This window comes from Amblyomma mixtum, chromosome 8 (assembly GCF_055824585.1).
Source record: "Amblyomma mixtum isolate Tamu chromosome 8, ASM5582458v1, whole genome shotgun sequence".
NCBI classification, from domain to species: Eukaryota; Metazoa; Arthropoda; class Arachnida; order Ixodida; family Ixodidae; genus Amblyomma; species Amblyomma mixtum.
The window spans coordinates 75,272,008-75,344,096 of NC_143019.1; the positions used below are offsets into that span (position 1 = coordinate 75,272,008).

Below are 72,089 nucleotides of genomic sequence, written 5' to 3' on the forward strand. Positions count from 1 at the left end.
AATGAAATGAAATGAAAATTGGTTTTAAGGAAACGAAATGCGTCTGTCTCATATCTTGGTGTACACCAGAAAGAAATGGACACCACAGTAGATGTCTCTAAAGCAACCTTTCAAGAGGGCACCGTATTCACTACACGTGCGTCTCCACCTCCGCCTCCATACAGGCAGTGTGTGGACGGTGGAACGCCTCCACCGTTATTGTGGTGCTCCTAGCGCATTGTGCGCGCACTTCGACAGTCATGACGTCAACCCAAGGTTAACTGACCCTTAAAGCTTGTATATCCATGCTTAACCAAAGCTAAACCACTGACATTTTTTTATTAGGCAATGTTTCAACTGCTTGCCGCATTGAGAGATTGACGCTTCAAAAATGGGCAAATACACGAGGGTTTATGAGGCAACCCTTTAGGACACAGCTAACTTTGGTGCCAAGTTTTAGTTTTTAATCTAAATATAACAAGATGAGAGGATTAAAATCCCGTGCGGATATAGAAATGGGACTCATTTGATTTTACAATGCAGTCTAGTCTCAAAAGTTTTGTCCCTAATTTTTCACCACTTTATTCTTACCGAGCACTTGGTTGTCTACTTCCTAGAAGGTCATGCTGGTGTGTGGTTCGGGTGTCGGGTCCATTGTGTCCGCAATTTGTGTTGCTGAGATTCTCAGCTTGAACTCGTACTTTGGAGACACTGCAGGGTCCCCGTACGACCCCACTGCACTCAAGTGTTTATGTTCCTGAGGTCCATAACACTGGCAGCACGGCTGGTTGCGATGGTCTGCACGGCCGGCTCCTCCGAGCGCAGCATGGTCTCCCAGTCCTCCTAGGTCTTGAGGTTCTCTAGGTCCCGCGAGGGAGGGTCCGCCGGGCAGAGGGAAAGGATGTGGAGGGAAGAAACGAAGGGTTCTGGGCATAGGGCACATGCGGGAGTGGAAAATGATGGATGATAGTGGGCTAGGTTAAGGGGTGAGGGGAGAGTGTGTGTCTGTATTCTGCGCCAGAGTGTTGCGTGTTTGTTATCTAGGGAGGGGTGGGGCGGGGGGTAGATCTGGCGTGAGGCTCTGTATGCCTTGGTGAGCTCACTGAATGTGTGCATGCGCTCCTTCGTGAATTCCCGATCCTAGGGACGGCATCCGGCCGCCGCCTGCTAGACCGCTTGCACATCCAACACCAGTGCACTCCAAAGGAGACGTGTCGGATTCCGGAGCTATGGCGTCACAAGCTCTGGGTCCCTCCACTCCCGCGCAACATGGACACACATACACACGAAGGCAGACGAGAGGCGCTCGCTCGGGCCCTCGAACATCAACATGGATACAAACAGGGTGTATACTACGTTGACGTGGCAGGGCCGTCGCCCAATGGATTATACACGGCCGCAGTAGTTCACGAGGATCAATGCGTTAACGGGGTCTCCTTTCGAGCTCGAAATTCAGCACAGGCCGAGAAAGTAGCCATTGCGCTTGCCGCCTCAGACTTCAATTCGAAGGTAATCGTGACAGATTCGCGTCGAGCCTGTCAACACTACCTGGCTGGCGAGATTTCGCCTTTAGCCTACAGTATATTAAACGGCGCAGTGAGGGAATCGACCCTTCGCCCAAACGCATAGTTTGGACTCCGGCCCATCAGGGCGTTATTGGTAATGAGGCTGCGGACGTGGTTGCCCGAGCGCTTACCTACCGGGCACCTCATCCAGGCTCTTCCGGCTCGGAGATTGTGCAACCGCTTCTGCAGTTCAGAGAAATTCTGGACGACTATTGCGAACGCCATCGGCTTTTCCCGGTCCCTGCTAAGGGCGTGAGTAAAGTTGATGAGCGAACTCTGAGGCGCTTGCAGACCAACACTCTGTTGTGTCCTGCAATAGTGAAACATTTCGACCCCAAAATTGATGGGCGCTGCCCTCACTGTGGAGAAGTGTCCGATACCTTCCACATGGTTTGGGCCTGTCAAAAGAATCATTCCCTTCCCCCCAATCCTTCCCCTTCCCGAGAGGCATGGGAGGCAGCCCTGCTCAACTGCTCGGGGCTGGAGTCTCAAAGGGCTCTAGCCCAACGGGCGCGAGCAGCGGCCTCATCCAGCGGAGTCCCGGACTAAGGACTCCACCTATGTAAAGGGCCATTTTTGGTCTGCAAACTCTCCTTTTGATTATTAAGAAGTTTTCACCACCACCACCACCCAGGCCACCTGAGTCCGGTTTAAAGAACGTCGGGCTAAAAGGTTGGCAACCTCGTTTCAGGGATTCCCGGAGTCCGCAGGCACCCATATCAGCTCCACATGGCGGGGCGGGGGTGCATCGGGCGATTCAAGTATGCCAAAAGCAGGGACATGAATTCGGCCGCGAGCAAAATTTAGTATCGCAGTTTTAGGATCACTTAAAATGTGCCGGGCTTCCGTGCGGGTGATAGCAAGTGCAATGGCGGCTTCCTCTGCAGCCTCTGGGGACGTGTCTGGAGGGAGAGGTAGTGTGAGGTGGGTGGATGAAGAGTCCATCGCAGCTGCTATCGCTTCATCCCCCGTGCAGGCAGCGTCCTCCCATACGGCGTCCGGCTCGGGGCCGTACGCTCGATGAAGTGCCTTCGCACGGGCTCTGCGGCGCTGCTCATAGTGGGACGGGTGCATATTCCTCGGGAGCGGCCTAATGAGAAGCTCCCGGTGAAGGGGTCGTGGGATGACGAGGAGGGTTGGGTCGTTGGCCGGTATTCTGATGCCGAGGGAGTCCAGGATATATCGACCTGTGGAAGTTTGTGTGAGCCTGATGTATTGGACCTGGCGGTGGGCCTCCGCGAGTTCCCCGATCGTGTTGTGGAGGCCCAGGCCTAGTAATCTTTCTGTGGGTGTGTTGAGGGGAAGATGAAGTGCTACTTTGAATGCCTTGCGAATCAAAGCATCCAAAGCGTTTATGTTTGGATAGTTGTAAGTATGGGGTAGTGTACAGCACACGGCTGAGGACAAAGGGATGGATGAGGCGACATAGGTCGCGCTCCTTCATGCCTCTATGACGTCCCGAAACCCTGCGGATGAGGTGCGATATCGCGCCTACAACCTGCTTAAGTTTCTTGAGGGTAGCGGTGTTTTTGCCATCGTTCTGGATGTGCAGGCTTAATACACGGAGGGTGCCGACCTCAGGTACCGGGTCACCATTCAGTTCAATGGCAATGGGGGAGCGGCGACAGCGGTGTTTCTTAGGACGGATGAGGAGCAGTTCGGACTTCTCTTGGGAGCAAGACAGTCCGATGGTCCGTGCGTAATTTGGGGTGAGAGTGGCTGCTTCTTTTAAGGTGCTCTCTATGTCGCCGTCACTGCCGTGGGTGGTCCACATGGTGATATCGTCGGCATAAAGAGAGTGCTTCAGGTGGGGAATAGTTGCCAATTTTCGGGCAAAGGGGATGACGGTAATGTTAAAGAGAAAGGGGGAAAGGACGGACCCTTGAGGGGTGCCGATACTCTCAAGCGTGCAGGAGGGGGAAGACACAGGGCCGAAGTGTATCTCAGCCGTGCGGTCAGTGAGGAATGCTTGAATGTAGGCCTACGTGCGCGCACCCACATTCAATGGGGATAGAGCAGTCATGATCGCCTGATGTTCAATACGATCAAAAGCTTTGGAGGGATCAAAAGCTGAGACTGCCTTGGTGTGACCTGGAAGAAGCGGGTCGAAGATGTCGTGTGTGAGTTGCAGCATGGCGTTCTGTGCGAATAGATGGGGGCGAAATCCCACCATGGTATGCAGGTAAAGATTGTTGTCCGCCATGTGAATTGTGAGTGTCGCTAACACAACATGCTCGAGGAGCTTCCGAGGCATGAGGTTAGCAAAATCGGGCGAAGGTTTTGAAGTGTAAGTGGTTTGTTGGGTTTAGGTATGAATGTTACCTTCGCGTGGCGCCAGGACTGCGGGAGGTTGCCCTCCCTCCAGCACTGGTTGAAGTATTTCGTAATGTGGGAGATCGATTGGTCATCCAGATTACGGAGCATCGAGTTTGTGATCTGGACTGCACCAGGTGCGGAGTTGGCGCGGAGAATCAGGAGGGCCGCTCTGACTTGCGTCTCCGTGATGTCCGTGTCGAGTGTGGGATTTGCTTGTCCTGTGTAGTGCGGTAGAGGTATGGGGCCGCCTTGAGATGTGTATATGGTTTGAATTGTGTCTAGAAGGGTGTCGGGATCGTCAATGTGTTCATGTGTGCGGCGTGTCACGTGGTGCTGTGTTGCTGATTTGGTGCGTGCGGGGTCAATGAGGTATCGGAGGAGTTGCCATGCGCGTTTGCAGGACAGGTTTCCGGCGATGCCGTCACATATCTGTCCCCAGTTGGTTCAGCAGAGCTCCTCAGAGTGCTGTTGGATTTGTGTCTGCAGCGCGGCCAGCCGCTTTTTAAGCGGTCTGTTGTGTTTGTTGCCTTTCCAGCGTACCAGGATGCTGTGATAAGCCTCCCAGAGGTGGGCTAGGCGTGTGTCAAGGGTGGTGTTCCGGTTGTAGTTTGAATGTCTCGCGTGTTGTGGTGAACGTCATGCTTGAGTGACTGCACCCATGCGTCGATGTCTGCGATGGGAGTGTCTGGGAGGGCGGTGCGTGCAGTGCGAAATGCATTCCAGTTAATGAGTTTGTGTATGGTATTTGCGGGACGGGGTGGTTTGTACGGGACAGTGATTTGTATAATGTAATAATCACTGCCCAGTGTATGTTGTGTTCTGTTCCAGGTAACGCCGCGGATACAGCGTCTCAGCGTCAGGTCCGGACTGGTGTCCATGCTGACACTGTTGCCGATCCGTGTAGGCGTCTGAAACGTGTTGTGCACAGTGAGTTGAAGGTTCTGGAGGAGCAGCCAGAGCCTGCGACCTCGATGTGTCGTGGTTGTGTATCCCCAGTCAGTATGTTGACTGTTGAAGTCTCCACCGATGAGTAGGGGTGGTTTCCCTGCTAGATGGTGTAGCTTTTGTAGAAGTGATTCTAGCGAGGCCATCGGCTAGGACGGGGGGTGGTATATGTTTGCTATAAATATAGAAGGAAGTGAATGTGTGTGATGTATAAGTTCTGTGATCACGCAGGGCGTCTCAGGCGTGATGTGATGAGTTTTGTAGGTGAGGCTGCGGTGGATGAGTGTGGACGCCCTGTGTGTGTTAGGGGTATCCGAGTGTGTAGATGTGTAGCAAGGGGAGGGTTGCCTGGTGTGCAGTTTCCTGTAGGAGTAGTATGTGGGGCGTGGGTGTGATGGTGAAAAGGAGAAGTTGCAGAGGCGCGCGTTTTTCCCGGAAGCCGCGGCGGTTCCAAGTTAAAATGGGAAGATAATTAAGGTTCCCCCCCACCATATTGGATGGTGGGGGGATTGAGGAGGGTAGTAAGACGGGTGTCAATTGGTATGTGTTGTTCAGGAAAGATGGTTTGCGCTTGTGTAGGTAGTATGGGGTAGGGGAGGGGGTTTGAAGTTGAGTGAAGCGATGGGTAAGATTATGTTCCAAGAGCTCTATCATCTTGGTAAACATAGCGTCCATGCGCTGCTCCAGTTTTTCGGTGAGGGCGGCGGCAAGGTGATTGAATATGGCCTCGAGGCGGGCGTCTAGCTCTTTTAGTTTGTGGTCAAATTTGGCCGCGAGCGATATGCTCCTGGGTCCAAATAAACTTCTCTTCAGAGCAATGGTAGTGCTGTATACCTTCATTGAGGTCGCGTAATGTCACCTTACGCTGCATACAGGAATGAAATCTCACTTGTTTCCTGCACTGAACATGCATTCTTTGCCTGTAAGTACTCGCACTGTGGTGAAAAATTCTGAGCGAACCTTAGTCTGCTTACAAGGAAGAACGCCAAAGCATGTGTTTTGAGGAAGGAAAAGGTTTTCGAAGAAAGACAAGGGCGCAGTAGCTTTCATATCTCAACATCTCAGGCATATCTCAACTATGCCTTAAAGCATGCAACTGAAGGTGCATGTCACCGGTCCGAACACCTGTCGCGAGTTAGCCTCAAGCTTCACATCTCGACATTTCGGTGGACACCTCATCCGCGCCTTAAGGGAAAATGTATTCTGAGAAAGCATGCAATTGAAGGTGATATGCCATTGGTCCGAATTCCTGTCCCAAGCCAGCCTCTAACTTGACTAAAAAATTTAAGCTATATCCATAAAGAAAAACTTACAGCACCCGAAATGCTGTACAATGAGTGGTTGTTCAAAATCTTGGTGAATGTTTTTGTGAATACTTCTATTACAGTGAGTTTAAGCAGGGATGACATCGTTGGGATTTCGTCTGCAGCTGCAATTATAGGAGCCCACGGACAGAGGCTGATGCAAATGCGGGACACATGACAAAGTGATGCAAAGCATGACTGCAGCTATTACAGCAATACACAATGGTATTGCAAAAGTAGAGGAAAAGGTTTTCAACAGTCATGTACAGGGACCGTAAACAAAAAGAATATTATACAATCTGGCAATAGAATTGCCGATGGAATTGCCTAGGGTGCCTAAAGAAGCGAGCGCTACTGCAACAGTACATAGATCAATACATAGATCAGACAACCTGTATTAAAAGCAATATCGCTGCCATAAATCACGACAATATATCCCACGATATTGAGGTGGTCCTAATAGAAATTATCGCCGGAAGGAAAGGCAGAACAATCATGTTTCTTCTATACATATACAACTCTCCGAGGCAAAACAAGGTAAAATTCCAATCTCTACTCCAAAAAGCCATCAAGGCAGCTGGCAAAAACCCACTAATAATAGTGGGAGACTTTAACGCCACCCATCAGGAATCTTTTTACACGAGACAAGATACCAAAGGCAGAGAATTGTTCGCAGACATACAACAGCTAGGACTAGCACTACACACTGACCCCAATGCCCGCACACGGAGGGGCAACAGCATACACAAAGACACCTCCCCTGATTTAACCCTAGCATAAGCACGGGCACAACAAGGTGGAAAAAACACGGAGCAAGACCTAGGAAGTGACAATTATATCATAGTAATTAAGCTTGATAAAGGCATCAAAACCATGCAAACTAAACCCAAGATTAAAGAATAGGACAAATTCAGACATATCATAGAAAGCGAGCCTATTGGCAACATCAGTGACATAGACGAGCGGTCCGAGAAACTAAACACGCGGACAAAGCATCCACCTCCTTAAAGGACGAGGATGCAGCGCCAAATATAGAGGATAAACCATTAAACATGTGGAACAGAAAAGGGGACCTGGAAAAGAGGCTCAAAGCACAGCGATGTAACCGTAACATCAGAACAGACAAGCTAAGCACAACAAAGAAGCAGAAACTTACGTGATTAAGTTCAATGAACAAAACTGGTGCCGTAGATGCGACGATATGGAACAAGGCATGAGCCTATCCAAAACGTGGTACATCCAGAGGTACCTACTAGGTCCGGACCAATTGAAAACTTAAACAAACATAAATAAAATCAAAGCTAGACACGACTTCGAAGGGCTGGATAACGAACTAATCGAAAGACTAATTAACACATACGTAGGCCAAACAAAAGCCGAAACACTACCAAATTATACGCGCAAAACTAATAATTATCTGGATGCCCCCATCGAGGAAGCCGAGGTTGGAGCAGAGATAACCGGCCTGAAAACGAAATCGGCTCCAAGGCCCGATGGGGTTACAAACACCATCCTCAGAAACCTTGACGACGCATCATTCTCGGCGTTAACAGAATACATGAACAGAGTAGGGGATGCGTATTCGCCAACAGCAGCCTGTACAGCTACATGGCTTAAAATAGCATTTCCCAACTACGGCGACTCAACAGTGTCACTCGTGCTTACAGAAAAAGGATAACAAGTCCCAGATTGTACATAAAGTATATATGAAGCCGCTAATCTTCACCTTAAACACAAAAAATGAGGTCACAACCATGTGAGCAATTTTTAAGGAAAGGCGCAGAAAAAATTGGCTGTGGTTCAGCTTTGGTTAAACCTGGAGGATTGGGAAATTAACATCTGCGCGTAGCCATATAATGTTGCGTGAACTACACTGCCCACAGTCTCGCCGTTTCGCGTCCTCTTGCACGGCCATACTACACATGCGCGAGGAGCAAGTGACGTCACTACGCGCAGCTGGCGTGCCTCACCGAGCGCGCTCGCCTTCCTTCCCTTACAAGTGTAAAACGTTGACAACGCCAACGCCAATGAACACAATGAACGCCGAAGGCCTATAGCTTTAGCGCCGCGTTTCTGGCACAACCTTGTCAATGCCTCGAGCTCACATACCTCTCTCATCACCCGACGTACCTATAAGCGCGATTCAGGAGTCCACAGCTGACCCAGGAAGCCATTATGCGCACTTCCTTTCCTTAAAATGATCGGAGTTTGAAACGTGATCAAGAGCCAACGCCAATGCACACAACGAACGCCGACGGCCTATGGCTCCAGCGCCGCGTTTCTGGCACAACGCTGCCAATGCCAACGCATGCAGCGCACACCTGTCACTACCGCCACTTAGCTTAAACATGTTTGAGGTGTCCACTCTTCCAAGAGGGCAGTTATGGCCTTGCCTCTGGTTCAGGTGTCCACCGAGGTGTGGACACTTCTCCCTCACCTCACGCTACGTATATTCAGGGATAGCAGAGCTAAGCCACTGCCAATTTTATATACACCACAAACCACGCAGATGGTAAAGCGCAATCGATACTGCGCATCAGAGAAGCAGAGAGAGGGAGACTGTCTGCGAGGCGATGGAGACCGCCCTTGATCCAGCAGGCTGTGGGTAGTATGGAGATGCCTTAGGCAAACGTTCTACGGTTATCACAATCCCCAATTTCGCCTGAATGCGGACGAGAAAAAGGAGTGGTAGCATCAACGTTGCCATGGTTTTAGACTGAATGGCAGCTTCCTTCATGTAGTTTCTGTGGTGGGCAGGTATTGACTAGTACAGTGGAGGAGGGTGCGAGGGAAAGAAATGCTCGGTGATGAAAAGAGGTTTGTCGAAGTCAAGGGGAAGAAATAGGCTTGGGCAGAGCATGTAATGCGAAGGCAAGATAACCGATGGTCATCAGTGATAACGGATTAGGTTTGAAGAGAAGCCAAGCATAGCAGGGGGTGGTAGAGAGAGAGAGAGAGATAAATGGACGGAAAGGCAGGGAGGTTAAACAGGCGATGCCCATTAGGCTACCCTGCACTTGGGGAGGGCGGATCAGATTAAGTAGTTTGCGGGGATAGCATTGCAGTGAGAGTAGTCAGGCTAATACGGATAATGCCTCCACTGATCTACTCTTAAAGCTAGGAGTGCACAATAACCTTGCCCAAATCATCGAGGCACACCACACGGCACAGATCACACGCCTATCAAGAACTAAACCGGGCAGAAAGATTCTCGTCAAGCTCGGCCTGAACACCATAGCAGAAAGGGACAACGTCCTGCAGTTACCTAAAGTCGTGCGAGAAGCAATTACAGTGTTCCCCTTCCCAAGAAACGTACACCCGATCCGCAATCAAGGAAGAAGACTCGCTCGCGCCAAAGCCCTCACTGTGGACGCGGCAAGGTTTCCAGACCAGACAGCTTTCGTGGATGCAGCGTACATGCCGGGAAAGTATGCCTACTCGGTAGCAGCAGTCCACGGACACGGGCGAACGCGTAACTCACTCACACTTTTCACGAAGAAACCAGAGGTAGCTGAACAAGCAGCGATAGCACTAGCTCTCAGACTCGAGCTTCACAGCTGTGTACAGCGACACTAGAGCAGCCACTCGAGCTTTCGCCAAGGGCGGAATAGACAAGACGACGCTATGAATCTTAGGCGGAAATTACATCGCCGATCACTCCATCGTATGGTTGCCGGCACACATGGGCAGCTTAGGGGGTGGCCTGAGGAATCTCTACGAGATCGCACACGAGGCGGTGCGAGGGCTCATCGGCCGCTTCCCTCCGGTTTCCCCCGCTACTCCACATATCGAGCACGGGGATCAATTATTCACGTACAACGAGCTCACTAAGCACTTTTATCTAGGCAGACGAGCGTTTCCCCTCCCGAATAAGAAATTAACCCGCAGCCAGTCGGTCACGTTACGCTTGCTCCAAACGAACTCATACCCCAACCCCTGGCGCATGAAGCACATCGACCCAGACTACGACGGACAACATGTGTGTGACCAGTGCAGTGAACGTGTAGACTTGACCGATATGCTGTGTGGTTGTGCATCAAGTGACACCTACGCCCAGAACAAGGAACATTGGGACAAAGTACTAAAAAGTGCTTCACTTCACGACCAGCTTCGGGCTGTCCAGCAGGCCCGCGCGGCGGCGGAGAGCTTCGGGCCCTCTGTGCCTAAGTGGGAGCTGCCCTCTACACCTGGCGATTAGCCGAGTGTACTTCAGGACCCCTACTGTGGGAAATAAAGTTTTGCCACCACCACCAAAGCGGCCGGTGCTAAAATTAAAATACCACTTGAAATATCGCAGGAAGAAAAGCAAAAGGATTATTAGGAAGCAGGTTGAATTTTCAAGCTTGAATCGGTCCTGTTTGGCCGTTATTTATAGCAGGTTACTTCTGCACTAGAAAGCCCCAACTTACACATGCTAGCTGAGCGTATAGACGCTTTCCAATAGTTAACAGAAACTATCAGTGCGCCGCAAGGATTTTTTTCCGAAAAGTTTATAGCGGCGAATGAACACAGTAAAAAGTAAGGGGAAGGACATTTTGACCAAGTTTCAGAAGGCTCACTGGTTCACAATCAAATTCATGATATTGTTCACAGCCCAACAAGAACGGGAAAAAACGAAAGACGAAAGAGTAAAACAAACAAGCGCTGACTATCAACTAGTTTTTATTGAAGAACAGAAGAGGTATATATAGAAACACTAATCAAGCACACTGCTGTTTTCTAGAAGGCACGTGGGAGTTCAGATACCTCAACTCCCGGATAAGGCAATCGAAGGGCTGCTGATACATAGACTGCCTTTCTGATGAATATATCAGAATATAGGATGAATATATTCTATATATTCTAATATATATATAGAATAAATATATAATATATTCTAGCCGCGCATGCTGCATTATTTCTTGTATATATCTTGTCGATATGGCAATGTTTAGCGCATCATTTGCTTTTTCATGAGACTCAGATCCGCTAAGAGAAGTCTTCAGAAACGTCTCATTGGACCCATTTGCCCGGTTGCCGTTATATGCTGGATTGGTCCTTTTCTCCTCAAGATTCATAGATCTCACTCCTGCGCCACTGCCCTGCGACTGCGAGGTGCTGCCACAGAGAGCGCATATGTGACCCAGGTTATTCTTTGCGAGAAACCTCTCCCGACCCATAGTTCCCGGCTCCGGGCCTTCTAACACGGTGGGCAGTTTACTGACAATCCAGTGAACAGGTTGTCATGACGCCCAGTGACCTGCAACATACGTGGCCCACCTGCCCCCTAGGCTCCTTCTGGGATTTTTCATGTCTTTTTCACTCACGGTCAACAAGGCCGATACCGACGACGACGCCGGCTTTCCTGCGACACCAGCTCTTTAACGCTGTACGCGGCAGATAGCAATGGGCTGTCTGTGGTGCCGCTGACAGCCCACTGAGTGATGCAAGGGAGTAGCAGAAAGTCGTCGACGTGGGTAAAGCACCGTATATACAGGTGCCTTTTTAAAGTGGCGAAAAATTTCATGTTTTTCAATCGTATGGTGTATTGTTTTCTTCATATAAGCGTGGCATATCGCGAAAGCAGGCTCAGGGCGGCATTTTTGTGGCTTGTCATATAGCAACCTTACAAGGAAACATAGTCAATGACACTCGTTATAAAAAGAAATCTATGAACAGGATTATAATACTCATTCCATTTAAACCGTGACTTTCGGGCTCTTCAGTACAGCCGTTAGCAGGTCTGTGTAAGTACCCCGAGGACCTTCTTGAGCAGCGAAAAAACGTACTCGTACAGCTGCCGCTTTTATTTCATTAAGCCCCCCCACCCCGCCTCTCTTCATTTGAACAGGGTACTCTACAATATCCCTTTTCATCCGTATCTATTCCATCGACCGCTCTATACATGGGCTTGTCAGGACTGATTTTTAATCGGTTTAATGCGCTACCAACAAAATAAATAATATCTAAGGTACAACAAAATCGATCAGAATGTTAATTTGCTTTTTTTTTACTTCCATGGATTTAGATATGCAGTCCGTCGGCGTAGACCGAATCTTGGGGGCCAGCTCTTGCAACTTAACATGAACTTTGCTGCCGTTGCTCCTCTGAGAGAAAGCCATGCCAAAACAGTAGCGCTCGAGTACCATCCATACACATCCGCCGAGGCACGTAGCCGCAGTCCTTCACTGATGAGAGCTGCAATCCTGGAGGGCAAGCTAGGGCGCTAGAGTGCCAGGATCCGATGCCCACGAAAACCTGTGGTGCAAACGCAGCCTCATCTACTGTTCGGCATTCAGAGGAAAGGCAGCGCCACGGGCTGAGTAGCTCCTGCACACTTCAACGCCGCGGACGGTGCAGCCGCAAAGGGCACCGACGGGACCATTGAGCGGCTCGGCCTCACGCCACCTGTCGTCGCCCGGCGTGTACTTCTCAACATCGGCAACCAGGGAAGTCCCTGCGTTCCAGGGAGGAGATTAAGAAAGCCATGGCATCGTAACGCAACCTCGGCCCTAGTGAAAGATTGGAAAGTAGCTTAAACGAGTCGAGGCCGCATGCAGAAGGTCTACATCATATGTCCGAAGCGCCATCCCTGATCACGGGAAGATATATTGTGCGAACTGGGCGATCTCTCCCTAAGACGCTCCTCGTATTTGGACATATAAAACGTCTGCAGTGGTAGCCGCGAGTATTAATATTACCATCAGATGCTAGGTGAACTTCGCTCGTGCGTTCGCGATCGCGCTTCTTGTGCTAATCCCCTCACGGAGCTTTCCTAACGCAACCTTTTCACCAAGTTATGACATGCGCTCCACAGCGAAGAATATCCAGAGTGCTCAGGTCAGCAGTGAGTGCTTCAAGCGGCTGCGTTCATTTAGTCCTCCCTGCTTTTGACGTCGACGTGCATTGTGCAATAGAGAACTGTGCGAGAATCGGCGACCACAATGATTGACTGGGCCGGGCACTTACCGTTGTAGCCGCCGATGACGTAGAGGTCATCGCCAAGCTGTGCCACCGCAAAGGAGCTGCGGGGAGTGCTGAGACTGGGCATCTCGCGCCAGCTGATCGGCAGGCTGGCCTCGCTGCATATTACTGCGAAAAGGCGGCACAGCAACAGCGCTAAGACATTGCTGTGTACATAATGCGGAGGAGAACGGTGCGTGAGTTCACCCTAAGCATACATGAAACATGAGCGTACTAATTTGTCTAGTTCCTGGGAATCCTGTACCCTGTAAATCCAGATCCTAGTGTTTCCTGACAAAGAAAAGGCGCTCTAATTTGCACAAGGTAGGCAGACACTTTAAGAGGGCTCGATGTAATTTTCCTACAGTTCCACATGGCAATGCTGTAATGAAGAAAAGCGCTGTAATTAGTGCAATATTGGTAGGTACCTGAACCGCGCTGTGAAAAGACAATTTAAAAACTGAGAATATGGAAATAGGAAGACGTAGAGGAAGGCTGGCACTGAATTGCTACCGCCTGTGCTTTTTCTGAAGGGCGGACAAATTGATGCTGGACATTATCGATTGAATATCCCGTTCAAACGAGAAAAACGCCGCTTTGACTGAGAACACAATTTTCAACCTGCAAAATGCAAACGACTAAAAGGAAGCGAGCACAAGCCGTTTTCGCAAAGCAATAGTGGTATGTCAAGACAGCTTTGAGCAAGCAAAATCTTTGAGAACTAGGATGTTCTGCCATTTTCTTGCAAGCAGCTTTCACAGAGTTGTATTTCATGCTCGACGACAGGAGTTCAAAGCAAATTTCGGTAAGCCTGTTTCATTTCTGAAAATTGTTTTCGCAGATGTAAAAAGTTAACTAGCGTTACTTGTGGGTCCAAGTCCTATTACTAACAGCTGCTGAACAGAAGGAGCACCAAGCAGAGCTGGCGAACTAGCATTGTGCGCTCGTGAATTAAATACATTTTGATCACGCACGCGTAGAAAATTGCACAGAAGATAAAAACTAAAATCTAAATAGCTGATATCGTATATTGTCATCTATTATGGGAGAGATAATCAATTTTTCTTTCTCAATAAGTGATCAGTACAACACTCACGCGTGTGGCGCTTTTTTCAGAACAGAAAACTTCGATTTTTCTGTGCTGGGCTGATCGATAAACGAAGAAATGATGACGCTGCTGAACAAACAGGCAGCCCACATATGCTGGCGGTAGCGAGTCGCCGGAGTAGGAGTGTCTCTTCCTTATTGTAGCGTCTGTCGAGCTGTTATACTTCCTGAACCAATCGGCCTGGCTAATTCCGCTACTGATTCGTGATCTCATCGCCCTCCGAACCTTCTTCCTTCCCCTACTACGCTTGCCTTCTCTTGGAATCCACTCCGTTGCCCTTAAGGACCACTGGTCACCTTCGCCTGACACGTCCTGCCCAAGCCCATTTATTACTCTTGATTTCGACTACGATGTCATTGACCCGCGTTTGTTATCTCACCCACTCTGCCCGCTTCCGATCTCTTAACGTTACAGCTATCATTTCCAGATATATACTAAGCAAACTAATTAAAGGCCTTTTTAAACTAATTCACCCGAAGCCTTTGAGTGTACGTTCAGCGCGAGCGCGCCTGCTCTCACCCTTGTCCAGCCGGCGTCGTCCGTCGAAGCCTCCAATGACGTAGAGCACTCCGCAGTGCACCAGCATGCGGTGGCTGCAGCGTGGGCCCGGCAGCGGTTGGACTAGGCTCCACGAGTTCAGGGAGGGCGTGTAAACCTCGACGCTTTGGAGGACGCGGCCCCCGTTAAAACCGCCGCTGATGAATATGCGACCTGCGCGAAGGACGACTGTTCAGGTGACCGTACACCCCATCCATTTCCAGCAAATAGAAAACAGCCATGGAGCAAGAGATGAACGGACGATTACGGTAGTCTACCGGGTAATGCAACCATCGTAGCCGTGGCAGCTGCTGCCTGCCACAGCTGGCTGATGGGGTGCTACGCTGCTAGCTACCCTCCGGGATCTCCCCGTGGCAGCCACCTTCCAGCTGTCCATTCATACGCTCTCGCCGTGGCAGGTGGTGCTTCGCTCCGGTACCACCTAGAAATATGCCACACGGCTAAACACGTTGTCAGGTGGTTTATTGCGCCGAATAAGTCGATCCTGACGGCTACATGTGGAATGAAGCAACCGGCCCCTAAGAACTGCGCTCTAACTGACAGTTGAAGGAAGTCTGTTGATTTCAGTATAGGACTAGTGCTTTATTGGGCAGTAACCTCTTACGGCATCTTGCAGAGAGCGTTGCTACCGGGATTAGAACCCATAAGAAAGGCTAGAGAGGCAACAGCGAAAAGGAAGGAAGCATCCGTGAAACCGAGCATGGAACTCGATTTTCGCAGTTAGGCCAAAAAAGCGTTTTAGGTTCAGCTAGAACTTCGCTTTTCGCTTCGGTTCCGGTGTTCGTATCCATTGTTCACTGGCGGAAGTTGATCAAATAGGGTTAATGGGCTAATACTCATGTATGCGGAATTCGTCATTCTCTACATTCCGATGTCCCTGGGATTCCTTATGCCATTCCTGGCGCAGTGGTGCAGCGGTTAAGCGATGCGATGCGGTGCTACCACTATGGGCTGCTGCCATCGGTGGGACTTGTGAGACCAAGGTTACCCTTCTTGAGCGGCCTCTGGGGACCAGTCATTAATTTAACTGCCACATGCCACGGTGAGCAGTGACAAGAGGGCAACATGAGTCGACCCACTGGCTGTGTGAAGAGAGGTAAGACGCAGAGAACGAGTAGATTTATAGGAAAAAGAAAACACAGATGGAGGGCAAAAATAACTCAGCGACAGACGACCGCGTCGTTTTCTCGGCGTCTGTCGATTGCAAAGCGTTGCGCTCAAGGTACCGCTGCTGCCTGTCCTATACTGAGCTAGAAACAATGGACAAAACAGAAAATTAGTACCGTGTCTTTACATACATGCGGCATCACATTGATTTAACGAAAGACCAATCCACCGTGTTGATAACCAGAGAGTTTGATGGTAACTGGTACTGCCGTCGCGTGCCCGCAAAGAAGGCTGTTGAATTCATGATTTGTGCCTCGCTTGTAGGCGTAAGCAGCTTCAAGAAGTGTCTGCGGCGGCTGACGTCATATACTAGTATGCCACAAAAAAGAAAACAAAATAAAAAATAAGACGCTTGATGGCCAGTGCTACCAGAGCTTGGCACTCAATTTATTTGAATAGCTATGTTTCTTGACGAATATTTTCCTTGGCTGTTTATATGTGTAGGAACTAACGTCCTTTGTGTCTGGTTTCCGCTACGTGTTCTCGCACCATTAACAGGTCTGGTCTTGTCCTGCCATTAATATATAGGCGAATCATCGATGTGGGTATGTGTGCTCAGTTGGGAGTGGTTTTTGGTCCGGTCCTTTTTCGATCTGTGTGGTCTGTGTATATTTAACAAAAATAAGAAAGGTTCCTAATTGACTTAGGTTTCTCACGTGGCAGCTACTCACCATTAAAGGCGCAAGCAGAGCCGTCGCTGCGCCGCGTTCTCATGGGAGAGACCATGGTCCATTGGTTCCTGAGAGGCTCATACCGCTCCACACTTCTCGTCCTCTCGACGCCTGCGGCGGGGGATTGAAGTCAAGCACCCCGTCAGTCTACATTCATCTCTCGACGCAAGTGAAGCTTGAGGAAAATTATTCTCTCGTACAACGCCATTCACAGACCTGATATGGTCAGAATCTCATGTGTCTAGTATACCTGCCCTCCTGGAAAAAGGCCTTACTGTTTACACGAGGCACGAATGCCTACTGTACTATCATTTCAGACATGGCCAGTACACTTCCCTTAACTCGGCTTAATCTCACCATTGCTCTGGTTCATAACCTGCTTTAGAAGAAAACCAAAACCCCATTGGCCCCTCCCAGAATTCTTAACTTTAGAGGATCTTCGGATCCTTTTTCTAGTACTACCACTATTCTTGGACATCGCTTTTATTTCGGAGACCACACGTAGTGAAAGTTGACAGGACAATGGGAAGTTTTATCAAAGAAATTGTCTTTTTTGAGTCGTCAAAAAGAACACCAGCAGAAATAATGTTAATAGGGCGGCAACTTTCCTGCTTCGCCACTCTTATAATCCATGGCGCCGAGAGTATTGATTAATTGTCCTCTGCATGTGGCTTTTATTTATTTCTGTAGTTGCACTTTGTAGTCAAACACACAAACCAACACATTTGCACTATGCTTCTTCAGGAACCAAGGAACCATATCCAAAAGCGCTGCTAATGAATATATACAAGGCGCCCTCTAAGAAACACAGACTTTAACTGGAACTTGGAACAAGTATATCCTAGAAGCAGCCGTCATATTAATGGAAATAGTATAGGGCAGGAAGCGACAAGCTGCAGTAAGGCTGCCTCTTAGCTACACTTCGCATCATGATACTCTGCAATCATTAAACGAAGTGTACGTCGGAAAGAGTTCTACCTAATAAGAGCACTGTCGCCTCAAAATATGCCCAAACAACACGTTTTCTCCATACACGTCATTCTTCCAACTAACTTGTTTTGTACAGTAAACCTAGCAGACCACACGATCGCAACACGCCAAGATGTGACCCCCTAATTTCACTATGCTGGCAGAACAAATAACGAAGTTAATAAATGATTTTTCAATAAAACACTGAAAGCATTTCAAGCTTTTCGCACACCTTTTCATTCCAATAAGGTTGGCGTCCGTTTAAGACGCTATTGCGGTGGAGTGGTTTGTCGCTGGTAGGCGGCGAAGACGAAGCGAAAACGAATGCACAAAGATATTAACGTTGGCAATACACAAGATGTTGCAAGATGCTTCAGTAGATGAGTAAGAAAAATATTCGAAGTCAAGTAATGATCGCCTAAGCAGGCTGAAGAACGCGGTATGCGAGAGGGTTATAAGAGAAGGAGGAATGGATATTAAGCACGTTCAAATTTTTCTAGCATTTTTTTTGTGTGTGCGGCGCTACTGAAATCATTTTGTCAGTGCTAACTCTCGTCAACGATGCTTAAAAAACAGATTCTTACAAACTGTACTCGTTATGAAGCTAAAACAATGACAATATTTGTTACAAAATACGAATTCTTTCGCGGTACAGCAGCAGTCCTTTCTTCACCCCCTGATGGGCGCTAGAGCAATCCTAGACAGTCACAAAGCGATCCTCACCAGTGTGCCCTCCGATGGCATAGATGTGGTCGCCCAGAACTGCAGTAGCCACGTAGGCACGCGTGAAGAGCATGGGCGAGTGGTGGTGCCACGTGCAGCTGTCCAGATCGAAGCTGTCCACCGAGCGAAGGTAGGAGCTCAGCTTCAAGCCCCCGATCACGAACAGCTGCCGCCTCCATTGCACAACTCCGTGGTACGCCCTGCACAAGGGGGGTACACCTGCTTGAAGTGAAAGCAGGCTGTGTCGCACTCCTCTTGAAGACTACCACATTCACTTTGAAAGCGAACTTTGCTTCATCACGCACATGTTCGATCGCTTCAAACCTGCCAAATGTGTGAGGTTGGCAATATAGGATCGCTTCATTTTTTTAAATGTTAACTGTGAAATAGACGGTAAGCACTGGAACGGTATTCGGAGTTGCATTTACTCTGACGCCACCGGATATATGAACCTTAAGCACAGGTGCTTAGCCAAGTAAAGCTGCTTATTGAGAATAGGTTCTTTTATGACAAGGGCCGAATTTTCACAATCTTCATGTAAGTTAAAAACACTCCACGTACTGTAGGACACGTTGCGCTGCAAAATATGCCTTGTGTATGCATCCCAACAAGTTTCTCCTCGAAATGTGCATGCCCCCTTGAAAACGCCGATCATACCCCATGTGAAATATAGGCCAGAGGAAGGAAGGACAGTGTATTCAACCCACACACAGAACATTTCAAAACGAATTGCTTGTTCATTGCCGTTCAAACCACGAAGAACAAAGCCAGGAAGGCACTTCGTGGAGAGGGGCAAGCGAGACCTACAACTGGTCGCCAGGCACTTCGATTCTTACAGGCAGGATGATATGTACGAGTATCATACGGAATCCTTGAACCAGCTCATGTCTGGTTCATGTCTGAAGCACAACCGCTCCAGAGCCGCCGTGGTGGCTTAGTGGTTATGCTCCTAGTCTGCTGACCCAAATGACACGCGTTCGATCCCGGCCGCCGCTGCCATATTTCGATAGGGGCGAAATGCTAGAGGTCCGAGTACTGAGAGATGTGAGTGCACTTCGAAGACCCCAAGAGGTCGAAATTATTCACAGCTTTCTACTACGGTGTCTCCCATAGTCTGAGTCGTTTTGGAACGTTAAAGCCTATAGCACAAAACCTACGGCTCTATTAACATGCGCTGACATTCTCCGTTAGGTGAGCCACATGGACACTTCATTAGGTGGGCTGAAAAATGAAAGGATTTAACGCAGGTAGCTCGAGTACATGTGCGAAAGCAAGGGACACTTCGGTTCAGCCTTAAGGACTTTATTAGGTTAACATACATATATCCAGAACTGATCATTATTTACATAACCTTCTTACATCGCAGCCGTACCACTACCAGCGCAGTGGCGTAGTGGTTAAACAGTGCATCACTGCACTGGCAGGTGGTTGTTTCTATCACAGCCACCTGTTGGGATTGGGCGACCCATGTTTTTCTTCCCGAGTTGCAACCTCGCGAAAGATGTTAAATTTAAGTGCCACTTACCACGTGACCAGGTTGTCATGAAGCCACATGATTACGGGATCTTGGTGGCTCGACACCTGCCTCCTATCGGCTATAGCTGGCGCGACGCTCCTCCCAACTTACTCGAACTTCTTCACATTGGGTACAGCTTGCGCGATGGTGTTTCGAACTGACCCTAGCTTGCCCGAATAACTACGGTAAGCTCGGGTTAGTTTGGAGCACTAGACGAGATAATAATTATGCTCGAGGATGATACGACTGGAATAGTGCTTTCGCATAATACAAATTACGCGACCTCTCTGCCTCGCCTCCCAGCCCATCTCAATACCGAGCAGTTTGATCAAAAGCGAGAAGTCTATCGGGGACCATAGTCTCGGAAAGCCGAGTTTATCACAAATTGTCTGCAAGCAAATGCGAACGAAGTGTGTGCATTGCAGCCTCGCGGAACAAACGCAGTATCTATAGAATAGTTTATGAACCATTCCAACATGCGAGCACTATCATAGTAACTATGGTACTGAAAGGCCCTTCTAACACACTACCGTCATGAGCAAGAAAGAGTGGCTGCGCTTGGGTGGACGTCAATGAGTAATTACTCCCTTATTACAAATCTCCACCACCTTAGGGGATTGCCCTAAATATTTGGTGAAAGAGTAATTATATAATAAAAACTTGCGACTTGCCTGGGCTCAACCTCTTTGCTCTGAAACTGAAACCAGCGGTTCACGCGGTGGTCGAAGGTCTCGATGGTTGACTGCGCGCGTCCTTTGCTCCAGCCGCCGACCACAAAGATCAGCTCAGACGGCAATCTCGGCAGCCACCGTTCCGGATTAGCCAACCCACAGGTGTCGCAGTGCGCTTTCTTCAGAGGCACGACGCCTGTCAGACAAGAGAAAGCAAGCGTAGCAGGCCGTAACAGAAAGTTAGGTGGGCAGATGAGATTGAGAATTATGCAGGGATACGGTCCCCGCAGCTTCCTAAGGACAGGGTTAATTGGAGAGACATGGGAAAGGCCTTTGCTCTGCACTGGACGTAGTCAGGCTGATGAAGGTGACAAACGTACAGGCAGTGCCCTTATCACAATAAAAACTGCATTTATACAGGCGTCCACGCATCTAGAATAAAATTCACAAACCCACACTGCTTGCAGGTCTATGTGGATATAATTCACACCTAGTGGTGTCTATAACTAAGGAGTGAGGTATCAGTGTGGTGAGGTGCCATTTGTTTGCAGGAAAATGCACCGCTCGAACGCGTACACACAGGTGGCGGAAAACGTACGTTCTAAAATAAACGAGGCTTGTGGTCACAGTGTCCCTGTGTGTTCAAAAGTTGAGGTTACCGGCGCCCGCACACTTCTTCGGTAAATCAATGGCGTAGGCGCCACGTTGAGTGGAAGCATCAACCTCGCCTAATGATCAAATACTACAGCTACCCTCCGCTTACGTAGTTCGGAGATGGATCGTTACGCAAGCAGGCTCAGCCACTGAAGCTGTGTGGAAATGCACCGAAATAGCGTAAGAAACGGAGCATGTGTTCGCGCCGACCACTGGAGCGTAGCTTTGCGGTCCGGCGAAGCTGAGGCTCTGAATTTCTGTATTGGTTATACAATGCAGCAAGAATTCTGAGTAAAATGTCGGTGTTAGAGCTGAGCTAAGCATGGCGACTAATATTTCGTGATGAGCGCTAAGAAGTTACACAGCCTCACAAAGTGACGGTTTTGAATGAACCGAGGCGGTCATGATGGACATGTAAGAAAAAAATAGTGTTCAATGTTTTGATGTAGGAAGTTATACACGAAGTCCGAATATCTCAGAACGACAGGGAACTGCAGAAGAAAACGCGGGGTGCTCAATCAGAAGACGCGAACTGCCCTGCAACAGTGGCTGACCTTGGAATCCGGTAAACCACCACGCGCCTGCAGTCGATGTTGCACCATACCACGGAAGCTTCTAATAATTTGTCATTTACGTGAGTCGCTTTAGCACCATTGTTAAGACATACTACAGCATGAAAAATGTTGCGTTGGGCACAGTGGCACCGCCGTGTTTAGAAAGGACGCGTTGTGCTTGACAGAGAGAGACCGACTTCGCAATAAAGAGGATATCCGTCTGCCAAAAATATATATCTAGCTACAGAACTCTGTTATAAAAAAAACGCTAAAAAGTGATAAAACAGAAAAAGTCTCCAAGAAACCACTGCAATACTGCAGTGAAGTAATTCTTTTCGAAGACCAGTTAGTACCTTCATTAGGCTGGAATGTATGATCGGCTGAGAAAAGTGTTATAGATCAATAAGAAAGCGCAATAGCGTTCGATGCCGCTCCTGTTGTGCCTATAGTTGTTTCAGTCAATTTGGCGACGTTTCATTCAGAAACTCAAGCAGTCATGTCTGTACGTTTCGAACGATGTACTTACTATCGTGGTGTGCAGGCTCTTCCACATTGTTTTCACCGGCCAGATCAGCAGCTTCTACTTTGGCAGCAGCTCTAGGTGCCACTGCATTCGCGGCTACGACTGCGGCTTCGAGTAGTGCTGTGGCAGCAGCCGCGACGGCGTTGAGAGCGACAAAGGCCTCTTCAGCAGCGCCTAGATTTTTCGCGTCAGCTGCGCCCGGGCTTTTACCCAGTTTGGAATCAGCTGTTCGCGGCGGCTCAGTCTCTAGCTCGCGCAGTTTGAGCAAGACCGGGTTCTCCGAGCACTTGCAAGGGCCAAGTTTCAGTGCCTCGGTAATTTCCTCCTGGAAATCGGCTCCCTCAGCCAGCGCCGGCCAGCGCTCCCGGAACATGTCGAGGGCCCTGCGAGCGGAGCAAAGATGGAATTGCTGAAAGTACGAACAATAATCGGAGATGCGAAAGAGTATGTTGCCTAATTTCGAAGAATACTTCCACTCTATTATGGTTATATCAGTCGTGCTTGGGTAACCACAAGAGTGACTTCAGCATCGCAACGATATGGAATCATAAGCAGGGTTTTGTCTGAAGAACTTAGCGCCGAAAAAATGCATTGCAGGCTACACTGCTGCAATTCCATGCCCTGCTTATCTGCGCACCAGACACTAGCGTCCTCATTTGGCTGCCAGTAGCCAACACCACGTTACTAAAGCGGTATATTTTACTCTAGTAATTTGGACAGACTTTCTGCGCGTACTTGGGGATTACAATGGCTGAAACTTCTACTGGCTCCAACGTATGACCAATAAAGCACTTCCTACGCTCTCAAAGCTTTTTGCAACAGCCAGGAAAAATCAATATTGTGTACCAATCATTCTAAATTTCGGTGGTGGTTTTGGGTATCCAGCGCCACCTTGCATGAAGCGACAGTGGGCGAACAAGAACCGTTTCGCTGCATTCCTAGATTCTGCTCCAACATAGCTCTGCATATTTTCGCACTGCTGGCAACACTATGGACTGAGGTTTTATGCTTTACAAATTGTACTTGCAGCTGGCGCACCTACCTTCTCATGTGCCCTAGAATGAGCTAGAGCACTCAATAAAAATTGTCTTTAGTTTCTAGGCTGTTAGCCCTATCGCGTATCGCCCGTCATGTGGTGAATAAAACATGATATAAGGTGCACAATACTATTCAGTTCCGGATCGATTCCGTGCACCTGGGAACCTTTAACGTGTATAAAATCAAAGTATATGACGTTCTTTTTAGTTCGCATTTCAGGAAATACAGCTGCTGTGGCCAGGATTGACAGTTCTTTGAATACTTAAGCCAAACGCTATACACACTGATCTAATTAATGCGGCCGGCGCGTAATAAATAACGGCGTTGCGCTTTCTGTGGCTAAATTCATTTTGCCATAGAAAAAGTAATCGGTTAAGTTGTGCAAGTGCTATTTGCTTGCTATCTTTCTCCAGTTTTGGGCTATTTTCTTTAGGGTTGGCGAACTCAGCTTCTCTCACGATACGTGAGGTAGGCAACACGTCGGCCGTAATGGATTCAAGAATTCTCCCTCTACGCTGTTGCTTTTTGGGTACTGTAACATTGAGATGGAGGTGCAAAATTATCTATCTCCCCTACAGCCCCTCGACTGATAGTCGTGCACAGCCACAAACTCCGCAGGAACTTTTCGCAGCCTGTTAAAAGTCAGCACTCCACTTCAAACGCATTCCTTTTTAACCGTAGGATATCGCCGTTGCCAGGAGCCTGTGCAGAGGAACGTTCGACATCTGTCGAAAATATTAGCCAACGTTTTGGTTCCAACTGGCGCAGTAGCACTCCTGCAGCTCCCGCAGGATTTCTCCCGTACCATAAGGGTATTAATCCTGCATGCCTTCCTCGGGCAGCGCTCCTAGAAAGGTCACCGCGAAGATGTTTCACTCTCGAGGGGTATTGATACGGATGCAAAGAAAGCTATTCTTCATTAACGACGGGCAAACTCGGGAGGCATCATATTTCTGAAAGAGCCACGACGTCGACAGCGTTTGCAGGTAACTCACAGGGCGTTTTATTCGCTAACAAATAATACTGCACGAATCCATACCCTATTGCGGGTAGGACCCTCGTTCAACCAATTTTTAGTTAACCCAAACTCACTGTGGCTGACAGCACCCTATCCGGACACACCGCAGAAGCCCGGGCAACATGAAGGTGTCTCTTGCTCCGGCGGCGGAGTGCCAGCGTGCGATCGCCTCTAACACGTCCTCCTCACGCAAGACATTGAGCTCCGGAGAAGCTAGCAGGTCATACAGCAGCCAATACGGCGTCTCTCCGAAGTCCTCGCTGAGGCGCCACACCTGCGTCGGGCGTACTATCTTTCAAGAAAGGTACAAGGTATTCAAAAAAGGGGGAATGAGATGTTATTTAGGTTCCTTTGTTTATTCGCCGTGCACCGAAACTCGGACCTTCTCCTTCGGAGTTGCACTGACTGAAAGTGTGGATTTCACACTCGAGTAGAAGCTCTCGTCTCTCTCTACCAGTGTGGTATGGCTCTTTGTTTCAGCAAACTGCTCATGGTATTGAGTACCGCATTCTCACTTAAGGACGTCAGCTAAACGTGCAGCTCTGTTCCTTATTTGGAAGGCATCGCAATTCCAAAAAAAAAGCTGATTCAGGAACACACACTCTGCCATCTTCGCTGTGCAGCGCTACACAAGCTTCCAGGAGGCGAATGGATCACAGATGGCGTCTCTATGGTCTGCAAATAGCTGAAGACCTTCGCGATCATACTTACATGTCCAAGTCACGCTACGCTTCCCTACGGTCATTTTCTTAAATCGCCGCTGGTATTAAAATAAGCATGGGTATCAACCACCGCATCCGCAAGCAATTTCTCAAGATTGCCGAATGTGATCATAAGAGAAAACGGTTAGTTTGAATGTGAGACCCAAGCGCTACTTGCGCGAAAAATCGGAACAGGAAAATGCTTACGCCATTAGGACGCCTTGAAGAGTTTTGTATGCTATCTTCCTCGAGATAGCACAAAACTCCTCGATAGAGGAAGTAAATTGCGGATGCGGACTTTTATGTCTCCGTGAAAGCTGATGGCCCCACGAAAATTCTACCCTATTTTGTGAAGCTGTACTGAACTTGGCCTAAGGTTCCGAACGTGTACATAAAGAAAACCAGGCCGGCTGTAGAATGGGGTCGGCTCCTCACCTCGTCGAAGTGTTCGCGTGCGTAGGCCATTACAGTGTCGACAAATTTCAGGTCTTTGTAGCGACGCGAGAGCAGGGCATGCTCAGGCAGTTCTCGGGCGCCAAGAACCGCAGCAGCACTTGCAGGCACTTCTTCCGGGGCACGTCCAGAAGTAGCATGTCCGCGGCTTCAAGGACGTCCAGGACGTTTTTACCGCTCACAAACAGCTGCAGCGCACGATTGCACGCTAATGTGGCGCCACCTCCGGAAAGACTATCAGATTGTCGGTTATGACATGGCAAGTTGCGCATTCAAATATTCAGGTATTCGGTACCCAGCGCGACAAATCAAGGCACTGATGTTTTGCAGGCACGAATTTGGTACCGTGTTACTAGAGCTATTTCATTTTTGGTCGTTTTTCCGCTGGCTCGCTTCCCGCGTTGTCTAGATATGTGCGCCCACACATCAGTGCTTTTGTAGCACTGTCATCAGTAGGGCTACAAAAGACCTAAACAGATGGGGTTAAAGCTCTTATCGTCATTTAAGCTTTCCCACTTCTCTGTCTACTACAGTGTGAATTGCGATGCACTTTTCGGGTCACGCATTTGAGCGGAATGTGATGTAGTCAGGCTGATGATGATGATGATGATGCACTAAGCAGCCTAATGCCATGGGCTCTAGTGATGGCTGTGTTACGAGCGTCGGAGCGTCTGTGCTGCGTTCTTCCTTAATTACACATACGCGTGTTTTGAGAGTGGGGACAGAACGGACGTCACTACTTATTTGAGTTTCGCCGAATAGCGTAGGCAGACAACCTTTAAAACAGGCTTGGGCTCACATGCACGCACGCAGATACAGTCCAGGATGTTGGTAATGTAAAGGCTTTTAGCGCAAAACGACTAAGAAAAGACGGGGATAGAACACAGACACAAAGGAGCGCTTCGTGGAGCGCTTTGAGCGCTCGTTTGTGTCTGTGTTCTATCCCCGTCCTTTCTTAGTCGTTTTGCGCTAAAAGCCTTTACATTACCAAGATGAACCAACTCGCCCAGCAGAACGTGTTACTGAAGTCCAGGCTGTACTTCATGGAGATGTGCGGATTGGCATAACTAATATACTGACAGTTTTCGTGTCTAGAAAAGCAGGCGGCAGCCTGCCGGCACTTACCTGGTCCGTGTACATAAATGTAAGCAGCACGTCGAGCGCGGAGCCCGTGACCCCGGAGACGAAGACTTCCCTGGGCGAACCATAGCCCTCATCCAAGAGGGCCCGAAAGTAGGGGCTCGAGACTCGGAGGAAGCCCCGCTGCGCCAGGAATTCGCCGCCGTCCATCGTGCGCAGGCGGCAGTCCGCGGACAAGGCGCCGCCAGGTAGCAGCCCGCAGTGCCAGAACATGACGGCTGCTCAGAGGAGTAAAGCACCGCTGGCCCTCGGCTGTTCCGACTCCGTAGACGTGGCACGAGCCTCGCGCTACTTCTTCTTCTTCTTCTTGCGGATGCTTCTTCTTCTTCTTCATCCTCTTAAGAACGGCACATACCCACATTGGCGAATTCGCCAAGGTGCAGTGGCATAAACAAGGAAATTTCTATAGGCAATAACGACAAAATATCGAAGCCAAGCGTGAATTTTGAAAAATGTATCGTTAAAAAACGACAGAACATTATTCAAAGTTAAATAGCGAATAACATTTTGTTAAAAAAAGGAAGAAAAACTCCAAGAGATTTAAAAGAGTTTGCAAATCAGCTGCCATTATGTAATCATAGAGAATCCCACAAATTGAACCCTATACAAATGCATTGGCTCTCACACCGAGCGATAATGACACCGGCAAAGATAACGAAGAGAGGGACTATAGGTAAATCTTTGTCCATTGAGCCCGAGGACATCATCATCATCAAATCTTTGTCTGAAGTGAGAACTTTGGGCAGTAGAGAAGGAAATGGTCTACAGATTAAACGTCCCCGAATGAGTCACATAGGTTTATATAGGTTCATCAGGGACCACCCAGATCTCCATTGATTTAAATTTAAATTTGGAATCCTGCACCGCAAACAAACAGGTCATTGATACCTCAAACAGCCTGGTTTGACACGACCGGACGTTACAATTATATGATAACTGCGGATATTCAGGGGTGTTTACTAAGGGATCGCGTAACCTGGCTGATATTTGTTTGAACCGCTGCAACCTGGAAATCGCCAGCAGGCTGAAATTCGGGACGGGATGTGCCACTGACCAGTCAAGAGCTGACCTTGCTAAGTAATCAGCCACCTCGTTTGAATGAATGCCTGCATGGCCAGGAACCTAGACAAAACGGAATACATTTAAAGTGGATGGGACAAAAATCGCAGGAAACGCCTCAAAAAAATTTTTTTGTGATGTTTCCAGGGAGACTTGAAGTGACAAACAGTCAGCCAGGATTATAACGTGGGATACATGACATGGAGTTTTGTGCAGGGCCATTCCAAGAGCCCAACATTCCACAAAGAATATTGGAATATAATCCGGAATACGGACAGAATAGCTCCATGTAAAATCCTGCGAAAAGAGGCCAACTGAAGCTTTTTGGCAGATCACTGAGGAATCGGTAGAAAGCATCATACGGCTAGCCGTATGGCTGCGCTTAGGGTAATTAGTAATTACTCCCTGAGTAATTACTCCCTTATTACAAAGCTACTCCACCTTGGAGGATTCCCCTAAACATTTGACCAAAAGGGTTCTTTATTTGGAATTACAGCATCGTACGGCATTTGCAGACAGCCACGACGAGAGCAGCTGGACGCAGGAATCAGTACGGCTTCCCCAATTAATATGGTGGGAATTAAAACATCCTGTAATGACTGCCCTGATTGCGCCAGCCACCAAGCTGTCTAAACAGACTGTCCTGTGTACTCATAAAGGAAAACAGACATTAGCAATTGTAACATGGGATACTGCGAAAATGAAATTTTGATCTCTAAAAGCTCGCAGTCAGGGAGAATTTTCTTAGGGATTGGTGCCTGATTACATGTATGTCTAGATACCATGGTTATTAATTCACCTCCCCCCCCCCCAGCATTTCGATCTGATCTGAAAAGTGGAAAGTTTCTCATTCAAAATGATTTATAAAGTGATAACCAGGTTTCTTGTAAAAGCACGAAATCAGGGTTATGTTTGCGAATAAGTAGTTCTAGATCTGGAATAGAAGAGAGTAAAAACATTTTGGTACCTGCCGCGATTATTGACCAATTGAAGAGGCAGAAACCGCCTCTTTGCGGATATCAATATGGGGAAGAAGTTTGGGTGTTCCTTTTTTAGCTTTCATCTCGGCAAAACTAGATTTAGATGGCGCCGAGGAAGCGCGACGCTTCTGCGTAGGACACGAAATTTCGACATCTGTTGTGCGGATGTCGGTGCGACATGCCCTGCTAGGAATAGAGATGTTAGGTTGGACCTGGGAAGCATGAGGAGGGGATGTTAAGCGGCTAGCACTAGCTGCACAAGCTGGAACATACGCACGAGTTGCTGCCCGAACGGATGTTGGTGATACGGAGTGAACTGCAACAACCTGAGCCAACGCCTCAGAAAATGTGTTTATCATTCGCTCAACCACATTGGTAAGGGCTTTTTCTAGAGTGGTGAAAATGGAGGCAGTCAAGTTGGACTCAATGTCCCCAACAGAAGAGCGCACACGATTAGCTTATGAATCTTTTTTCCTGTTAAGAAGAGCTTAAGCATCGGTTCTTGAGCACCGCTTCTCTTTGATAATGTCTAACAAGCTACGCACTTCATTGCGTTTTGCGCAATCGGCATCATCTGCTGTGTAGTTGTTGCTTCAGAGGAAAAAATGAGGCTGGTCTGAGGTGCAGTTATGAGCAGCATGGCCTTCTCCACAGAAACGGCTGCGGAGCTCTGACTTGCATGCTTTGCCACTATGCCCGAACGACGAACAATTGGTGCATTGAAGAAGGCGTGGTTGCAATGTACACACTGTATACAATAGGCCAGATTTTTAGTTCATCAGGGCAGCAAGAAACAGCAAAAGTTATTATCACAGACTCAGCAGCAACACGCGAGCCGTCTGCCTCTCTTCTGCAGCGATAGACTGAAAGGACTTCAACTCTTGCTTCCTAAAATTCCTCTAGAATTTCTTGCGAGCAAGATGCTGGGTCGACAACACGTACAATAAATACCCTTCACACATGCAAGTTGTTCTGGAATGAAATCTTTCACCGGCAACGAGTTGAAAATATTGCACTGAAGCAAGTCTGCTAGACAAGCGATGTCGGAGGATTTACAGACTACGCCTCTATGGCCACATACACTCACATCAGAGATCTGCAGATAGTGAGCTGTCAATGATCTTAGCTCCTGTTGAATAAGTTTTGGGTTTTCATCTTGATCGCACCGTCACCGATTGGGATGACAGCCACAGGAATTGCATCAATTCCATTGTTTGGAAGGACTCAAGCGGCAGGCTTTAAGCTGGTAATCTGGCAAACCAAGCTGCCGACCCTCCACCTGGGGAGGTCGAAGACATTTCCAAACAAAACGCCCCCTCAGGTTCACATAAGCTGCGTGTTAAACAAAGCCTTGGCTAGAACCCCACAACGTAGAACGGCCTCACCAATGCCGAACAAGCCGGAACCGCGAGGAGAAGCAGGGAACAGCTGCAGCCCGCAAGGACACGTCAGCACACCTTCCTTCGCGAGGCGACGCAGTCGCGTGAAGGAAGCATACGTTTTTGAGATTGCCAAGCTTTACTCCTCTAAGGGAACAGGAGGTGCAGGAAATCGTCAAAGGAAGTAAGCGTCGAGGTTCCAAATTATTTCATTAAACTGTACGTACGAAACCGTGCCGCCGTATTGGAAGGGGTTGGAAGGTTGGAAGGGGATCAGCGATCCTACCACTCAGGGCTGCCTTTGAATCAAGGCCCCCTGCCTCCAGGAACCCGAACAAATCGAATTGGCTGAACATGTGGAGGGATCAGAAATTTTAGTACTCGAAATGCTTGTGAAATAGCCTACTTCGTCGCAAAAACGGGTTCCCAAATTACTCCTTCTTCAATGTAGTGCAGTCTAGCGCAGTGCAATGCTAGTCTCGCAATTCACGTTGTCTATTGAGCTCATCTTGAAAATAGGGATACTCCTCTATAGAGCATGGACAGCAGAAGTTGTCCGAGTTTTTTAGTGCACTATCCCTACTTTCCAGTTCAACGCCCGCCAGCTAGCCCCCAGAGAGGGAGAGAGAGAAAAGAACTGGAGTGAAGGCATGGAGGTTCACCAGAAGAATGTTTCAATATACTACCTTGCAGTGGGGGAGAGGGATGAGGAAGAGCTTGCCGCAATAGTACTGAGCTCATTATTACAATGCCTCAGATGTTAACCTGATGATTTCCTGCTTCAAACTCCTTAAAAAAGAAATTCTGTGTCGTTCCAGTGTTCCCCGACCTGGACGAGCTACAGAAACAGTGGTGCGCACTCCCAAGCAACCGGAGGAGTACTATCCGCGCAAAAACTGTTAATATGACAAATTGGTGCTATTCAGGAGCAGCAAGACTTCAGCATCTTCTACGTAAATTCTTTAATAAAATCATCGAAAATGTACGTTTTGGAAAGAGATTATACAGCACGAGTTCTCTCGAAGAGGAGCTGTTGAAGAAGCGAAGTCATATATTGTAGCATCCCAGAATGGTGGTGGCAGGCAGTGCGCAAAGAGTAGAAGCAAACGTGCCCCAAACTTCAAAAAGTTTTTACTATAGTCTTTGGGAGGCGAAATAAACTCAACTCTGCTGCAGCGATAGCTACAGCAGCGCTTGGCAGCGAACGAAGATTGGAAAGATGATAAGTTTTGGTCACGCTATACTGAAAGATGTTGGTGAACTTTTCAAATAACGCGCTTAAAGCATGTACAGCCGCTCACAGACTTAACACGAATGACGGAACGCGTGGCCTAGACAGCCGTCAGCGCCATGAAGCGTTAGTCATCGGGTGCGTGATAATGCTCTCGGAATGTTTACGGCGGCTGACAATAGCTGGTGCGAACCGCGGCAGCTTAGAGCGAAATTCCTGGCTGCCGCGATAAGAAAACTGCAAAGATCGTTGCTGGGTCCGTGGAGGCCGATTTGGCGAGAGAAAAGCGCAGAAACGCACTGTGACGAGCGCGCTGTCCATGCGGCGATCAGGAACAAGCGGAAAAGCAGTCAAAGTGAGCTGCGCACCAGCTATCGTCAGCCACCGCAAACATACCGATAGCATTATCTCGCGCCGGTGACTATCGCTTAGGGCGCTGACGGCAGTCCAGGCCACGCGTAGAGCCTCGACCAATAAATTTAGCTTCATCTGACGTAGAACAACGTCACTAACCCGCATGCATGCCTTAAAGAAACTTTGTGTCTATTTAGGGGCTTTCGCCAGTGGGGCCTTCGCCGGAAGCAAAGATCGGAGCGCTGCTCGTGGTGAGGCTTGCCGTGAATTGCACTCCGTAAACCAGGCCCAAGTCTAGTGTCATCCCAGAAGCGACGTGCGTCCAAGAGCACGCCCCGAAAAGTGATTCACATGCAGTTGCCATGGTGCTATATCGCTTCATGCTAATGAGAATAGCAACGGGGGGAGAAAACACACTCACTAAAGAGAACCTGCTTTGCATAAGGCCATGGCTCAATGCCACCGTCATTTCGCAGTTAACGCAAAAACGACATAATGAGTTCCATGTCTGATCTGGACGCTCCATCATTGCTTTCAGGAGCGCGTAAATCTTGGTGCACTTGCAAGTATGGTCGCCATTTTGCCAGCCTATACGGCTATTCCCCTCCAGAAAGTGGAAGGATGGCAATACTGTGGATATGTTTTATGTGCGTTGTTCGCTGACGCCTTCGCTTCTATGAGTTTCTTCAAACGTTCAGCTAAGTGGCACAGAATACGAAACTGAAACTTTTGTAGCAATTATATTGCTACGACGAAGAAGAAGTGGAAGTCGAAGTGGTCTCTCGCGTGAAAGGGTCGCACGAAGAAGAAGAGGTTGCTGGTGCTTCCTGCTGGCGTTGGTGCTTCCTTATGCTCGCCGCTAAGAACTATTCACCGATTGCCTGTAAAGGAATGTAAATAGCATTTCCCCGTAACATCTTGGTGGAGGTGCTGGGTAAGACGGAACTACGCAGCGGACGCTACCTTCCACCCCCGACGTACCTTTCACGCCGCCGCTACCTTCCACGGCTTACAATGACGGAAGCCGCTCCTTCAGATTCGGCAGCATCAGTGTCCTCGGTGGTCCTCACTCACCCTCGGGATCCTGGGCCCTTCTCTGGGGACGACGACGCTGACGTTGAGACCTGGCTTCGCAAGTATGAACGGTGCAGCGCTAACAACCGGTGGGACCAAACTTTCATGCTTGCGAACGTGGTTTTTTACCTTAAGGGCACGGCGCTGAAGTGGTATGATAGTAACGAAGAGACATTAACCAGTTGGGATGACTGTAAGCAGAAACTTATTGACCTTTTCGGCAAACCACTCGGCCGGCAGCTTGCCGCTAAAAGAGATCTTGCCAGTCGCGCCCAGTCATCCACGGAGTCCTACGTGTCCTATATTCAGGATGTGTTGACTTTGTGCTACACGGTCGATAAGGAGATGAGCGAGGCTGACAAAGTCGGGCATGTGCTGAAAGGCATTGCAGACGATGCCTTCAATCTGCTCGTTTATAAGAACTGCGACAAGATCGCTGACATCATCCCCGATTCTGGCACATTTTGATCCCGCGGCCCCTACTGAACTCCACACGGACGCCTGTGGCTACGGGATCGGAGCCGTGCTGGCTCAACGCTCCCGGGGCCCACACCACGTGGTTGCGTATGCTAGCCGTCTGCTTTCACCTGCCGAGCGAAACTACTCCATTACGGAACGTGAGTGCCTCGCTCTGGTTTGGGCTGTAGCTAAATTCCGGCCATACTTGTTCGGGCGTGTTTTTTCTGTTGTCACGGACCACCACGCCCTATGCTGGCTGTCCTCGCTGAAAGACCCTTCTGGGCGTCTTGGCCGCTGGGCGCTACGCCTTCAGGAATATTCGTACACTGTCGTGTACAAGTCTGGACGTCTCCATCAAGACGCTGATTGCCTGTCTCGGTACCCTGTCGAGCCACCTGCTCTCAGTGACACTGACGATATCCCTTCCCTGTTTGGCATTTCTGATCTACACAACATCGCCGAGGAGCAGCGCTAAGACCCATATTTGCAAACCATCATCGAGGGTCTCAGCTCTGGAAGCTTGAAGCGCTCCCTGCAGCTCTTCGTTACTCAAAATGACATTCTCTATCGCCGCAACTTCCGTCCTGACGGGCCCTCACTCCTTCTAGTCATTCCCCAGCAGCTGCGTTCTTCTATAATTGCAGAACTCCATGACCTGCCTGCAGCTGGCCACCTTGGTGTGGCCCGAACTTACGACCGCTTACGGCGCCGTTTCTTTTGGCCTGGATTATACCGTACAGTCCGGCATTACGTCATCAATTGCGACCTTTGTCAGCGCAGAAAGAAGCCTTCGGCACCACCTCCTGTTCTTCTGCATCCTATAGACGTGCCTGTGGAGCCGTTCCACCGTGTAGGGCTCGATCTCCTCGGACCATTCCCGACCTCGGATTCCGGAAATAGGTGGATCGCAGTAGCCACAGACTATGCCACTCGGTATGCGATCACCCGTGCGCTGCCTACGAGCTGCGCGACCGATGTCGCTGAGTTTCTTTTGCACAGTCTTATTCTACAACATGGTGCCCCTCGTCAATTACTCACAGGCCACGGACGCTATTTCCTGTCCAGAGTTGTCGACGACATCCTGCGTTCGTGTTCTACCAAGCATAAGATTGCCACAGCATACCACCCACAGACAAACGGGCTAACCGAGCGTTTGAATCGAACATTAACAGACATGTTGTCTGGGAAGACTGGGATCTCGCCTTGCCGTATGTGACGTTCGCTTACAACACCTCCAGGCATGACACAACTGGTTACTCTCCGTTCTATCTCTTATACGGCAGACATGCCGTCCTGCCATTGGACACACTCGTGCCATCCGCTGACCGTCCCGTCACCGCCTTCGCCCGGGACGCCATTGCTCAAGCTGAAGACGCTCGCCAAATCGCCCGAACTCGGCTCCAAGCGTCCCAACAAGCGCAGAAGTCATTGTACGATAATCGCCATCGTCATGTCACCTACGAACCGGGGTCGCTCGTTCTTCTGTGGTCTCCTTCCCGTCGCGTCGGTCTCTCTGAAAAACTTTTGTCTCCCTACCATGGTCCTTATCGTGTTGTGCGTCAGGTCACCGATGTCACGTATGAAGTTGCTCCTCATACACCTGCATCCTCTTCATGTCCACCACCCACCGACATTGTTCACGTTATGCGCCTCAAGCCCTACCACGCCGCTCCTTTATCACCGGCCTAACGCCGGGACGGCGCTCCTGCCGCCGGGGGTCATGCTACGACGAAGAGGAAGTGGAAGTCGAAGTGGTCTCTCGCGTGAAAGGGTCGCACGAAGAAGAAGAGGTTGCTGGTGCTTCCTGCTGGCGTTGGTACTTCCTTATGCTCGCCGCTAGGAACTATTCACCGATTGCTTGTAAATAAATGTAAATAGCATTTCCCCGTAACAATATTTACGCAGGATAAATTTCTATGCTGGAAGTAAACTTGTTTTTTGTTCTTTCCTAGAACGCAACATATTAGGACAAATAAGGGCCATGTGCATTTTAAAATATCCTCAATAACTCATTTGATGGGATTCAGCGCGGAATTTCTGGCATAAATATATATTTGTTGCCACTTTTACAAGGTCAAACGTACTGTTGAGGTGGCTAAAGAGCGTTCTGGAAAAAATTAGTTTTCGCTTCTGTTTTGTTTTGTCTTCCCCTGAGTGAAAAGTGAAAAGGCGGAAATGAAGCCCACAGAAAAAAAAATGCGCAGGGACTATTCACTTCAGCGAGACTGAGCCTGAACTTTCTGCAATTGCCTGTCAAAATATTATTGTTCGTGAAGTGACCAACAGCAACTTTCGTTACTTTTTTTTGGACATGACGCAATTAATAGCTCTATAAAAAAGCTGCATATTTTTGGTTCAGAGAACATATCACCGACATAACAAGCCAAAAGCAAGCGGGCTATGTTTTATCCTGGTCTGCTGCCGAAGGGATGTTACGCAAGACTGTCAGATCCGGCTGGACAACGTCGACCTGCGAACCGCACATTTTCGAAGAACACTTATCGCACTACTCCGCCAATGGCCGAGGAGCAATCCACCACTCGACTGGCTCGAAGATTCCCGCGCGAGCCTTTCGCCATGGCAACCATGTTTGTTCGCTCCTCCCACGCTCAGCAGTGAAATCAAAGAAAAACAAAGGCGGAAGCCGGATCACATGACCCGATTAAATACGAACATCGGTCATACTGCATAATAGTTCGATGCTTTTAAGAATGATTTGAGATTATAGACAAGGATTCTGCGATAAGAAGGCGAAACTTAATCCTCTTTAGTTCACCTTTAAGAAGTAGCCCACGGTATTCTTCTCTGCTTTCTGCTTTTCCATTCCAAAGAAGAGCTGGAAGGAGCACCGGCAGGAAACACTGCTCAGTGATCACCCTGGTCGCCAGCACACGCTGATGGCCAGGGAGGGGGGCAACGAAGCAGCCATGGTAAAAGTACTGGCGGACTAGACGGCCCACTCGCTTGCTCTAAAAAGATTCTGTGAAATTCAGAGGTTTTCACTCAATCAATTTTTTTCCAGTGTGATAGATTTTGTGCGACTTGTTTTGATGAAATGGTTCCTCTATCCCGCTTCAAGTTAATGATCATTTCCCTCTCGGTCAAAGATATTCTAACCGTCCTGGTTAGCTCAGTGGCAAAGTCATTGCTCCGGAGAAGCGGTCGTCCCGGGTTCAAAATCCGGACAAGGAAGAATTTTTCTTTTATTTAAGCTTCTGTAGCAGCTGCAGAGCTTTTATTTGTGTCTGTATGAATGCGCCAAGGTGGATACCAATGATTATTTGCTCTCTTATTGCAAATCTACTCCACCTTGGGAGATTCGAATGACATTTGACCAAGAAAACCAGTGCATGAATGTTTCTTCAGCGAAAACATTCCTTGCGTGTTGCCTTCAGTGTCAATGAGATCAATACATTTAACTGCAAGAATGCTTTCGTGCAGGCGGGTAATCTTGGCGTGCTACAGATCATACTATTTAGTTTTTTCTTTTTTTACTCGTAGATGCCCAAAGCTCTGATTTGCCCATCTCTATGAAGACAAGATTTCTCTTTCTTGCAGGTCCTCCACTTTTCTTTGCCCTTTTTCATCAAGAAATGATGATGCACTACGAGGTCATTCAGGACACACCCAGAGCCCTGTATTTTCCATTGTCTGCTGTGCTCCAGCAGTAAAGAATAAAACCCAGTAGATAAAAGGCAGAAGAAGGCAAAAGGCAAAGAAGAAGAGGAATCGCTTTCACGGCCAGCACAGCTCTTGTTTTCACAAAAATGTTCGTTGTAATTGAACTTTAAATATTATTCTTTCAGTTTTCATCAATAAATTTTTCAAAATTCACACTTGGCTCTCATATTTTGTCGTAATCTGCTGTGGAAAGTTCCTTGTTTATGCTACAACGCTTTGGCCAATCCCCCATGTGGGTATGTGCCATGTATTAAGAGGAAGAAGAAGAAGAAGACGGCCAGCGCACGTTTCGGAACCCCGTGAGAAGATTCAAGACGCAACCCGAGCTGCTCAGGGCGGTCAGCCTAATCCACGACGACTCAAGGCCGAGCAAGGTAGGCCTGGAAAGCATCCACCCACCACGTGAGTAGGTGACGAGTCCACGCTCAAGTGCGACCTTTCCCCTACACGAAAAGCCCCTTGCCAAGCGACAATACCCCAGACGCTGCCTGACAGAATACTCGCACTGCTGACACTCCACAGGCGCTGCGTATACGCATATGTACATTCTACCTATCATGATCTGATGAATGTCGAGAAGGGAGAAAATTGCTTCGAGTAAGGCGTGTAACGCACCAGGAGATAATTGGCTTCTGTTGGTGCAGCAGACAAGAATTCGGGGCGGCAAACAGGCGTGGAAGTGATAATGGTAAAATAGCTGAGATAGGTACCTGGCTTCTTGCACGTCGTTTAGGGTGACCATACTCAAGAATTCCGGACAAGGGCCTTTTTAAAAAGGAAACCCTTTATGCAAGCAGTTTTTTCATATCATCTAAGATTTTAATATAACAGCTAACATAACCGCAGATCACCCAACGGCAGCATCAAAAGCGTTCCTCATTGGTTTTCTGTAGCAGTCCTACTTGTTCGATGCGATCCATTGAAACCTTTTAAAAGAGAGTATTTGCTACACATAAGAAGAATAGGTCCTTAGCTTCAATATTTCCGTATAGTATCTTAAAATTTTCCGATCTTCAAATCAGAATCGATCGATCAACAGAATCAGAATCGATCGAAAATCAGCAGAATATAGGAACTAGTCTGTGGATTTGTCTCTGTTGACGAGCCCTGTTAAGCGACGTTACTGTGGTACAGAGCTTGGAAAAGTTGGCGCTGCCGCCACAACAGCTGCCGATCGTCTGTGGTGCCTACAGTTTTCATTCAAGCATAATTTGTGGAATCCTGAACATACGTGGCTTCGGCGGATGTGGTTGTTAGGGCTAGCGGCTTGTCCTTCAGTCTTGCCTTTCCGATTCCCTTCGCTAAACTGTTGTTCCCTCTTCAGGCGTCCGGGATAGCGGCCCGTTTCTGGGCGCGGCCAGCCAGTGCACTTTCGTGCTTTGTGTTGACCCGGTCACGACAGAACCAACTTTAAATATCTGCCACTTTTGCTGGGAAGGTCTAGTCTTACATTCACGAAGAACCGCATAACGAAGCTGAACGTTTTATTCCCGCCTACAACCGCGGACATTCGTTATGTTCGCTTATAATGTGGTATAAACTCTTTGACATATCTCCACAGAAAGGCTTTAAATGTAGCATAAATTCGAACCCCGACGTACTACAGAGTTCGTTTCTTTTTAGGCCCACTCACGCTGGCGTTGTTTGTCCTCATCTCTTCCTAAGCAGGATATACAGGTTGCAGAGAACGAAGGATGTGGACGGCGCGCGTCGAGGGCGGACCCTGCTGTACCAACCACGCAGCGGTCGCAATCAACGACGAGATCTACTCGTTTGGCGGCTACTGCGTCGACGAGGTCAACACGATGCGCCGGCCCATGGACGTGCACGTTCTCAACACGGGTACGTGTCGCCCAAGAAGTACTGTAACCTTGGCGTGCCACGTGTCACGATTCGGTGACATCAGATGTTTACAAAATGAGTGGAGTTTTGCAGCAAGACTTGCCCATTAAGATTCTCTGTTGCTGCAGTCCATATTTTCGCGTAGGCTGCATATTTTATTGTCTTTTTAACAGGCTTCTGTCTCTGCACACACCGTTGATAAACATATTCTTTAGCGACCATACATACACAAGCTTGATTGTTGATTTTTCTGCACGTGCTAACAACGGTTACATTTCAGATTCGCGCATCAAAGTGGCTGCAACGCTCTGGTGAGCTGGTGCCTATCTGCTACTGAATTCTAGAGCCTGCCTAGACGCTTTAAACGAAAGATGCCACATATTTTGCGCATAGACGTATTTCGAGGCTCCTTTAGCAAAGAATATTGTAGGTAACAACCTTCAACAAACTCTGCACTTTCCCAGTGAGACCAGCTCCCATAGCTATACCCTGGGATAGCAGTTACTGCATGCAGTGCAGTGTAAACGTACTTTCTTTGGTTCTGCAGTTTTGGCTCACAACGAAAGACTTTGAAATTAAAATTGGTTTTCATGGGAAGGGATTGGCGCAGTAACTGTCTCACATATCTCGGTGGACACGCGAGCCGCGCCGTAAGGAAGGGATAAAGGAGGAAGTGAAAGAAGAAAGAAAGAGGTGCAATAGTGGAGGCCTTCGGAACAAATTCGACAGCCTGGGGATCTTATAGTGCTTTTTTTAGGACAGGAAAGGTTCAGTAACTGTCTCATTGTTGGAAGCCTCAACCATGCCTTGAGGGAAGGGAGGAAGGTGAGAGTACCGTAGCCGAGGTGTACAGACTATTTTCGGCCACATCGGCACCATTAATTGCAACATGGGGCTATGTGCACTGACATCGAAAAGCGGAGAGGCGTCGTTTGACTTTCGCCACAGTTGAGAAGCGTCTGCCGCGGACGGGTTCGAACCCGGCAACTCATGCTTAGTAGCCCAACCCTTAACTACTGCTCCACCGCGGCAGGTGATCAAAGTGGAAGTTTCCACTAGGATGCAACGATGCAAAGTTTCCGCATTGAGGCATCTAGCGTTGCTGTGTTGCGTTTTAGGTTTAAGTTTATGGGGGTTTACGTCCCAAAACGACTCAGGTTAAGAAGGACGCCGTAGTGATGGGATCCAGAAATTCTGAACACCTCGGGACCTTTAACATGCGCTTAAATCGCACAGTACACGGGCCTCTAGAATTTCCCGTCCAGTGAATTTACACCACCGCGTCCGGGATCAAACCTGCGTCGCTGCGTAGTGTTTAATGACGCATAGACACCTAAGGCTACCATGCACCAAGCAAAATAAAGCATCTATCGCTTAAAAGCGCACTCATGCCACGCGTTCAAGAGCCATGCATACAGAAATGGGAGATAAGAACTCGTGATACCGCCGCGGTGGCTCAGTGGCTATGGCACTCGGCTACTGACTGGAAAGACGCGGGTTCGATCCCGGCCGTGGCGGTCGAATTTCGGTGGAGGCGAAATTCTCGCGGTACGTGTACTGTGCGATGTCGGTGCACTTTAAAGAACCTCAGGTGGTTGAAATAACCTGGGCCCTTCACTACGGCGTCCCTCAAAGCCTGGGTCGCTCTGGGAAATTAAACCCCCATAACCCAGGAGATTTAGAGCCTATAGGTTGTACTGCGGTGCCACAGATAAAATATCTGAACGTTGTCGGAGCATGCTTTTTATGTTTTCGCATCACCGCCCGAGCAACACATGATGCTGGCCTTCCACTCGGCGCAAAAGAGATCACGCAGTTCTGCATCACTGCGAATTCACAGCATGCTCAGGCGCTTGCGATCAGCTTGTTAACTAAGTGTACTAGTCTTTAAGGCAAGGACGCTGCATAGGTACTGTGCATTAGGGAGTCTTGATGTCTAACCGCTGAATATGTCGGCCGTAAATACACCGACGTTGCCTTTTCTCCCTTCGGAACCAATGTGTAAATGTGGGATTTTTGTGCGTTTATTTTGCCTTTGCTGCCTTACTTGCAAGTATATGTGGTGTTTGAACTCGGGCAGGTGAGTAGCGTGCTAGCCTGAAAAATAAAGCTGAGAATCTTTAAGAAACGCGCAGACGTCAGGAAAGTATGGCAGGCGGCCTTCATGAAGCCATTGAGCGATAACAATCGACTCCTTTTTTTCTTTTCAATCCACGGGCAGAACCCTTGAGAATAATTTTAACACGCGTGTTGCGTTGAAATTATTTTTGCATGCTTCGCCCCTAAGTTAAGTTCTAGATTAGTGTTCCTTGGTTGTTCTTTGGTCCTACAGGCGAAGCTCCTCAGCTGATATGGCGCTGTAAATAAACGGACACGCTAGGAAAACTAGGCCTAACAGTGAGATCAAAAATCGCGAGTCTTCGCGCCACGTTCTGGCTGTCCACGTCAGTCCGAATTTGAGACGAAAAGTGAGAAAGTTAAGCCATACATTTTTCTCATTCTGAATACCCTTAGAGCGGCTCTGTAAAGACACATGCTCATATGATATCTTCGTTTGCTCGCAGTATTCCGTTATCGCTGATGTCAATTCTCTGTCATCCCCAGGTAAAAGGGGAAGTGCGAATAACTTAATGAAGCAAAACATTTTGGTGCTCCGCCGCAGACTCCCTTCGGTGGACGCTGATCCCCGTGCAGAGCAACCTGGAGAGCGTTCCCTTCCAGCGGTCAGGCCACACCGTAGTGGCGTACGGCGAGTACGCATACCTGTGGGGAGGACGCAACGAGGACGGAGCCTGCAACATCCTCTATCGCTTCGACACCGGTGGGTTTAGTCGAATTCTATGGCTTCAAGACGATATCGTACGTGCTGAAGAAAGTCGGGCCATGCTGAGGACTGCGTGATAGGTCCGTAATCGGGCTGCTGACTTCTCGCTTTGAGAACCAGGGCACTCCAGACGACTGAAGGGATCGTCTATGCATGGTTTTATGCGAAGTATACTACTTTAGCTACCACTTCAGCCCTTCACCGTGGTTATGCGCCTCCAAATCACGTGATACATGACGTCACACCCCGTGACACGATGACGTCACGGCAGTGGAGAAACGGGGGCCCACCTCGCGCCGTCGCTGTGGTTGTGCGCCTCCAAATCACGTGATACATGACGTCACACCACGTGACACGATGACGTCACGACAGTGCAGAAACTGGGGCCCACCTCGCGCCGTCGCTGTGGTTGTGCGCCTCCAAATCACGTGATACATGACGTCACACCACGTGACACGATGACGTCACGACAGTGGAGAAACGGGGGCCCACCTCGCGCCGTCGCTGTGGTTGTGCGCCTCCAAATTACGCGACACGTTGATGCTTCGCATTCTCCAGGCTTAACCAAGTTAAGCCTCAGCCATTTTTGTTCCCTATGTATGTATGGTTTTCTTTGGGACTGAGCAGTTCCGCTGTTGATTGTTTCTGTCGTTCTTGACTGACACAGTGAGTCCCACAGATTTTGCTATCCACCTAAGTGTGTCAGTGCAGCTTGTCCGATTGTGCTTTGAAAATTGCGAAAGACACGGGTGGAATGTTAATAGTTAGATGTCGACAAGAAACGATTAAGCGATAGGCAAGAATATTCAGGCCACTATTGTCGGCAGCCTACGCCTGCGTTACTAAAGTGTGCCGTATGTGAGGATAACTTGTTCGAGACGAAGAAGTGTACACAAACATGCAAAACGAACGGATAACCTTCCTATTCTTAAACAATTGGGGATGCAGGGTTTGATTGATTGACGAAGACTATTACAAGCAATAAAAGTACGGAGGATGGTGAATCAGAGAGCCGGGAGCTCCATGGGGTGAATGTTACTGCGTGGCGTTGATATTTGCGGATATGCACAAGAATGTGGGTTAGGTTTGAAGGATCTTAGCAAAGCTTAGACGCATTGGAGTAGCGGCCAGGATACAGGAATGATTTCCAAGTTACAGTAGGAAAGATCCACCAATAGTGGAGACACCTGCATATTGGCCAGTTCAGGAGAAGACTAAGCTCAGAGCACTGCAAAATCAAATAGGGGTACGAAGCCAGAATACGGTAGTGCATTGTATTCAAAAAGTGCCATATCGTTGTGTAAAGTGCCGGACACGCGTGAGTTTGCCATTGTATTTTGCAAAGAATACCGGTAGCAATTGCCTTGAACGTAGTGGTTCTGAATTCCTGGAAGGCTTGTTTGTGTAACGAACACAAATATACGCCTGAACTCCGTGCTATCCCTGAGCACTACACCCGGTTCTGACAGGACAATGAAGTTTTACCTTTCTCACTGCGACCGTTTGTCAGTCCTCTCTAAATAAAATGAGTCCTTACTATTTTATACAAAAATGAACTTTGTACACAGCAATTTTTTTCAAGTTAGGGAACAAACGAGGATTAATGATATGCTTACACGAGATCAAGAATTCGGCTCGCAGAATGCATGCAATGTGAAGGCAAGAGTAGCGATTGTCGTTGACGTTAATAGAATAATTCCAAAGGAAGGCAAGCGAAGCAGGGGCGCCAGAAAGTTAGGTGACCGAATGAGATCAGGTTCGTGGGAATAAGGTGGGTGTTGCTGGTACACGACGCAGTCAGTTGGAGGGAGTGGGGGAGGCCATTATCTTGAAGGTGGCGTAGTCAGTGCACTAATGATTATGTTGATATGAAATAACGTTCTCTAGCCGACGTCTGCTGTAATTAAGAAAGTCCCCTATGGTTAGCCTCAGGACCAATGGCATCACCTGTATGCGATCTAGTTGCGATAATGGAACAAAAAGAATACTATTTCCGACAGGAGCATCGAAAAAGGCTCACTTTCTTACGTGTGAGAAAAGGAACGTTGTTTCGTACCATATGTGACAAACGATCACTGAACGCTTACGATTGTGTAACGCGAATGCTTGTAAGTCAGCTGTGATGTGTTCGCTTGCACCCATCCTTGTCCTACGATTGTGTAACGGGAATGCTTGTAAGTCAGCTGTGATGTGTTCGCTTGCACCCATCCTTGTCCTACGATTGTGTAACGGGAATGCTTGTAAGTCAGCTGTGATGTGTTCGCTTGCACCCATCCTTGTCGCCGGTACAGTTCGAACCAGCCACCTCTCACAGCCGAGGCGAGCGCCTAGAAATTTGGCCACCCGTCACCTTCAATCTCTCTTTCTCGATTCTCGTCCCAGGCCCACTTTCTCTCCCTCTTGCCTCGTAAATGTGGAGACAGCAATTTCCCTGTCTGCACTTTGCCAATGGCTTCTTCAAGTATTCTACATTCCCTTTCACCCATATTCTCTAAATATGAAGATGGGAATTCCCCGTCTCTCTACTTTGCCAACTTTCACACCTCGAATGCCGATGAAGACAACGGCGCGAAACTGATGGCTCAGCTGATAAGAACTAACGCTGTACAACACAAGACTGTGCTCTTCTATGTGACGGATTATGAATTTACTGTTTCCACTTGCGTTTGTTTCCTCGGCATCTCTTACTCCTACTGCGCGAGCTGTCGGCGGAGAATTCGGAGAGACAATTCAAACATTTATTGTGGGGATACCTCGAAGTCGCACAGGGTTAGAAGGGGGACCAGGTATTAATCGTTCACCTTTTACTCAGACAGACTCACCTCGTCCTACAAGGAGGTTCAATCATTATAACATTTGGATTCTAAGCCCATTGTCGTTGCATTCAAACCGTGCCACTACTGTAGCATTTCTATGGAAGCGACATTCAAAGACGGGCTTGTGTTGTGGGATGTCATTATAAGGCAGTCTGAGTTTCCCAGACGCCCTCTTGAAAATGTGAATTGCGATGTTGTGGCCACACACCACACCCTACCATGCCAACCATAAGCGTTGCGAATTGCAGACAAGGAACGATAGGATGAGATGGAGGTCTAGATCATACATATTGCAAGGAAGACTAGCTTTGCTAGTGACTAAAAATATGCACCAAAATTAGAGGAATAGTTGCGGCCTTAATGCAGGGAATGCGTTTTCTGAGTTCCGAATACATTCAATTCATTCCTCGAGCGTCTCAAGTTCTTCACCCTCTTGGTGGTACCGGTTTCTTGACCTTCCACTTGCGTAGCGTCGATGACGTGGCTGCGTCCCCGTACCTCGGGCGAGACTCCGGCGGCGCGCGAGGGCCACTCGGCGTGCGTGGTGGGCAACCGCATGTACGTGTTTGGCGGCGTCGAGGAAGACGACGTACGGCTCTCCCAGGATGTGCACGTACTCGACCTGGACACCATGAAGTGGCACCTCCTGGTCACTAGAGTGCGTAATGGGGAGCTTTGCTTCTAGCTCTGTTCTATTATCTACCACTGGGGATTAAGGTCGAAACTCGTGTTAAAATATATTTTAGCGGAAATAAACACTACAAAACGGGTTTGCTCAGAGCAGATATTACGAAGAGCTTATGATTTCTGCTTTCTTAGGACATATTACATTACGCGAGTAGGAGGTTCGCCATGAATTTCGGAAGGAGCGCAACATCTCTTAACGCAGTAGCTGAACTCAGCATCTGAATCCAAATCGCTCATTAAAACACGCGCTTGGATTTCACGGAGACACAGAGCTTCCTCTGGATGGCTGATTGGAATACACATAACTGTAACAAGCGCATTCCACGTTGCCAGAAAAATAGCCTGCGACTGCAGGGCGCTACATTGGCACAGTAGACATAAAAACTTTCTGGGAAGACATGGCTTCGACAAGCGCGCCTGAGAGCTAGCCAGAGATCAACGGGAGATCTCTTTACACCATGAAGGGCTAGAGACACAAGTTATTTGGGATTTTTGCCTTAAAAGTGGCCTGCATGCTCATTAATTATAAAAATGACCTCCAAACACCAGTGCAAAGCGTGAACAATTGGTGCCAAATGATTTTGTACCGGCACTTTTTTACTCGGTCGGCGGCAGCTCTATAATGCACTTTGACATTACGGTCGACCTGGCAACCTGGGCTTACTACATTCTGGTGACGTCGGCATCGCCGGCAAACACTGGCTGTTCCTGTTAACATCCTCTGCGTTTGGTGACACCACAACAATAATGCAAGGGCATTTTGATATCACTTAATTGGGGGAAATGCGGAGCGGCTCCTCGAACAACGTTCGAAATCATAATAAAGTATGTTCATCTCAAGGCCTGCGTCTAAAACTTCCTACACGTCATCTCCTTATGGCCATGAAACAAACTACGTCTTTTTTTTTTGAAATGGTAATGAAAATTAGTTTTTGAAGAAAGGAAATGGTGCAGAAAGTATCACATATCTCGGTGGACATCCAAACCGCGCCCAAAAGAAGTGAAAAAGAAGGGCATTAAAGAACAAAGGAAGCAAGAAGTGTCGTAGTGGAGGACTCTGGAATAATTTCGGCCACCTGGGGTCTATACCGTGCACACCGCTCAGCACACGAGCGCATTTTGCGTTTCGACTTCATCGAAACGTGGCCGGCAAGGTTGGGTTTCAATCCGGGTATTCCGGAAGCCACCGCGGCAGATAATCTTTTTTTTAAGCATGAAATGCTTTTAGCTCCCGTTGTCGGCAGTGTGGTGACGTCACGCCGAGACCGAGAGCCAACAACCGGGCACTAAACTCCTCTCAACCGGGCACTGAAGCGAGAGCATCCGGGCACCGTGCGAGATTTAACGAGACTCTCTAAGCCCTCCTACAGGACCGGCACACAAGCGCCGGTAGCTTCGCGCCGAACGGGTGGTGGCGTTTCTCTCCTCCTGTACTGTGCGGTTCGGGTGCCCACCGAGATGACAGAATCACTGCGTAATTTCCTTTCCTCAAAAACCGTCGCGTTCAAAGGGCAAGGCATCGAGCTGAACGGGTGGTGGTGTTCCGTGGACTGCCTAGCAGCGCTACAACGCGCTGTCGCGTCCCACTCCTAAAGGCGAAGGATAAGCGTCATTAATTAGTAATTAATTAGTATTTAGTCATTAATCAGTAGTTGGTCACAAATTAGTAATTTGTCATTTCTACTCTCAGCTACGGGAGAGGAAGAGATTTTTTCCTTTGAAATCTTGTGTCGGTTCCCGTTTAAGTGCAAATAGCGGGAAGTTTGATGATGATGATGATGGCGACTTGTTTGTGCATGCCTTCCCCCCGGACAGGGTGTCTCTCCAGAGTGGCGAGGCTTTCACTCTGCTGTGACCATCGGCCACCGCATCTACGTCTGGGGTGGCCGGCGCGGCTCTGACGCGGCGCCCGCGCAGCTCCCCGAGAATGTGGCATACAGCGACCGCCTCGCCTACCTGGACACAGTGAATGGCGTCTGGGTGCACCCCGTCACACGGGGCTCCACACCTCTCGCCAGGTGTAGCCACTCCTCCTGTAAGTGGCAGATTCCCCCCTGCGTATTGTAACAGCTCTTTGCAGTTTAAGAAACACACTCAATGTACCGATAACAGAATTCTTCTGAGGATTTCATTTATAGAGTACTACTTTTCGAATTATATACTCTGCAAGCGCTCCTATCGTGGGAACTTCGTTTGCATTTCTCAAATCATTTCACATCCTAAGCATTGCTCCCGCTAAAACTGGGGAAGGGATGAACTGAGCAAAGTAAACATCAGATCTTTACGCAATCGGAGACGGCAAAATATTATTTTACGTTGAAAACTGAAGCAAATCAGATTTAAATTGCGTTGCTGACCGAGTCTCTGCGAAAGAATGAAAAAGAAAACGCAAAAGCCAGTAAAGAACTATGTCCAACAATTTCGGACTAATTTTTTTTAAAGTGAAAAATGAAGATATTTTAATGGTAATATGAAGGTAATGATGGTCCATTCTTATGATATGTAGCAGTAACCTTCTTTTCAATTGTTTCCATCGATCGCATCGAACAGTTAGGACTCCCGCAGAAAACGAACTGGTAACGCTTTTTATGATGCCAAAAACGGTAACAGACAAAAATTGAAGACTGCCGTCTGGTGATCTGCAGATATATGGATTTTTATATAGAAATCTTGCATCATATAAAAAAAATTCCGTTTATCAATGGTTTCCCACTCCAAAATGTTTTTGCCCAGAATTTCTAGGTATGACAGATGCTGAATATGAACAATACAAAGAGCCCAGGAATCATTTGCGCTTCGCGCAGTCAGATTTATGAGAACAGGTGAAGCAATCTCTTATTTTTCGGCGTACACTACGTAACGTCGCTATGATTGATATCCTTCACAGGACACACAAGATGCTTCCAAAAGATATTCACTTGTTTGCTGCGGCCTGTTGATATGCCGGGAAGCAGCGCTATTAATCCGATAGCATTTAAATTGTCGTCTCGCAAACTGTAAAGAAATTTTCTGATTGGCCGAAAGGGTTACGAAGCTATCAGCCCACCAATTCGAAATTTTGAAGACGGTTATGCTCCACTACCTTCCATCTTATTATCACATTGAATTTTACCTGTCGATCACACTTATCTATATTAATCCCCCAACAATCCAATTTAGCTTACCCAAATCCCGCACTAATTAGTATAATTTACCCACGGATCCGCAGTATTCCACTCGCTAATCCCCAGTAATCCACCATAATTAAATTTCAGTGGTGGGACACCTTTCAATATTGGGGGGAGGGAGGGGGTTATCTGGAATATTTAGGGGTGGGACGTTTGATAAATCCTGCCGCATTTTCTACATTCAGAATTGGATTAAGAAGCTGCCAAGTTTTTTATGCCAAGTTAATGAGATCTTAGTTGAAATCAAGAGGAAGAAATGGGCTTGGGCAGGGCATGTAATGCGAAGGCAAGATAACCGCTGGTCCTTAAGGGTAACGGAGTGGATTCCAAGAGAAAGCAAACATAGCAGGGGACGGCAGAAAGTTAGGTGGGCGGATGAGATTAAGTTTGCGGGGATACAATGGCGGCAACTGACAAAGGACAGGGTTAATTGGAGAGACATGGGAGAGGCCTTTGTCCTGCAGTGGGTATAGTTAGGCTGATGATGATGATGAAGTTTTTTATACATGAGGCAGACTCGCGTACCTTAGCCAAGATGTTACTGGTTCTCAGTTCGGGTTGAGTAGCTTCGTGTTTTCGCCGAGTAAGACTGTCTCACGTTCTATTTCGAACAAGAGAGACATGCACTTTTCAGTGCAGAAAATAATGGCACACCATTTCACATTCAACACTACTGATATTTTGATAAAACCTTAGGTAGCCTTATTCATTAGATGTATTGCGCAAACTGTGCGGAGGTTAGTGTCGCATCCCTTAACCAAGCTGAGGAAATCATGATAAACCAGGAGGAAAACGGCGCAAAAAAACTTGGACAAAAGAGACAAACACGACAGGACGCTGGTCCTGTCGTGTTTGTCTCTTTTGTCCACGTTTTTTTGCGCCGTTTTCCTCCTGAATTATGAACCAACTAGCCCAAACTAGAGTTCTTCTTGATCATGATAAACGCTTCTAGTTTATGCGGCTCTCATCATGTGCCGTGTAGCGCCGGGCACTCAGACCTCTGGGGATAATGCACATCTTCTGCACATCGCATTGGTCTTTTACATCGGTCGGAAAGAGATCATCTGAACGCATGAAACAAATTATGAGGTGTCGTTTAGTAGCGAGGGGGAAGTGACGGCAATGATGATAATATGTTGGTTCGTGTATTATCTTTCGTAATTTTGCCTTTTTTCATAGTTACAAGTATATTACATCCCCTCTGAGTTACATGAAGTTCGCTGCCGGAGGAAAACAGGTGGCGCTAGTAGCTCTTGCCAGGAAAGGTGAGCTTGTATCTTCGCCTCATGTGACAGCAAAAGCTCTCGAGTTTTTTCTAAACGCTGAGCTAGGTGAACGGGGAACCAGCAGTTAAAGATAGAGCAAAGTTAATGATGAAGGAGCTCGGAGAACAGCCTGAGTAGATGTTGGCAACAATGGGCATACTTACCTCACGGAATATCATGTGCGCACTCTGAGTTGCAGCTTTTTTAATTGGCACCACACAAATAATTCCAGTGCAACAAAACGCCCAAGAAAGTATGTAAGGTAAGGTTTCGGGCTTTGACCTGAAGGCCAGACTCGCTCAATCCGAGGCAGGTTGCTATCAAGTGACACATCTCACTTTTTGGAGAGTTGTTAACAAAGCATCTGAAACGCCGTGAGCCAATGAAGAGATGTAACGATCAGTCCGTAAATCTCTGTCTCAGTCATAGATGTCGCCTGAGCTCTTCTAGAACGTGTTCCTTCAGAAACAGGAGAAGGCTGCATAACATAAAAGCTCCAGAAATTCTCTCTCTTGGCCGCTACGTAGCTGGCACTTTGCAGTGTTTTCGCCCCAGTCTAAATAGTAGTGGTAACTCTGAACTCTGGCAGCACTGACTTACTTCGATTTGCAGCACCTACGAGATGCGTATTTTGTACCACACTTAAAGTATTCAAGTTGGCACTGTCACCTTAAATTTTTCCCGCACTCTTTGCCTGCAGTTGTTCACAATGGAGAGATGCACGTTTTCGGAGGCTACAATGGTCTCCTGGCGACCTTCTTCGGAGACATGCACAAATATGACCCAGGTACTTTGCGCGCAAATTAGTCACCTATGAGATAAGAAATACACAACGCAGCCTTTCCTTCAAGCGGAACCAGTCGTATTTCGTAAGGGATCGCGTAACCTCGCGTAAATGGGGTTGGAAACGCTGAAACCTGCAAATCGCCATCAGTCTGAATTAAGGAACGGGATGTGTCACTCACCCGTCAAGAGCTGACCTTGCTAAGTAATCGGCCATCTCGTTTGAATGAATACCTGCATGGCCAGGAACCCAGACAAAACGAACCTCCTTTAAAGCGGATGGGACAAAAAATCGCAGGAAACAGCTCAAACATTTTTTTGCGAAGTTTGAAGGGAGAATAAAACTGACAAACAATCAGCCAGGTTGATAACGTGGGAACATGACATGGAATTTTGTGCACGGTCATTCCAAGAAGCAAACATTCTGCAAAGAGTATAGGAATATAATCTGGGATGCGGACAGAATAGCACCATGCCAAATCCTGCGAAAAGATGCCAACTGCAGCTTTTAGGCAGCTGTCGGAGGCATTGGTAGAAAGCACCGTACGATGGGGGTATTCCGCTATATGATCAGAAAGAATACAGTTTAGAATGTTTTCGGGCATGGGTTTCGCAAGAGATTGGTAGATGTGGTCATAATGGAATTCTACTGCTCCCGGCGTGTCATCAACCCACAGCAAAGAACTCAGATCAACACCAATCGGTGTTAAAATGGTCCCGCGTTAACGTAATTTGTGGCATTTGATACCGTGGCTAATGAAGACAAAAAACAGGCCAGCTGAGATACAAAAATAGGAATACTGACATCAGTCATCGGGTGAAATGACCTGAGGGAAGTTCGCACCGCGAGTACTTGAAAGTGGGAAATTAGATCGCGCTCTGCATTGCCCATCATGGTCTTCCCCACCTTCCACCCGCGGCGCGAAGAGAGACACGGCATTCTCTATCTACATCGTCGTTTTTATTCGTCATGCAATTCTTCTTTTCCACGTTTGTGGAATTTAGATAAAAATTCTTTTTTTTAAACTAAAGGCCTCTGTGTAGTTACTTCGAATTTAATTTTTCGGCTCAGAAGTTAAAATGATGTTCCTGGTTTCTCACATCTGTCAACACTTGTATTAATGCCATCTTTCTTTGTCCAAACACCTATTTTTAAACTTTGGTGGTGGTCTTCTCTAAAACACGCGATAGATAAAGCTACTACATTCACCGACGCCTAAGAAGGACCCGAAATTTTCTTCTCAGAAGTGGTAACCATTCATTACACTGTGACGCCAAATTAACATTTTGGAAATGAGTCCGTAAGCGTAACACTTGTCACGTCCGAGAGTAACATTAACCTCCTGCGTGAACAATGTGGACAGCTATGTCGAGAAATATACAGTGTTCTCTCCGACATAAACCTGATCAGTTGTCTCTCAAGTGACTTCATTTCGTCAGCAAAAGAGATTCACGTGACTGCAGCTTTCCGTCCAATGTTTGAATAATGGGAGCGACACCAACAGTTTAACACTGTTCATTGCCATTAACATTTACGAAACTTTATGCACCGTAGCACGCATTTGTGGTTATTCGCCGCAGTATTTTTTAGTATGTAAATACTAGTTTTTGAAAATTATTTGCTCTTTGTCACTTTGCTCTCCGTCTTCGATCATATTTATTGGCACTATAGCACAAGAACACCATTCCTACTCAGTTACAATAAAGTTAGTCCTTAACCTGCTGCTTCTGATTAGAATGGTTAGCCAGGTCACTTCGGTTTGTATTTTTATTTGCCAATCGGGTATATAAGAAGCAAATCATTCATTTACAAAAAGTTATACAATCTAAAGACTGTCTATGGACTTTTGTCTACAAAGTCTATAGACTGTCTATAGAGAAGTCTTAAAGAACAGTCTATAGGGAATACAAATGCTGTAGACAGTCCATAGGCAAGATATAGATTTATGGCCATACAAATTTTATGGAGATTTGTATTTAGATAGTTTATAGACTGTGAATAGACAAAAGGAAAAATCTATAGGAAGGCAATAGAGTTTAGAAAAGGTCTATAGACTTTTAATAGGTTATTTTATAACGGTGTATAGTATCTAGTAGTAACGGTATATAGTAGTAACGGTATATAGTATATAGTATAGTATTTGGTATCTCGCTAATTTCGCTTATTGCAGCCTGATGGCACGGTTCATGCTGTTTCCTTGGTGGAGTGCTTATAAAGATTGATTTAGCTTCCTATTAACTCATCCTAGAGGATACATAACGTGCTGATGCTTGCATTTGTCCAGAGCGCTCCCAATGGAGCCAGGTGAAGCCGCTCCGCAAGGGACCATGTCCACGCCGCGGCCACTGCTGTTGCATGGTCGGCGACAAAATGTTCCTCTTCGGTGGCACCAGGTACGTTCTCCAGCTCGTTGTGAATGTCCGTGTCATGACTTGAACGACTCTAAACAATCACAGTGCACGCTGCCACCTTGAGGTGGTTCAGATAAGCGCGAAGGGCCTCATTACGGTGACCTTCATAGCTGGTGTGGAGCTTCATGACGTTTAACTCCTCCTACCTAACCGCCTATTCCCTAGAAGCCCCGTGTGTCCGTGCACGTTAATGAACCCTGGGTGGTAGAAATTTCCGGAGCCCCTCACTACGGCGTCTCTCATAGCCTGAGTCGCTTTTGGACGTTAAACCCCCTAAAACCAAGCCAAACAATTTGGCAGTTGTAAGTCTGTGGAGCTTTCTTTTTCCGGGTCTATAAAAAGTGTCGCTTTATATAGGTTCCGGACTTATGTTTAGCTAGGTTTGGAAATATGCGGAAAGCCTAATTCATCTGAAAACTGCTGTTATTTTCATGCGCCCCGAATAATATCCGTGATTTTTTTCGGTAATCGCTCCCATCTCCTGCCGGTGCAGCCAGCAAAACGCCCCTGATACAGGTCGAGAGGCCAGCGACAGCGGCTCCCTCGAGGATCATCCGGACCTGCATATCCTTGATTTTGGTGAGCATCGCTGTACAAAATTTCCCAATAAAGCGATGGAACGAAGGTTTACGTAATGCAAGCAGAGAAGGTTCCACGGATGCATCGGTAGTATTGGAAGGCGGGTGCACCTGTGTAGACGGCTCCCACAGTACTCGTAAACTTGCGGATACTTTGCAATAGAAAATAGTCATAATTCGTCTCCCATTGCTTAGAGCACTACGTGAGCTTAGCTATTTGCAGGACGCCAGCAGAGTCATGATCGAAGATGGCCACTCTGCTCTTGGCACAGAATGTATTTTGGACATTTTTTAGATTTCACGCGAGACTTAGAAATTTGAACGTCACAAGTCGCTCGTTTGCAGAGAGTTTTATCTGAGCGGGCTTGTGCGCTCGCTCCGCTCAGCGAGCTAGCGGGAGCGCTACTGCGCATGCGCGAAGAGCTCAGGCGGGAGCGCACGAGCGGAACGGCTCCTTGGCCCCGCTCCCACACGTGTCAAGCGGATACCGGAGCGGCGCGATGAGCGGACCTCGCGCAATGCCTTCTGGGCTCGCGCTAGCCGAACCAAACGTAAACATTCAACATGGCAGCCGCCAGCGCTGCTTCTGTGGCAACAGGAGCTGGTCTTGCAGGACACTTTTCGGCATGGCGAACAGGTTGCGGGTGGCGTCGGATAACTTTTGAACGCAACTCGTTCACGATCGATGCTCGCACGCATAGCGGATAAATACAACCACTAGACAACGCCACAAATGCGTTCACGCGCACGCTGAGAGGGATGGCTTGCGTGGCCTTGACTTGGCTCTCGCAGTGGCAGACTTTTCAATTTTTCGTACGAAAAGTTCACTCCAAAGCACCGTTGTTACCATAAAGAATACAACAAAAGTAAACAGCTGTTATTTATTTATTCAGACATAAATCAGAGAGGCTTAATTATAACTATTTTCTGGCAAGTCCAGTTACCAACACTAGGTGGCGCAAGGAGGCGCCTCCCTTGAGCGGACGGGCAGGACAGTGAGGAGACGCAGCGCTAAAACTCAACACTTGCGCGACGCTCCGCTGCGGCCCCGCTGGGAACTGCGAGCGGAGCGGACAGTAAACCCGCTCTGCTAAAACTCTCTATTATTACCAAGTTGTCGAACATCATTCTATTGGTTTAATTGGTGAACAGATTAATGAGCAAATCAATCAGTTATAAAATCAAGCAATAAAAATATTAGCGAGTCTAAGGTAGTTATTAAGGACCACAGGATGGCCATACAGAATGGAACATATACTATAGCGTGCGCCTGACTTCTTCGGCTTGTTGTCGGACGTAACAGTACAATAACTGTGAAAAAGGACAACAAGATTGGCCTGCTCATCTGGCAATTTACTGAAATATTAACTGATAATTTTTATATAGTGCTCACTGCAATCAATGCATCTGTCCTACAGAGCCTATAGACAGTCCTAGGCTACAGGTGCAAACAATATGGAAAGGAGGACTCAATTTTTACAATTCAAAATAGTTGCTTCTGCAGTGTAAGCGAGGAGCAGCCCTTACTGTTTTTTCACGACGTACATTTCCTTCGGAACAATTAGTGGCTTTATTTTTTTTGGTACCTTAATACTGTAAACACGGACCTCCTCCATAACATTGAACTTACCGTCTCATTTCATGTTGCTGCTATAGTCGTATACAACTTAAGTCTGCAGTGAAGCTCCGCCCACATTCAGCCTCCGCGCACAGAATTCCTCCACGACAAAAAAGTGGTCCGCTGGTTTAACGTTTCTTGTTACGCAAACAAGAAGTTTATCACAAGAAAAAGAATTATGAGCTCTAGAATTTTGATACATGGATTGTTTGAGAAGGTCAAACATTAAAAAGGCGATTTCCTTTACTGTTGCGATTGGCCAGCGGAGTAATACAGGATGCCGCGGACCGCGGCCCAGTGTTAGCAACTGCTGTTTCTTTAAGTTGTATCCTACTATAGCAAATGTTATTGAGTTGTGGTCGTGATGTCGTGATGTCGAGTCTTTCCTCCTGAACTCCCCAGATATTCTGACCTTCACATCGCCTTCTTTCTCGCACTGAACTCCGCTGTCTGTCCATTCTTATTAAAGTGTTTTAATACTCCTCAGAGTTCCAGTCCATATTATAATGTCTCGGCCTCGGTTTTTTTATCAGCGCCGTCCCTCAAGACACTATGTCTGCTGGTGATGATCGACTGCCGCCTGGACATTAGCAAACTGCCGGAAGAAAATAGGCAAGTCACGCCCTCGGACCCAGCAGTGCAACGAAGAAGCGATGGCGTAATCGATTTTACTAACACAGTGAAGCCAGCTGCCCTCCACAAGCACCGCCCACCAGACACCTACTTACCCCAGCCTCCGTGCCCACCAACACCCTCCAGTAAAATTCTCTCGCGTGTGTGAGGGTTCGGCATAGAGTAGAAGCGTTCAGAGTAAAAACAATAAATTAAAATCGAACTACTATGGCATAATTGTCGCATAAGATATCTGATCATGTAGCACTTTTCTCTATCTTACCTTTGCCTAGAACAGCCTTCTAACCTTACTCAGCACCTTGCTACCTGTAAACAAGATGTCGCTGAAAATAACTTCTAACCAGGCAATTGATTCAATCAGCCGTTTATATCTAATGACTAGACGATCTGCACTTGTATAATGCCTGCAGTTTGTAGGAATGGTGGTGCTCCTCATTGCAACCACTAATGATGGGAGCCAGATCTCATTGAGTTCCAACAGTTTCCATGTGGATTTTTCTCATTTATTGCGCCGTAAGAGAGCAGCAGATGCAAATAGAGGAATCCGGGTCGTAGGCCTACCGGAATATAGTGCACTCATACGCGCCGCAAGTTCTGTCTGTGACATTTCTTCCTCTATGCTCTCGCAGGTGGCAGATCAACCGCATGACCTCCAAGAACGCGTCATCGAGTCTCGGGCTCGGTCTTTGAATCACGTGATTTTGTCATTATTGAAAAACTTTGGAAGTGGTCATGCAGGTCATTCTCTCTCCGGTAATATTGATTACAGGTATGTTGTTTCCTGAGATAAAGAAATATTAAAGCAGAGGAGGAGCGGCCATTAAAATATAAATATACAGAAGATGGTTTGCTTTAGAATGGAATCTTACTTCATTTTATGAAGATGTGCGAGTTATGATTGGCATATTCGTATAGTTTCGCATGGTACATGCTCATATCTGCGCGGTGTAGTTGAGCTTCCCCAGCGGCAAGTAAAGCAGAAGTTAACACTCTTCCCACTGAAGAATAAAATTCAGTTACTTTTGGCTAAGAGACTGGGGTCGTAAGTGGGTCTTTAACTTTTACTTAAGTGCAAATGTAGTTCATGAAACGCGTTACGGGCCGGAGAGGCGCTTAAGTCGTAACTTAAGTTTCGTTCTTGAATACGCCAGTTGCTGTGTAGATAGTGACGTAGCAGGATTATATTCACCCTACAAAAGAAGTCAGCTTTCGGAGAGGTTAGATGTGTACTATGTGGGCTCCGCCCTTGGCATGGGGCGCAGAAGTTTAGAATTATAAGCTAACCCGGTATTCACGCAACAAATCATATTCATCCAACAAATATATTCATACGCTTTTCCTATTTGTCTGAAAATGTAAGAAAAATGAGGGAATGTTTACTACATTCGAATCAGTGCGAAAGCAACCATTAGTGCTACATAAAGGACTGCGATGAGCGGGCAGTGGCCCGCAGATGAAAATTGTTGTTGTTATGGCCTTAGTTATCCGCCACATACCCAAGACGGGGGGTATTGGTGTGATTTTCTCTTTTTCTTTCGCATTATTCTGCTGCACAAACATCGTCAATCGACGATTTTGCTTGGCTTGAACGTCCGGATTAGCGCTTTCGCACTAAAAGAGGGGAACTACTGCATGCTGGGTGCAAGTCGGAAATTCGCATGGTTGGCTGTTAATAAGGGGGTGGGTGAAGGGGGAGGGGTGTCGAACAGGATGGCGACGGGCCCTCGGGCCGCTCTATAGTACCGGGCACTGTTGGGCCGTGGCGACCTTCAAGGCCCAGTCCATGATGCGCTTGTCAGCTGCGCAGAGCAGCCTTCCATCGCTCCTGCGATTCCATCCCTTGGAAGCGAGGTCTTGGTTCGTTTGGGCAAGTCTGACAGGTGTGTTTGAAATCCACTGTGGTGTCTGGGCATAAGTTACAGGTCGGATATTTCTCCCCTCTATGTATGAGGGAGAGGAAGAAAGGCGATGTCCTGGTGACGGTTTGTAATCGTTGCCATACCACCTGCTCGATTTTAGTCAGGGAAGGTTGTGGAGGTGGACAGATTTGGAGGGAGTTTCTATAATGCTTAGTGATGAAGTGATAGGTGAGGAGGCAGTCCCTCGCACTTGGGAACGAGGGCAGGCCGTCCACTGCCCGGTTGGCGAGAGCTTGGGGTTGCTCGCACCTCATTTTTTTTTCACTCACGTCAATCATAGCGGCGCCAAACATTGCTATCAGAAAGCCCCGGCTCCTAAGAACATGCTGAGAAGACACTTTGTATGACTTGCGCACTAGTGTCACGAGGTAATACTGCACGTACTGCCCTCCCCCGCTGTGGAGGGCAGTTGCGCTGGCGACCATCTTCAAGGGCATCATATAAGCAGCGTAAATACCCCCGAAAAGCGGAGACTGCAAAACCGCCACCTTAACTCAGTTCGTGGAGCATCGTGAGCGAAACGCACAGGTTGTAGGTTCAGATCCCAATAGCAGCATGTTGTTGTTCTTTATTCCATTTTCTAATAAAATAATTTCCTTCCGGAAAATGATTGCCCTAAAAATTTCTTACCGATCAAAGAGATGAATTTGAAAAAAAAGACATCAATACCCATTCGCGCTTACCTGCGTTTCGGTAGCTGTGGACCTCGTTCTTATCTAGTTAAATTAATTGAATTGCGTTAATTTTACTAGAACAACTCGATAGTTACCCATGCGAGAAGCTGCTTTCGAAGCCTCACGAGGCCCAGAAATCCGTCACAGAGCAGTGGTATCACCATGTCAGGTAATATACATAATGGACGAGAAATTGTCATGAGAAGAGGAATGCCCTCCACTGGTTTTGAGGAAAGGAGAAACGCATAACTTGCTCACCTTTTGAGTGGGCACCTGAGACATCCCATTAGGAAGGAAGGAAGGAAGGAAGGAAGGAAGGAAGGAAGGAAGGAAGGAAGGAAGGAAGGAAGGAAGGAAGGAAGGAAGGAAGGAAGGAAGGAAGGAAGGAAGGAAGGAAGGAAGGAAGGAAGGAAGGAAGGAAGGAAGGAAGGAAGGAAGGAAGGAAGGAAGGAAGGAAGGAAGGAAGGAAGGAAGGAAGGAAGGAAGGAAGGAAGGAAGGAAGGAAGGAAGGAAGGAAGGAAGGAAGGAAGGAAGGAAGGAAGGAAGGAAGGAAGGAAGGAAGGAAGGAAGGAAGGAAGGCAAAAGTTTATTTTACTCTACTGTTTTTTGCTGCGGTTTGGGGGCATCTTCAGAGACGTTCTCTCCTTGGGTCTATCCCCAGGAGTCTTCTCTTGTCGAAGTCGTCCACCTCTATTCAATGATCGGTTGCCCTCAGTCCAGGGCTTCGTTGGCCACTGCCACCCTTTGAGCTCGCTGTACCAGACATTGTTGGTCTTCACAGCGGTCGCTGGACAACAGAGTTTCCCATTGCTCCGCTCTCGGGTTTTGTATTTTGGGGACCACATCTATGTTTTGGCAGGCCCATGGGATATGATATCGAGTAGGTTTTCCGTCGCACGAGGTACATTTGTCGGCTTATATCGAAGGGTGCATTTTGTTTAGTATATGTTGGAAAAAAATTTCGGCAGAGACACTTAAGACTGCTTACATGTGCGAATGTTAAAGGACAACTGGCGCCTAGGCTAAGAGTGGCGAGATTAATACTGACAGCAAAAAGAGAATGGCGTATTAGGACATCAGCATCGATTGGTACTAGTCCTGCGGTTTTGTGCCCACCTCCTCAAATTATGTTTGCTCGCTTGAAGCAGATACACGAAAAAAATTTAAAATGCCATCCACAAGAGAATTGATGCTGCGCGCTGCGGAGAAGCGAAAGAGCAAGGTAAATTTGACCGAACCGGGTAATATATCTTGGGCTTCTGTCACGCATGGCACGTTGTCTGAATGGACTCATTCTTCATTGCGACGGCTCGAGATGCGAAATAAAGGTGGTTTGGAAGAATTTGGGAAAGAGCATCAGCGTAAAGTCAACACAGATTGAAGCATTACAGAAAAGATATATCGCGAGAATTGCAGTGGTGCAATCGTCCCCTGTCGTCCAATGGAGCTCTCTATGGCTGTGATGAAATGCTGAAATGTCACGAAAGAGTTTCTTTCAGAAAATAAACAAAAAAAACTGCTAAGTCGGAGCGTTATAGCAATAAATAAAGAAATTCATCACTTATTCATTGAAAGCGGAGTTATTCCTTGCATTGTTTCAACTCTAATAAATTTGAAAAACTCGTCTCAGGTGACTTTCTTTAGACGTGAGCAAAATATTTATTACCTGTGAAATCAACACATGGTGGTATATGAGCACAAGCCTCCCTTTATTTCAGGAAGGACGATTAAGGAGAAATATTTAGGGGAAAGATTCTGGCTCTAAGTTCAAGCCGGGGACAACTTCTAAAAGATTGAGTGACTCACGGATACGGCTGGGATTCAGAGGCCGCGTGAAGGGGGGCGAGAAACTTGTGCCTTTTCTTGGAGCTGGTCTTTCTTGTAGATGGCACTGCCACGTGCGGCTTAGCGCTTCTCTGGAATCTACGACGGCAAAAAGCAATAATATAGAAAATGAAGGATGCGAAGGGCGGCGAGCGCCCCGCGCTTGAGCTCATTGCTCAATTCAAGGATCACTGGGCGGCTTAGATTTAGTTCCAAGGCTTATCTTCGCTCTCATTGCTTCGCTGCACCGGGCCGCTTCTGTGATACACTCCCTTTGTGCCATCCTTTCCCTACGTAGCTCAACAATGTCGCCATCCAAAGAACTCTCTGGAGCCGCTGTGTCGAGTGGGCTCAAATGGTTTGGTTATTACAACTGATTGATTAGAAGTTTCAAAGAGTTATTTGAAAATCCAATTAGTTTTTGAGAAAAAAGGAAAAGCGCAGTAACTGCCTCACATCTCGGTCTACACCTGAACCGCACAGTAACGGAATGGAGAAAGGAGGGAGTGAAAGAAGAAAGGAAGAAAGAGGCGCCGTAGTAGAGGGCTCCGGAATAATTTCCACATCCTCAGGATCTTTAACGTACACTGACATCGCGCAGAATACGAGTGCCTTTTGCGTTTCATCTCCACCGAATAGCAGACGGACGGTTTCTAACACGCGACCTTGGGCACAGCAGCTGGGCGCACTAAACCTTCTTAGTATTCTGGTGGGGCTGTTCTTTATAAAACGCCGCCCAACACTTCGAAACGCGTCTCGGCCACTCCACGTAAACTGTGGCCATGGTCAGTGAAACTTGACGCGGGTTTCACAAAAGGATCACATGGCTGGTATACTGCCCATTAACAAGATGCGTAATATTGGCCAGCAATCTCTGCCAACTTCTAGATCTGCGCAGAGGTTATATGCACTTATGAGGGAAAAGCCGCGGAAGCGTCATACTGCCTGGGCACACTGAACACAAATCTACATAAATGGCGACATACACCGTTGTCATTTCCATGTCCTAGACCTGTTTTCCTTCACTTGGAAGTAAACGAGGCTCACCTACACCAATCGCCAATTGAGGAGGCAAATGCGCAACATGACTCAATTTTATTCCCATCCTGAACCTGTATTTTTGACGTCGCGTTGGTTAAAGCTACATTTTTTACATTAGGGTCCGCTTCGACTTAGGCCTTATTCAGGTTTCAGTTTGAATGAACCGGGTCCTTCCTCTTCTCCCACGAGTGAGAGTAGAAACAAACTAGCAATATAAATATTAAAACAGTAAAAAAAAGGTTATTTTCTTGGTTTATTACTAACCTGGTAAACGCAGGAAAAAATGAGACATCATCTCACTTGCATGGGCACCTCAACAAAACTTGCTTGAAGTTCTCGAGAACCAGCTGCTCGGAGTGGACCGTCGCGCTCGTTCAAAACTGCACACGTTTGCGATAGCTGGCGCCCCGCCTATTAAGAAGGCCGTTTCATTTTCTAAGTGCGAACCACAAACTCAGCGTTCTTCCGGTGTAATTGTTGGCCTCAAAACCTGCCATTTTGTTTTTGTTACAAATCTTTTATTTAAGCGTTGGCTTTTGCTGATAGTCGACTCGCCGAAGGCTGACACTGATAACCGGCCTATGGCTACCGGCTTATGCGTCGCGCCTTTTTCCACCTCTCGTTTTCTCAAGCCGAGAATAAACGTGTGTTCATTCGCCGGGCGACGCTGTCCGCGGTGGTCGTTTACTGACGCTGCGGCCGATGGGCCGCACAAGTAACAGTGGCGACGAGTACGGACGTGAAGGAAGACCCAGCAGATGACATCGGGAAGGACAGAAGCCTGGCCCCAGCAATGAGCCACAAGCTACCGGAATCCGACGATGAGAAAGATAAGTGGCAAGATTACCTCCTCAAAGTGGAACCTTACTTCGAGGCCAACAGCATCAGCGACGACAAACAGAAAAGGGCCTTGCTCATAGCATTTCTAGGCACAAAGACCGTCGCAGTGCTATGCAGAAAAGTTGCACCGTTAAAGCCAAATTCCCTGAGCTATGACGACCTAGTAAAGACCTTAAACAGTTACTACGACCCAACGCCCCATGAAATCTCGGAAAGTAATAAGTTTTTCAACAGGTCTCAGAAGGCGGAGGAGTCAGTGCAAGAATTTATAATTGCCATAAGACAAATAGCGCAAAACTGCAATTTCTCATCGATGTTGCACAGAATGATCAGAGACCGTATTGTATGCGGCGTCAGGTCAAAGAACGTAGTACAAAAGCAGCTGCTGTCGAAGAAAGACCTTACTTTAGAAGAAGCAGAGACCGTCGCATAAGCTGCAGAAAGTGCGGAAGGGTACGCCCAAGGCATGACTGGTAACCCTGAAGAAGGGAAAGTAAACACGATCGTTCAACGTAGTGAGCCTAATATAAAGAAGCACACCTTTGGCGCACAGAAACAATGCCGATGTTGTGAAACTACGCACAAAAGTCCACAGCTTGCCGCTTTAAAAAGTGACAGTGCTTTCACTGTGGACAACAAGGCCATCTGGCAAAAATGTGCCTGACAAAAGACCGCATTCACAGAACAATGACAGTTAAGGCTCAAACCGTGGATGACGAAGACAGCGATGGCAGCTCATCCCATATTTGGTCCTTGAGTACAACGCTGTGACTGGTGCCACCCATTCAGCAGAACTTCGCGTGGAATGGCGTGAACATAAAGATAGATATTGATACTGGTTCACCGGTCTGCGTGATTCCAAAAGCAATCTTTGAAAAGCATCGTCAGGTCTGGCCGCTTCTTGAGAAGGCAGCGATAAAGTTATCTTGTTACCTTGGCCCATTGCCGGTGCTGGGTGTCCTCAATATGGAAGTTTCTTATCAGTCTGTGACAGTACAGTGTGACCTGATGGTGTTGGACTGCAAAGGCCCAAGCCTTTGTGGGCGAGATTTATTACGGAAGCTGAAGGACTGAGGCAAAGCTGTGCTGCACGTGCAGGCGCAACCTGAAAGAGAAAACGTGGCGCCCCAAACGGTCTCGCCAACTGCTTCGACACTACTGCAGCAGAACGCGCGCCTGTTCTCGGAAGGCACCGGACTCATTAAAGGCCCGCCGGCACGGATACATCTGAGAAGCGAAGCGATCCCAAAATTTTGCAAGGCAAGAAAGGTTCCTTTTGCTCTTCGCGAAAAAGTCTCACAGGAGCTGGACAGGCTCCAAGCAGCCGGTATAACGTCATCGGTACCTCATTCGGAATGGGGGACGCCCATTGTTCCGGTCCTGAAAAAGGGTGGCTCAGTGCGCATCTGCGGAGATTTCAAAGTTACGATAAACCCGGTGTGCGCGAGATCGAACAGTATCCGCTCCCAGTGATTGACGACTTGTTCACCAGCTTAGCCGAAGGAGAGCAGTTCAGCATTTTAGACTTTCGGGACGCCTATAATCAAGTCGCGCTGGACAACCACTCTCGCATGCTGACAGTCATTAACACGCATAAGGGGCTGTTCTAATAGGCTACCTTCTGGCATCGCTTCAGCGCCAGCCATATTCCAACGAAAAATTGAATCCGTCCTGCAGGGGCGGAGCGGGGTTCAAGCATATCTCGATGATGTGCTGATAGCGGACAAGAAAAACGATGACTCGAATTTTCGGGCAGCCCTGCGGCGTTTCAGTGAATGTGGCATCAAGCTGCGCGCCGATAAATATCGCTTCAGCCAGGAAGCGGTGCAGTATTTAGGTCACCGCATTGATGCAGGCGGATTGCACTGGAAAAAAATATTGATGCAGTTAGGTTGGCACCTGCACCCCAAAATGTCACTGAGTTGCGTGCATTCCTTGGCTTAATTACATTTTGCAACAAGTGTTTGCCCAGCATGTGCACGTTACTGGCTCCTTTCTATAGGCTCTTGGTGAAAGGAACTAAGTGGGTGTGGGGTGCGGCTGAAGAGGCATCATTTGAACGCGCAAAGAGCTGTTTGTGCTCGGCACCTGTGCTCACTTATTTTGATCCGCAACGTGAACTGCTGTTGGGATGCGACGCTTCGCCTCATGGTATGGGCGACGTACCTTTTCACTGCACAAACGGTGAAAACAGACCCATTGGATTTCGCTCTAGAACACTGACCGCTGCTGAAATAGGACACTCGCAGATCGAGCGGGAAGCCTTAGCCCTGGTGTACGGCGGTGTATCGCGCTTCCGTGACTACCTCCTCGGCAGGGAGTTCACGTTGGTGACAGACCATCAGCCCTTGCTTGGCCTCCTGAAACAGGACCGCCAGACTCCCGTAATGGCTGCCGCACGGATTTAAAGATGGGCACTCCTTTTGGGCGCCTACAAATACAAGCTGCTGTGCAGGCCAGAGAAAATTATGCTAAAATCGGATGCACTAAGTCGGTTGCCTCAATCGTTGCAGCCCGACCCTAAAGGAACCTCCGAATTTTTCTTGGCCGTCGAGGAATGGGACGAGCCGACGATTTCCCGAAAGGAGTTGCAGGAGCTCACTGCAAAAGACGACGTGCCGCCCAGTGTCTGCAGGTATGTCATTGAGGGTTGGCCAGCAACCACTCGCATCGAAGGCTCGGTCGGAAAGGAACCATTACTACAAAAATCGTCTGGAGCTGTCTGTTGAGGCGGGACTATTGCTGTGGGGTCATCGAGTGGTAGTGCCGAAGGAGGCACGGGGCCGAGCGCTGAAGTTACTGCACAAGGCCCAGCAGGGTATCACAACTATGAAGAGCCGCCGCGGTGGCTCAGCGGTTATGGTGCTCGGCTGCTGACCCAAAAGACGCGGGTTCGATCCCGGCCGCGGCGGCTAGAATTTCTTTGGGGGAGAAATTCTAGAGGCCCGTGTACTGTGCGATGTCAGTGCACGTTAAAGAACCCCAGGTGGTCGAAATTTCCGGAGCCCTCCACTACGGCGTCTCTCATAGCCTTAGTCGCTTTGGGACGTTAAACCCCATAAACCAAACCAAACAACTATGAAGAAAGTTGCGAGGTCAAACTTTTGGTGGCCGGATATCGACCTAGACATCTGCCGGGCTGCATCAGACTGTCGAAACTGTGTACAGGCTTTGCCAATCCCTGCTGCGCGAGAACCAGTCAGCTGGCCTGCTACTAATGAAAGGTGGTCACGACTTCATATTGATTTCGTAGGACCAATTCAAGAGAAAATGTTACTGATTGTGGTAGACTCGCACAGTAAATGGATTGATGCTATTCCTCTCTCTCAAGCCACGTCGAGCAGCACGGTAGAAGCTTTGCGTATTTTATTCAGCCAGTTTGGCCTGCATCGAACGGTCGTTTCAGACAATGGCACAGCATTTACTAGTTCCGAGTTTGCTCAATTTATGGAACGGAACGGCATAGTGCATATTCGTACGCCACCATATCATCCTCAAACAAGTGGCTTGCAGAACGCGCGGTCAAGACAATAAAAGATGGCCTGAAGAAGATTCCTGGCGTAAATCTAGCAACCGCCCTCGCCACGGTACTGTGCAAATACAGAAATGCTCCGCAGCAGTCCGGACAGTCTCCTTCAGAACTGCTTTTAGGGTATCGACTGCGCACGAGAATTGACATGTCCTTTCCTCAAAGGAAATAGCCCCCACAGCACGAACGATCTGCGGACGAAGATGGCCGGAGTTTCGCTCCGGGAGATACCGTTTCCTTTAGGAACTATGGTGCTGGTGGGACACCAGTCAAGGTGAAGTCCCCTGCAGGCGCACGGCTAGTAATTGTCGAGACGGAAGACCACGAGATGGTTCGCCGCCATGTTGACCGAGTACGCAAACGCCCCGCAGAAACGGTTACGGTAGAGGCCGGAACATCTGGGTTGTCACCTGGTCCAAGCCACAGCGCACCAGAGTCGGAAGTTCACGAAGATAACACAGCCCCGGAGCCAGTGCTGCGTCGGTCCACCCGTGTAAAGAAACCAGTGCTTCGGTACGGTTACTGGCGGGAAGGAATGCTGATAGTCGACTCAGAGAAGGCTGACACTGATAAGCGGCCCATGGCTACCGGCGCATGCGTCGCGCCTTTCTCCTCCTCTCGTTTTCTCAAGCCGAGAATAAACGTGTGTTCATTCGCCGGGCGACGCTGTCTCCGGTGGTCGTTTACTGACGCTGCGGCCGATGGGCCGCACGAGTTCTTGCTTCTTACCTTAACTGCGCGGGTAGTATGTGAAATACTAAAGGGTCCTTGCAATATAACCTGCTGGCTATTCGCTATTAGAGCCGACTCTTCGACAGCATGACGTACCATCAGCAAGAAATGAAACGCGAACAAAACAACTGAACCACGGACTGCAAAATAAGCAGCTCTTAGCCAGGGGAAGTTGAATACTAGCTTCTGGTTTTTTAATTTCGAAGGCTCGAAGACTCTTCTTTAGAAGTGCTATTCAACCGCGCTTGTATTTCCAATAGAGGAGCTAATACATTGGTGCTTTTTTGCTGCCACACCAGTTTTCTTGTTCGCGTTTCATTCGTTGCTGATAGTACAAGCCAAGTGTGGGAACAGCGGTCACAACGCAGCAAAACGTTGGCAAAAACCACGCGCACTACGGCGGGCTGTGCCGCAACTTTCTCTGTATCTTTCAAGGTCAGTGCATCGCCTCCCACCCGAGGACGGTAAATAGGGCAATTCGCGCTGGCAGGTGCAGCTGTTTGCTCGTAAGTTTTCGACTCTGCTTTGTTTTTCGGCGATGTAGAATGCTGTTTACTGTGCATGTATTATAATAAAACGAGTGGTGTCGGGTACTTGTGCGAAGCTTAGTATGTGACGTGAGGTCAACTGTTTTGGCGAGCTCCATAGCAGCCATCTACGCGTAAGGCTTGCGAAGCTGGATGTAACGTGGATGCTGGTAATTCATTAAAATCGAGATTTCCTTAAAATGGAACAAATCCTGTGTGCGATTCGATGGGAGTTTTTCGCCGCTTGGAACGATGTTCGAAAAGTTCTTCCAACAAGGTAGCGCCTCGTTTCAACCGACGTGAGTTGCACTCCACAGCGACGGGAATTCCTCCCAACTAGTGTGAGGTCTCCCTGCTGGCTGGCGGACTGCGGCACTTGTCATCTTGTGCTCCTCGCCTCCTTTCCTGCGCGCGCCAATCATGACCATGACGCCCGCCCGCTCTTGTGGGACCCATCTTCCCCCGCGCCGCTTCAGTTTCACTGAGCTCTTTTCGCTGCCAACCGTTCCTCACCGCGGCCCTGTTCGCAGCGGCTCCTAAAGTGCCCTGTCGCCCTGCTACTACGCTGTAGCCCAACTCCTGCGGTTACCACAGAAACAGCTTCGCGCACAGCTTTCTTCCCGGTCCTCTGCTTAGTGCCGGCACGCGCTTCTACAACTTGCTACAACTTGCTGAACGAGTGATGCTACAATTTGAATCACTCGTTCTGCCATGCTAGAAGCTTTTGTAAGGACTGGTTAGGTGTGTGCGCTCCCCTCCGTTTCACATGCACCTCAGGGAGCTCGTTTTATTTATCTCCGAACTCCCTCAAACAGCCCCAAGTACTATCCGAACGGTCCTTCTGCGGGCCGCGGTAATGGGGCGCGGCTTCGGCAATCGGTGCTTGCGGTGTTTGGTGGATTGAGTGATGGCCACAGTGATGACGTTTAGCTCCAGGGTGAGAAGTCACCTGCCCTAATCTTCAGTATCCCCACGATGTAGTCGCTATGACTGCATTGCAATGGATAGTACTTATGCAACGGCTCGTAGCTGCCGCCTCGCCCTGGCCGTAGTGCGCAGGATCCCCGTCCTGTGCTGACCAACCTTCGTGGATTGTGCTGCCTGTTGCCTCAGGCGATACCTCCAGCCTAGCTTTCACCTCCCCCATTCCCATTTCCCTGAACACCGGAAATGCTTTACTGTATCGTGTTACTGGAAGAAGAAAGAAGAAAAATAATGGGCGGTTTAGTTTTGGGCTAATCATGAATTATCATGCGCTAGCATTGTTGGCAGCGATTTTTCATGTCTTATCTGGACTTAAGATGGTATTGCGTGATTTGAACTGGCGGATCTTCGTTGATATAACATATGACGAAAGTCTGAGTGATATTTCACTATTTTAGGCTGGTACTGCAGTAGAATCGGTCATTCTCTACATTCAGAAATGCCTGGGAACCCTAATACTATTATTTCTGGCGTAGTGCCTCGTCAGATAAGCGGTGCGCCACTGCCCTGCAGTGGCAGCTACTGCCGTCCCTGTGCTTGTGACACCTAGGTTGTTCTCCGCAAGAAACATCTCGACCATAATTAATTCAACTACCACCTGCCAGTGTGGTCAGTTTGTTTACAATGCGGTGTGCAGGTTGCGATGGCGTCACAAGTTTACGCCATCTAAGTGCCCACCTGCCATCCAGGCGGTTGCCACCCAGCTCTTCTCGGTAGCGAAGCAACCACACAAAAAGACAAGGGTGGGAAGGCGGCCACCATCCAGAAGCACGCTTTAGGAAAACCAACACATAAAAGCTTTTCAGCGAAGTGCCAACCCTACAGGTAGCGACCTAAAAAGTGCTGTAGTGGCGCTCTCAGGAACAATTTCGACCATCTTATGATCTTTAAGGTGCACTGACATCACACAGCACACAGGAGTCATAGTGTGAATGAACTTCTAGCGATATTCCGGGCGAAAGCCGTGGGATGACTAAAGCCGCCTAGCGGGTTGCGCAAGTGAATTTTCAGCTGCTCTTAATACAGCTGTTAAAAGACTTGACAATGGCCCGGAAAATTGGGATGCGACTGTGGCATACGCTGACATAGTGGGTGCCCAAATGTGTCATATATTACCCAAAATTTGCCTTTCGAAAGACCTTGGCTGAATTTTACTGCCGGTGAATCTGGGTGCGTAGCAATGTAAGACTGCTTAACCTTATCTCAAAATGGAATTGGCTCACCTCCAAAAATCAGTTGGCCTACCCACGAAATCTAGGTGGCCCCCACTGGAAAATATAGAAATGAGTTGACCCACGTTCGGAGCTGACCTGGGACACTCCCAGAACGACCTAGGCCCACCCTTTGAGATTTGAGGGGCTGTCTCCCGAAAATCTCAAAATTGTGTAGACCCAATTTCGGAACCGACTTGGCACACCCAGAAATTGTTTGGCCCACCCCGAAATTTTCGGTGACAATGCTAACAAGATAGCCTTAATAGTTTAGCATTGATGTGCATGTATACTTTGTTTTCACCATTACTCCAGTAAATAAAAACTGTTTTTCCCGCGCACTACCGCCCTGCGTATTGCGCTCGAAACAAGAGTTATTACTGCTGCTGATGCAAATACATTTGAAGAACATGCAAGGAACGCAGTGTCCTGATTTTCCTGTTTGATTATTTTTTATCTTTTTGCTAGGGTATGTCCTTCGAGTGCTCTTGTTTCTTTCGTTTTTGTTCTGCTGCATGCTCATGGTAGCTCTACATTCAATTTATGCACTTTACTCTGTATAATCCTCCTGCTCGGTCTTCAATGACTGCCGTATGTTTTAAATAAATAAATAAAAAGCGTGACCCAAAAAGGAAAATAGGCAGAAAACAGGAAGCTACTAGGGTATCTGCGCACATATGACAACAGCATTTTCTACTTGGAATGATTTAGCGCTGGTTACAATACTGCATTAAAACTGAGACTAGTTTTGCTACTGTCAAGTATCGTATTCATTATTACAGCATTAGTGTTCTTGCGGGACTAAAAATTTCTGACAATTATCTTCCGTATAGCTATTCTATTCGTAGATCTCCTTGGCTGACCAATTTTTATTAGGGCTGATATAAGCGACTCTATCTAGAAACTGACCAAGGCGGCGGTCAGATCTGTGACGCAGCGGAGGGTGCTAAGAATCTCTGGCTGCGGACAGGCCGCCATTGGAAACTGAACATGGCAACGTTTAACGCAAGAACCTTAGCCAGTGAGGCTAGCTTAGCAGTGCTGTTGGAGGAATTAGCCGGTATTAAATGGGATGTCATAGGGCTTAGTGAGGTTAGGAGGACCGATGAGGCGTATACGGTACTAAAGGGCGGGGACGTACTGTGCTATTGTGGATTAGCAGATAGGCGAGAACTAGGTGTGGGATTCCTCATAAATCAGGATATAGCTGGCAACATCGAGGAGTTTTACAGTATTAACGAGAGAGTGGCAGCTATCGTAATTAGGCTTAATAAGAGGTAAAAGCTGAAGGTGGTGCAGGCCTACGCGCCTACATCAAGCCATGATGACCAGATAGTTGAAAGCTTCTATGAGGATGTGGAATCGGTAATGACCAAAGTAAAATCACAGTACTCTGTATTGATGGGCGACTTTAATGCGAAGGTAGGTAAAAAGCAGGCTGGAGACCACGCGGTAGGTGACTATGGCACAGGTTCTAGGAATAGTAGGGGAGAGTTATTAGTAGAGTTCGCAGATAGAAATAATTTATAGATTATGAATACCTTCTTCAGCAAACGAGCAAACAGGAAGTGGACGTGGAAGAGCTCCAATGGTGAGACTAAAAATAAAATAGACTTCATACTGTGTGCTCACGCTGGCATCGTAGAGGATGTGGACGTCCTCGGTAACGCCCGCTGTACAGACCACAGAATGGTAAGGTCTCGTATTAGCTTAGATTTGAAGAGGGAACGGAGGAAACTGGTGAAGCGAAAGGCTATTAACGAGTCAGCATTAAGAGGTAAGGTAGAGGAATTCAGAATATCGCTGCAGAACAGATTTTCCGCTTTAACTCAGGAAGACGAGCGTAGTGTTGAAACAATGAATGATAATCACACAGCTATCGTTACAGAGTACGCCGCAGAAGTAGGTGGTAGGATTGTTCGAAAGGATACCAGCAAGCTATCTCAGGAGAGTGAAGATCTGATTAAAAACGCCAAAGCATGAGGACGTCTAACTCCACAGACAGGATAGAACTAGCAGAGCTTAAGAGGTTAATAAATAAGCGCAAGGTAGCCGACATAAAGTTTAACATAGAGCAAATGGAGCATGCTCAAAAGAGCGGAGGTAGCCTAAATTCAGTGAAGAGGAAACTGGGCATAGGTAAAAACCAGATGTATGCGCTAAAAGACAAAGAGGCCAATGACATTAGCAATATGGATAAAATAGTTAAAGTAGCCGAAAAGTTCTACAGAAATCTATACAGTAGCGAATGTAATCATTAAATCACTGAGAGAGGTAGTCGAGCACAGCAATGGAACATCCCGCCAGTAACGAAGGATGAAGTAAAGAAAGCCTTAGGAACAATTCAAAGGGGGAAAGCAGCTGGTGAGGATCAAGTGACAGCAGATTTGTTGAAGGACGGAGGAAAGATTGTGCTAGAAAAACTAGACACCCTTCATACGCAATGCCTTGTGACCTCGGGAGTACTAAAAGCTTGGAGGAACGCTGACATTATCTTAATTCATAAGAAAGGAGATGTCAAGTACTTGAAAAATTAGACTGATCAGCTTACTGACCGTTGCCTACAAGGTATTAATTAATGTAAGCGCTAATAGAGTCAGGACAACCTTAGGCATCAGTCAACTAAATGATCAGGCAGGCTTTCGTAAAGGATACTCGACAATAGACCACATTCACACGATAAATCAGGTGATAGAGAAATGCGCAGATATAACCAACCGCTATATGTGGCCTTCATTGATTACGAGAAAGCATTTGCCTCAGTAGAAACCTCAGGTGTCATGCAGGTATTGCGGAATCAGGGTGTGGAAGAGTGTTATGTGAAAATGTTCGAAGATATTTATAACGATTGCACAGCTACTATAGTTCTTCATAAAGTCAGCAATAAAATTCCAATACGGAAAGGTGTCAGGCACGGAGCCACCATCTCACCAATGCTATTCACCGCCTGCTTACAGGAGGTAGTCCGGGGCCTGAAATGGGAAGAGTTGGGAATAAGAGTTAATGGAGAATACCCGAGTGATTTGCGATTCGCTGATGACATCGTTACGATTGCATACTTTCCGAACTCCAAAAACTAACTACCGGGCAAGCTACGTTAATTTCCGATCTACAGGACATTAAAGATCAACTAAACATTACCGAAACAGCCTTGACCGACTTAAACAAGCGGATGGACACCCTGGAATCATACTACGCCACACTTTCCACTCTTCATTCTGAGATAGACGCCCTGAAAACTTTAAACAGCAAACTTACCTGCAAGATCGACAAACTTGAAGCACGCATCGACGATGCAGAAAATCGCTCTCGCCGTAACAACCTCATATTTTACAATATTCCTGACACTATCCCCACTGAAACGTATGCAGACTCGGAAGAAACAGTCATTCGTCATTGCTCCACTCAACTAGATTTTGCCATTGAACCCAATCTAATCGAGCGTGCTCAC

General features: G+C 47.9%; 1 protein-coding gene and 2 pseudogenes across 1 annotated transcript; 2 read left to right on the forward strand and 1 right to left on the reverse strand.

Annotated features, from left to right (window-relative positions):
• The window catches only part of LOC149333043 (uncharacterized), an 11,440-nt pseudogene extending 10,290 nt beyond the window's left edge, over window positions 1-1,150 (forward strand).
• An 11,219-nt stretch (window positions 1,151-12,369) lies between these two features.
• LOC149333044 (kelch repeat and BTB domain-containing protein 12-like) lies at window positions 12,370-26,728 on the reverse strand (annotated as a pseudogene).
• Window positions 26,729-38,426: 11,698 nt separating this feature from the next.
• On the forward strand, window positions 38,427-56,047 carry LOC149333045 (kelch domain-containing protein 3-like). The gene is made up of 10 exons (XM_089555967.1): window positions 38,427-38,574; window positions 41,237-41,395; window positions 44,685-44,872; window positions 46,717-46,936; window positions 50,034-50,120; window positions 52,402-52,510; window positions 52,697-52,708; window positions 53,022-53,107; window positions 55,258-55,336; window positions 55,987-56,047. The coding sequence occupies exons 1-10, from the start codon at window positions 38,427-38,429 to the stop codon at window positions 56,045-56,047; spliced, it is 1,149 nt and encodes a 382-aa protein (XP_089412093.1).
• Window positions 56,048-72,089: the final 16,042 nt, after the last annotated feature.

What these genes read in the sequence shown, in the direction of transcription:
- LOC149333045 (XM_089555967.1), top strand. Translation starts at nt 38,427, where the DNA reads ATGTGGACGGCGCGCGTCGAGGGCGGACCCTGCTGTACCAACCACGCA. An exon ending in CCTCTATCGCTTCGACACCG is followed by an intron (nt 41,396 to 44,684) that starts GTGGGTTTAGTC and finishes CCACTTGCGTAG; the next exon opens with CGTCGATGACGTGGCTGCGT. An exon ending in CATGCACAAATATGACCCAG is followed by an intron (nt 50,121 to 52,401) that starts GTACTTTGCGCG and finishes GCATTTGTCCAG; the next exon opens with AGCGCTCCCAATGGAGCCAG.